The sequence below is a fragment of the Dermacentor variabilis genome, chromosome 10 (genome assembly GCF_050947875.1).
Source record: "Dermacentor variabilis isolate Ectoservices chromosome 10, ASM5094787v1, whole genome shotgun sequence".
In the NCBI taxonomy this organism is placed as follows: Eukaryota; Metazoa; Arthropoda; class Arachnida; order Ixodida; family Ixodidae; genus Dermacentor; species Dermacentor variabilis.
The window spans coordinates 85,938,898-86,010,986 of record NC_134577.1 but is presented as its reverse complement, the minus strand read 5'-3'; the positions used below and the strand labels follow the sequence as shown (position 1 = coordinate 86,010,986).

The window sequence follows — 72,089 nt, the reverse complement described above, 5'->3', positions numbered from 1 at the left end:
GTTTTGCAGCAGTGCTTTGCCCTTTTCTCTAATTCGCTTTTGGTGTCTTTCCCGTATTTCAAGACAGCTTGGCTGTTTGGTGTCTCGTAAGTCTCGTTTATCTTTAGTGTCTCGTTGTCACGCTTGGTGACTGCTCCAAGTGAGGTCCAAACCATATCCGTGCACAAGGCCACTGAATGACAACATCTCAAAGACATCTCCTGTGCCGCTCTCGGGCCCGGAATAATTATAATTTTCTTTAGTTTGTAAGGACGACAGAAAAAAAAATCAACGAATACATTTACACCTTCTCGTTTTTTTTTTCTTTTCCAGCCATGTAAAAGAGGTTCGCCCTCATTTCGTACCCTAGTGCACCCCGACGTCAATATCGCATTTATGAAACATCTGCCATCTCTGATTTTCCTCTTTGAGGACGAGGATACATTGGAGAAAAAGGTGAGTCTTTCGGCATTTGCAAAATCTACTTACTGAAACCGATGTTTCAGCATAGAATAGTTTAGCATGGTATACTTGCCATTTCTAAGGCCATGCAGGAAATACAGAGGTTGGGTAACTCGATTGTTGCCGCATGAGTCGGCACAACACGTCATCGTCGTGTCTGACCACACGGTGGGTTTTACTGATCCTGTTCTGCAGCCCGAAATGCGGCATGAACTTCCGTATTCATTAAAACTACTCATAATCAAACATCCTTGGCTAATAGGCCGAGTCTGAAGTTTTACGCACTGGGCCGACACCCCGATGGGACACGTCTTACCGGAAATCGAAGGTAATGGCTTCATGGAGAGTTCCTTGCTTGCTGCTAGACGCCCTGTTCCCTTCTAGTTTGTTCCATCGCGGCAGAAAATATTGGACGCACTTAAATTGTTAACGACTGGAGACGTGTTAAGCAGGTATTTATATCTGAGGGTGACCGCCTCTCAGATCATTGCAATGAATAACAATGGAAGAGTTATAACAGTTCGTTGCTTTATTTATTTGCGTAAGGGGACCATGACACCCTAATGTTCGAGCTCATGTCATTCTCTGCATGTTAAACATGCTCGTCTCACAACAAGCTCGCTCAACCTAGGCGCATTCGGTGCGGCAGAAAGTTTGAATTTGCATTTTGCATTGCAGTTAAGGGCAGATCAGCCTGCCAACACTAAGAGGTAAAGGAATGGTCTACGTTTCTCGTAGTGAAGGTGTGCGCTATGCGTATTTACTTTTTTTTTTGCAAAAGCACCTCAGTCTTGAGTCCCATATGCTACCCGACATTCTCGAGATCGCAGGCGTTCTCCGATTTTTGTTGCTGCTGTCTGGCGAGAGAAACTCTTGGACGCAATGCATCGGTGACGTGTTTTCTGGGCTTTTTGGTGCCAGAGCATGCGGAGCAACGACACTCCGACGCCGTGCTTGCCTGTTTCGAACTAGCGTAGCAAACGCAAGGTGTGGAAGCTGAACGCATGACGACACAGCTGGTAGATTTCGGACCCAAAATAAACCCCCGAAACATGTTCCCTGGCAGAATACAGCTCAGCAGTGCCTCTAACGCGCTACTTGATTTTGTCAAGGCAAAATATTCCAGAGCTTGGCTCATCCAATGCTGCTGCGATTTACGACCCAGTCCCTGCAGGGGTGACCACCTATGCTACTTCAAACTGTGGTTTCGACGGGTTTAGATCTGTGTGACTGGAGATCAAGGGAGAACAACTTCGTTACTTGCAAACGTCCGCTGAAGCAAACTGACTCGCGCTCACTTTACTGACGTGTTTTTCCTGGTAAACGTGTACCCACCTTGAGATTTGTCTCGAGTGAGTTCGTTAGCGCTACTGATGACAATGCTCTCTCTAAGTGTCGGACTAGCAAAGCAACTAGCAAGGGGCCGGAGGGGTCCGGTAACGCAAACGCAGCGGCGCAGGAGTCGTGTAAAAGAGAGCGAAGAAAAACGGAAGTTGCATACCGAACGTCACCGAGCATCCAAGGGACACTACACAGGAGTGAAGAAACCTAATCCAGGCTCAAGGATACGCATACCTTAGGCCCGGCTTTGAATATTATAAAACCAATAGGACGCTGGTTGTATTATTTCGAGGATGGACAAATGCTGAAGACCTCACAACACTCTGCTGTTCCAAATGAGGCCTCGTCAGCAAGTGGGTCTCGCAGCAGCCTATGGTGTGACGGCAGAGTTGCCTTCTGCCAGTTAACCATTTTCTGCCGGCGACACAGCACCAGAGATATAAGTGGTTGAAAAAGAAACATTAACGCTATCGGGGCAGAAACGTTCTTTTTTTCGTTTCTTCAGGCAGGGCGAACTTGAAGAAAAATAAGAATAGCGCTTCCCCGCAGGATTCTTGTGGTGAGATGTGACTCTTTTCGACGTATTTAAACGTTTAGTCACAAGAAGTAGTTTGGGAGCCTGCGCAGCTCCTCGGTCCATCCATGTGGTTGCAAGGACTTGGCTTTCACAAACGCTTGAGAACCCTCGCCTGTTGGATACTGCAGATTTCCCCTTCTTTTGCGGCATGTGGAAGAATCTGGTCCGAGCTTGGAAATGTGCACACCAAGCAACGTAACAGGTTCTCAGGGGATCGCGTGAAAAAAACGCGTGTACATCCACTCGAACCTCAATGTCCGGAAGGCATCGCCCGCTTTGGAGCGAAGCGCTGACGCATCGAGTGCAAGTGAATCAGACACAGATTGATAGAAATTTCGGGCTTGATGCTTTGATGTGAAATCAGTGCTGTGACCTAAAATCGTGCCTAGATTGTGGACCCAGAAGCTGTGCTGGCAATTTTGTGGGCCAGTAATGTAACAATTATATTCTTTTAAATGTCATAAACGTTAATGTGTTGGGTTTTTTAGAGCTCTGTGCGCAATTGTTTTTTGTCCACTTTTTCGCAAGGTTATAAAGAAAAATCATGAAAGGAACGACTTATATTCACGCTGCTCAACAATCCAGGAAATTTTGTATCTAAATTGAACCCTAAATGGTTAACCTCTAGAGCATGGGCCTTGCTTCATTGTAAGAACGGAGGGAGTTGTCGTCACCTGACAAAAAGGATGCCGACAGGGCAGTAGTGCTTCGGAAGTGTAGGTGCCGCAATTAGCAGGGTATGTTGTGACCACAAAGCGGCTTTTTGTGTCGTTTTCTTTTTTTCCTTCAATTTTTAGGTATTGCGTTTTGAAGCGCCCCTATTCTACGTTGACTTTGTCTTCCCGACGAATTTTCAGATTGTTAATACGGCCCTTTTTCTTTAGGATTAAGAGGGGTAACAGATGTGATGTTCAACACTGATGGCCGGTGTCATGGTTATGGATTACGTTGCCATCTAGAAGTGGCGCCGTAAGCGTGCATGTGCAAGGCCGGTTTTCATTGGTGAATAGCTTGTAACAACATAACAGGCGAATATACAGTGGTGTTTAAATACCTCATGTGCCAACAGTCCCGCATTCAAAGTTGATTGTCAACATAATGGACGTTTCAGAAAAAAAGTTGCTGCTCTAAAAGTAAGGATGTTTCATTACGTATCCGTATAATAAATTTGCGTCTCCCTCCCTCTTATCTTTTCCTGCGTAATAACGGGAATCTTGTACTAATGTTAAGTTGTAGTAGTGAGATGCAGACACAAATACGACCCAGATCATCACTCCTCGCCACTCTTGCATGTGTTATATGAATAGAGTGATAAGCTGTGACAAATACAAACACTTTTTATGTAACCAATCCTGTAACCTTGTTATGCAAAATACCTTTGAGTCAAATAAACATTGTGGGTACTGTCTAAATTACAAAATTTTGACATTACGAATAGTTCATATTTAAGCTGCTGCGACACGTGCGCAGTGCACTGAAGCTCTCGAGAACGTATACCACATTCAGTTCACAAAGACTGAACAAACACTTGAAGAATCATAATACTCCTCTTGCAAATTGGTAACAAAATATGATAAGGTAAAGAGTTTTAGTATTTCATTTCATGCCTGAAAAACATTCGACCGTTCACAGAGATGCGATCATGACTAATGGATGTTATCTACCATGCCTCTTTCAACTACACATCAGGATGCCCTTAGCGCTAGAAGAAACTATTTTACTAGTTACAATAAATTCGTGCTTTTCCTGGGATCCCTTCATACCAATAGCAAAATTTCAATTGAAGAGAATGCGGGAATGCGTGTCGTTTTCTTGAGTTCTAATTTGAACTTTTTCTGTCACAAGCCAGAGAAGACTTGGTTCGAAAACGTTCTGCTCAAGAAGCAAAACTTTGTGTAATTTTTTTGCGCTATTTACTTTTATTTCATCGGTATAGACAAATGTGTTTTCTTCTCCATACCGAGATCATACAAGCCGGGCTTTCCTGCCAGAGAAGTACTGAAATGCGACGAGGTGCCAGGATATTTTCAAATTCTATTCGCACATTACGCAGCTTTACAAATTTTAAAGATGGGTATAGCCCTTACCCCACCCTCGTCTAACCAGAAAAGATACAGATGCTCTGCGTTGTCTCCAAACAAACTCTATTGTACACGACTTTATAATGCATAAAATACTCCCGAACCGATTCTCGAGCCTTTGCCTGTCCTGCGGGATGCCTGACACCCTTTGCCACATGGTGATGGGGTGTCCTAATCTTACTGAACGCAACAATCAAGAAGCTCAATCAAGAACCGAAAACAAAAGCAAGAATCGCAGGAGGCCACGTTCGCAGCCCTGGCCATGAAGGACCAGAGAAACCTGATGCAAAAAGCAAAGGTCAATGGCTATCTGGACTGAGGAGGCCACACACCTTGGCAGACGAAAGAACTCCTTCTCACTGATTCACCTTATTAAACGTTCGTTCTCTCACTCACACTCCGCATTTCATGTCGAAGGGAAAAGACTATAGTAATAAAGGGAGGTCATATAAGGGCCACATTATATTCCTCTAATAATTTTGTTGTCTTCTTGAAACACAATTCAGAAATAGAATGAGCTATCTGATGAGACAGTATACATGCCTGACTGTTTAGGCGATGTTGATGGTATGTTGCGAACCTGGTACTATGTAACTGCTCAAGGTTGTCTTTCAGTATATCCTCTTGTGATAAGTAACCTGTTTTCATTCTTACGTAGCACTTCGTCTTCCAATAGCAGATTAAGAGGAATTTTTAATTTGGGTGCTGCTATCTAAATACACGTAGAAGGAGAACTGGTTTTTCTCGGCGATCACTGCACGAAAATGTAAGAAATTTGGTGTAATAAACAAAAAAAAAATCTAGTGACTTTTGGTTTCTAATTTTTTTTATTTAAGGCATCAACTATGTATAAAAATTGGAAAAATTGCACATTTTCAGCAAACCAAGCTATCAAGTTTACAACCCTGTAACTCCACAATGAAAAATGACATTACAATTCTGTGAATTGCATCTAATAGGACACCTAAGCAGAGAAAATTGATACGTCGCACATGAATCTGAAAAAAAAATGGTAGGGAAATACTCATTTTGAGGAACTCTTGTCCACAGCGGTCTAATTCGCGTCAAATTTCACCGCGTTCAATTATCTAATGGGTGCCATTCACAGAACCGCCTTATATTTTATTGATGCAGATCTATCAACTTGTAAATTTGGGGCTTCTATTTTTTTTTCTAACTTTGCAATATTTCAAATTTTTTTACCAAAATCTATGCCCGGAAAGGAAATTCCGTTTTCAACAGTCACTACATAGGAACTTTTTCTTTCAAAGGCAAAATTTCATTAAACTCGGTCCAGGGGTTGTCTTCGAAAAGCGTTTCTGCGTTTTACATATATGGAAATAGGCCGCGTCGGAGTTGAGCCTGACATAAAGCTTCCTCTTAAGTCGATTTGTTTTATATTTGTAGGTGCGCGTGCTCTGGCCTTTCTTTCGTATTTTTCTTTAATATTAATGCCTCTACTATAATGTTGCAGTGGCCCTGGGGGTTTACAGTATAATTAATATTGATTTATTCAGAATACTTGATTGATTATTTAATAAAATGAGCAAATATATAAAACACATCACTGAATTAAAATTAAAACACCCGTATAAGTGTGTGCCGGAAGACCTTTGCGGCCTTTCCAGTTCCGTTCCCAGTACGAACCGTACTATGTTTCACACTGATACTTAACAGGCAATGCTGCGAAAGCTACATACGCAAATAGTGCGGTCATACAAGCTTCACGTATTACAACTGCAACGTATGGACGCAGAGATTAGCCTAATTATGTGTTCTTAGTACAACCAAGTCTACTTGATGATTGTGCAAACGTTAGCGGCAGCGGTTCCAGCTTTGTGCTTCCGTAATGCGATATACCATATTTTGGCCATGAGGACAAGCTGTGTGCTCTGACCACTGGTCATTGAAATGTGTCGCTCCTCTCGTAGGGCGGTAAAGTCAGATTTCTGCAATTCCTTTCATTTGATAGTTGCGTAATATTTTGCAACTTCCTAAAGTGAGAGGTAATCGCTGCAGTAAAAAGCCCCTACCTATATCTTGCTGTCATATATGACGAGCTACTTTTTGTTTGCGAATGTGAATAGCGAGAGAAGTCTGTTCTAGCTTCGGTGCTATTGCCTGCTATGCCTTAGATGAAGTATTTCTTAAACTTATTGTCACTACCGGTTTACTCTCCTACAAGTGACTTCATAGCTTTAGCAAATATGTCATCCTAATTAAAATCAACAACAACAACCAAAATCTTCAAATCTCGTATTGCATGCATTACATAATGGCTTGCAGGGTGCATGAAATTGATTTAAAAAGCGCTTTTATGGCTGTCTGCGCAGTGCAAGGATCTGGCAAGACCATCAACCAACCTGCGGCTGAACAAGGCGATACTCCTTCTGAATGTTCACCTCGGCGACTACATCTCCGTGAACGAATGCGACAATGACGACCCATGGAGGGGTGACCCGTTTTGGCGTATTCGTGTCGTGAAAAGGACGTTGAATATCACGTGACGTCTCATCGGGGCGGATGCGGTTTCATCTCCGAGAACTGAAAGCGTGCAGCACTTGCCAAGGGCATCAATACATGGGGGATATTCGGATTTCTTTATTTTTACATTATGATATGATTATTATATAATATTATATTATTCGTTGTTCCATCGCTTCAACTTCTCATATTAAAGATCCGTCCTTCGGCTCACTTTGTTCCATTTCTCAGTATACCTAGCAAAAAATTTGCAAAAGGATGTTTGGGTGATAGAGAAGATATACCGTGTAGTCGCTAAACACATGGGCGCTTTAACAATCGGCACGTTTTGATGCATACCGTTCTGCACTACTTTACGGTGACAGCAGCAGGCCCTTGCAACTGATATCGTCATATTTGGCAGATGCCCCGATTTGTTCATGATGTACTCATTAAGATGTGCACACCATGATCTATCGCCATCATATTGCCTGCTGTCCTCATCGGATTGCTCCAAAGGTGTCGTCACTTTAATTTGTGTGTTAGGCATAATTTCAATCAATATCTGCAAAAGAAGATTGTTGCTCTTATATGACGGAGCACTAGACGGATATAGTGCGTAGGGCTATAATCTGGGGCGGTCGATCCTCTTGTGGACGTTGGGAGGTGGCGCCACTTCGGCATGTGCTGTATGGAAGCCGCTTGTTTACCGGGACACGACCTGCGAAGACCGCTTGTTGTCCTTTTGAATATTTGCAGTTTCATTTCTTTATTTTTCAAGGTCTTCTTAAGCTCCTATGTTGGGAATTGCATGCAGAGGGTTAGGAAAGGATAGTGACATTGAAAAGAAGCAGAAGTCAACTGCTTACATAACATTTTGCACCACGGAATCGAATGTTATACAATGGTTAGCGGTTGAAGTTACAAATGTTTATTATACGTCGTTTACCTGAAAGAAATCAACTGTGTCAATGCACTTACAATTCATATCATTTCATGTCTCACATGGAAGAAACATATCAAGGAAAAGGTGCCCCTACCAAAGCAGTGACAACTAAAACACAAGCATAAGAATGCACAATACATGAACATTATGTAAAGAGACTGCTTCTTTCATTTCTAAAGGTCGCAGGATCACCAATGTATTGGATATAGCAAAATAATTTACAGGCGGGTTAATTGCCTTATTATTTATTAATTACCCAATGACAATAGTCCGAGTATCCATAATGTTTATTTAAATGTGACAATAATTATATACTGTAAAAATAATTTATTCAATAAATAAATAAATAGAAGCAGGTAACAATATTGCGGTAACAACTGCTCTATATATTTAAAGTGGGAACAATTCAGGGGAAATGAGCCTTAGTTTTAAACAAACGCAAACAGGAATCACAAACATCACACAACAAAGTCACAAACAGTACGAACGTCAACGAACACACGAGCCGAACACAGTCATCTAGCACAACTGACAACAGCAGGAATTAACAACAAATATTGGGGGCAGCGTTACTGTTCAATGGGCTGGCTGTTATATCCTCTGTTTAACGTTCAGTTTCGGATTGTTTTGACTGCTAGCGGGAAGACGCGCCCAACATTGTAAGTATACCCCACTGTGTTCCCTTTGCTTTTGTTTGAAATAAACTCGGTCTTTGTTTGGAACAAGTGAAAAAAAATGTCCACCTTTTTTCTTGCGGCGATTCGCGCCTAAACCTCCTGGATAAGGTAGTGACATACCTTTGTCTTGCCGCCACAGCTGAAGCGAGCAACACAAGAGGAGACAGGAGAGAAGGTATGCGTCTCCGAATTGGTTAAGTGCCTTCACGTGGTTATGTGCCTTCACCTCTCGCCTCACTCGCCACCATGACAGTTAGCCATCGAATGGCCGCGGTGAGGTATTCGCACGGTATTACCGCGACAGCGCTGCCATTGTCGGATGGAAGACCCAGTAGCGTTTGCTAAATTCATCCCGGCAACCCCCCTTTACCCGGGTTGAGTAGGCAGGGGGCTTTTATTCGGGCCGATGGTCCTTCACGGTCAAGAGGGCTGCTGTGGAGCAGCTAGAACTCAGCTACTGTGCTCATCATGAAAACAACCATCCTATCCAGCCAGCTAACCTTTTTGCCGATTTCTGTCGATCCATTTGGTACAAATGAACCTTGAACATGCTCCGTTCAATCAAGCCGTATTTAGGTAATTGACCGTGGATTGCAAAGGAGCAACGAAATTATGTCCTGTTTTGCCGACTGGGAGGAGAATGCGGCACACATACGGTACCAGTTTTTACTTCTTGACTGATGTTGGACCTCGCACTTTTCCTAAATGTTGCTAGCGGCTGACCGTACTCTATTTCGCGCTACATTGCCGGCAACCAGAAACTGTGCAAGAAAGACACTTTCTTGCAGCTGACCAACAGCAAACTTCTCTCCATCCAGCAATGTTTCTTGGTGGGGAACCATTAGTCGGAAAGAAAACTGTTTTAAGGTTCCTAAGTAGTAGAAGCGTTTTCTAGAGCACGCGCCTCCGGGCTCTTGCGTTTAAGTGCCTTGACGCGGCAGTAGTGGTACTGGCATTTCTGCTTTTCAGTATATCGTTCAGTACAAACCATATATCTCGTACAAATGGCACGTCTCATCGGTCATTGTCATTATTTCAACACGTATATATTTTTCTCACATTAAATCCACAGTTTTACTGCTCTGTCCAGCCACTCTACATCTATACGTTTGCCATTTGTCATTGGCAACGTCATCGACTACAGTAGACCATTGAGTGGTGCAGTTTGGGCTTCATTGGCCCTTGTTCTATTAAACTCGATATATCATCATCACTAAGCCTCATTTAATCTGCGTTTAATCTACGCAAACGTCTGCAACTCCTACCGCTTCCTTTGACGACAGGAAGAGGAATCCCACAAATAAGCCAAGTCACGTCAACGTCTCAATTGGTGGTGCTCTTCAATCAAAAACATATTGAGATGCGCCTGTATGTTGGAGTTATTTTTTCAGTGGTGGGCCAGAGCCATTGGCTTCGAAAAAAGCACAAATGGGCAAGTCTCGCGGAGCGGGTGTCGTAGCGTGGCACGAGCCAGAAGAAGAAGGCTTTTGCCCAACCGACGTTGCTTTTAAGTCTTTCCCGTCACCCGTTCCTTTCATCCCCAGGCCCCCTCACTACCGTGTCCGTGAGGAGCTGCTGCGACAGCGGTCCCACGAGTTCCGAGCAGCACATTTGCGCTTTGGCCTCCGGTAGTCCTGGGCAGCTGGGAGCCTCTGGAAAACCCAACGAAAGAGGTATGCTTTTTCCGAGCGCCCAGTAGTATCAATAGGGAGTTTTCAATTTCGCCCACCCAAAGTAAGGCGACGCGAACCGCCTGGCTTAACACAAGACTCAGACTGCCGCACGGGAATCAAGGCCACTTGGATGCACTGTATCTACAACTCCCTAATGACTAGCATATCAGTAGTCTATAGGTCCCTCATTACTGGGTAGGGCTGCGGCACACAGCCCTTGTTTCCTGGTAATATCAGCGCAGTATAGAGGCGAGTCCGATTATCGCTTAAATTCTAGAGGCGATGTCACACCAGGCGATGATATTTTCCGTTTTACAACCCTCCCTGGCGTTACCCCCTTCCGTATATTTCCTATTCCACTGACGCGTCATTGCACTGTTACGCACATGTTGATGAGCAGCAGGAATACTATCGTTGTTATGAATATGCTATTTCTATTGGAAAGACTGGGGTTCGAGATGAGGCCAAAGCGAGGTTTTTTTTTCAATGCGAAGCATATTTTTATTCGTATCTGGCACTTTCGGGCAGGTACTTTTTCAGGCATCGTTTGTTGCCTATTTTATAAAATAAAAAAGCTGGCAGATCCCACGCCCTGTGGGAATTGATGCTATGCGAAGGAGTATGCGGGGAGCCTACAGAGTTAACAAAACACCCGGGAGAGCACCATGAGGTAGGCGGCTGTGTCATGACCTACATGGGACGCGTGTCATGACATACATGTCATGACACATCACTTATGTTCGTCATACAATCATGTCATATGCCCATTACTGTGATGCTCGTTTCGTTAACTTCGTATGTATGAAAGAAATAGGCGGCTGTTTCATGGCCTACATGAGAGACATGTGATGATATTCGCGCCATGTACGATCATTTATGTTCATTATATACTCTTCTCATAGTATGCCAATTTTCGTACATAGCAACATGTAGGCGGCTGTTTCATGTTCTACAGGACACACATGCCATGGCATTCATATCAGTACCTATCATTTATGTTCGTCATACACTGTTGTCATACTAAGCCAACTTTGGTAGACACAAAACTAACAAAATGACCATAAGAGCACCAAGACAGGCGCACGGACGGACGGACGGACGGACGGACGGACGGACGGACAGACAGACAGACAGACTCTAGAGGGTGACTGGCGATCCAGAGCTCTTGTTCCATTACCAGGCTATTGCTCATTATTTGTATTTTTTGCATATTAATCTTCAGCCCACCGCTTACACCCTGTTGAGATCCTCGTCCCCAGTGTGCCTGGTCCCCAGTGTGTCTTAACAGCACATTGTCATCTGCAAACGAAAGGTTGCTAAGATATTCGCCGCTGATCCTTACTGCTCAGCCGTCCCAATTTTAGTGAGTAATTTGAAACACGACCACTGCTGCACAGTGCGAGAAACGTACTGCCGAGCCACGCATCCCACACCGCCGAGCGAGAGGCTAAATTTAGGTGTGGTTGTGTCACGCGTGGCGCCAACAATGGCGCCTGCTGTGCACGTGACAGATGCCTCGACGAGTAATTGCTTTTCGCCCTACGCAACGATACCACAGTATGGAGTGTGGACATTACACTTATAAAGATATTAGCCATAACAATATAAGGTGTTTTCATTAGGTCGGTTTTTAAAGAAGCCTGATAGATTTTAAAAAGATAGAACATGAAAAAAGGGCTATTCACGGAAGTACCATTTCCACGAACCGGTGTCATCGCTATGTAACCTTATATCACAAGTGTCATTATACGGTACCTCGTTTGATATTTCATTGTAGCACATTATTGCAGGGTTTGAGAGATGGTTAAACAGCCCTTAGAGGCTCGTTACAGCTTTTGTGGAGCACTTATGTTTTGCCTTTGTGCGATAACTGAACATGTTCTTCCTCTATACGCAGTCTGCAGTTTTTTATCAGAAATATAATGTATATCGTGTGCACGTATTAATTCCACGTTTTTTTTTTTTTGTACGCGCACTACAATCTTTTTTGAAGCTCTGCGGGTGATCTTTCAGGACCCCTCCACGGCTACGCGCCACTGACACAGCAAGGCCATGAGTGAGTAGTGCTGGCGTTGTGGCACATTCTTATTTGGCCTACTGGCCAGATTTCAAATTGTCTACAAATTAAGTCTCCATCCGCAGGCCAATTGCCATTGCGAATTACTGCAGGTAAATGTGAGCTTGTGATGTCCACTGAGTTAATCGCTGGACTTACAGATACCTGTTCACTCTAATCACTGTGACAATACTCCTTTCTTAAGCGGTTCCTCGTAACACACTCATCATTGAACACCATTCTTTTTTTAAGACGAAATGCAGTGTTTATCACAGTAGATAGAGAGATAATATATTTAAGGAATAACCCTTCCTTAGCAGCTTTTCTTCATTTCGTTTCACTTTATGTCGAACCCAAAATCAAAACTGCCCCTGTGCTCGTCCCAACCTAGCCATCCAATAAAAAGTTCATGTGAATATGTTCACCGTTACAGAGGTTGTCTTGGAAAGAGTTACATGAGTACAGTCAAGGCACCTATATCAGCAATCAGGCATCAGCAGAAGCTGTTCGTATGAATATTTATTGTCATTTGTGTCTGGATCCATTCTTCTAAAAAGACATTTTTGTACTTATAATTTATTTTCGTACAAACGCAGTTCTATAATACTCACGGCTACATTCGTGATTGGGGGAAATTCAGTCCAGACGCGTGTAGCCCAGAGCTATAACAGAAATTGAATAAAAGCTTCGCAACTAGTACATATGCGCACAGGAATGGTGATCGAATAAACCGACAGTTCGGAGACCACAGACTCTCAATATGGCAAATCACATCTGCGAAATCGCGCAATCGGAAAGCAGCTAGTATGGCGTTTCTTGAGTGATCCTTGACATTGCAGGCTTCCGCAGAACAATTTGCTGCAAATATAGGTTCCACAAAAATGCTAAACGAGCCGGAAGATTAAAGCAACTTGTTCATTGATAAAAGGATGAATTAGCCAGCAATTTCCAATCATACTGTTTTCAACTCGCCATGGTTGCTACAGATTTAACATTTACATTCTTTGACCGTCTATTCATATAAATTTTCTTTCGTACAAGACGGTCGTACTGATACAGATCAGCTGTCGAGTCACAAAGGTGATGTAAACAAAGGAGTCACAAAGGTGATGTAAACATGCCGCCTTCATTTCTTGTTAAATTTCACTGCTTGATATTTAGAAACTTCACGTTTTCATATGAACCTCCGAGTCTGGAATCACCTGATAAGATGCAAGCTTGCAAAATTGAAAACTTGCCGGATATGTCGACGGTTATGCGATTAACATTCAAGTAAGGCCGCGACATACTACTATGCTACTATATCTATGACGCCGGGCTCCTTTCCTAGCGCTTCTCACTGCACAGGCTGCGCCACCAAGTCGCACCGCCGCGATGCTCATGCGTGACGCTTCGGCAGAACTCGTAAAGCGCTGTATTTGTCACTCGAATGCGACACAAAAACATCGGCACATACCCTGTTGCCCAAGTTGGTTCGATTGCTAGGAATTCTGTGTCACGAGGAGATCATCTGTAGGAGCTACCGATTAAATAATGGACTATTTACCCAGTGACCTACCTTGAAGGGAAAGTGATAATAGATAGATAGATAGATAGATAGATAGATAGATAGATAGATAGATAGATAGATAGATAGATAGATAGATAGATAGATACATAGATAGATAGATAGATAGATAGATAGATAGATAGATAGATAGATAGATAGATAGATAGATAGATAGATAGATAGATAGATAGATAGAAAGCCCCGGAAAGTTCATGAAGCACCCAAAAAAGCTAAACAAAAAACCATTAGAATTTTAAGAAAAGTTTGACAAGTAGCGAAAAATTTGCCCTGGAATGGCGGTTGGCCATGAGATCAAGGCCTTTCCGGTGTGGTCCCTCAACCATATCAGCTAACCAAAAGGCTAGCAAATGTCACAACTAGACTTAACGAAATATCACTTCGATGTCCAGACTCCAAAAATGGCAATTCAGTTCTGCGGAATGCCGTAAGCTTAAAAAAATTGTGCGTTTCTTGGATAGTCTTTCGCCTTGTAGGATTCCACAGAACTAGTTTGCCAGAAGTATAGGTTTGTAAGAAACGCTAAAAGCGGAGGAAATTTATGCCTGTCGTTCTTTGAGATATACATGAACCAGCTAGCAGATTGCAATATACAGGTTTTCGACTAGCTGAGATGGCTACCGCTTTAATGGTCGTTTCTGTACCGTCAATATATCTATATATATTTATATATATATATATATATATATATATATAGCTGAGATTGCTACCGCTTTAATGGTCATTTCTGTACCGTCAATATATATATATATATGTGTGTGTGTGTGTGTGTGTGTGTGTGTGGGTGTTTTGTGTTTTGCTGCACAAGATGGCCGCGCTAATTCGGAAGATCCGCTAACGAGTCACGAGGATGAGTTACATATCCGGTCCTCGTTTGTGGGTACATTTTAATGCTTCGCATTTGGAAACTTTCACGTTTTCAGATGAATCCGGGATAACGGACCCACTTGGTAAGAACATGTAGTGAGCTTGCTAAATTGCAATCTTACGACGGATGCCGACGGTAATGAGATTATCATTGAAGGAATGCAGCGAGACACCGCAGTGGCACGGATGAGACGCGCTGGTGACCGTGCTTCTTCTCTAGCGCGAGCGCTGCGCCATCTAGTGACACCGCCGCAAAGTCCGCGCGTGTCACGGTTTCAATTGCTTGGCGCTCCGGCGGAACATATAAAGCATTGCATTTGTCTGTGAACAGCGACACAGACAGTTGCGTTTACCCAGTTACTCAAGTTGGCATCATAGAGGTTCACTGAAGGGCTGCACGGATCCCGTGCCATGTATCCAGTTCCATATATACAGTGCTCACATCCAGTGACCCAAGCCGGTATAATGGCTAATTTGGAATCCAGTTTCGTGAACACATCAGCCCGTTGAGTTACCCATTAGACCATAGAAAACCTGCCCAGTGATCAGCATGACGGGAAAATTATTAGAGACAGACAGACAGACAGACAGACAGACAGACAGACAGACAGATAGATAGACAGAGAGACAGACAGACAGACAGACAGACAGACAGACAGACAGACAGACAGACAGACAGACAGACAGACAGACAGACAGACAGATAGATAGATAGATAGATAGATAGATAGATAGATAGATAGATAGATAGATAGATAGATAGATAGATAGATAGATAGATAGATGGATAGATAGACCGCTAGATAGATAGATAGATAGATAGATAGATAGATAGATAGATAGATAGATAGATAGATAGATAGATAGATAGATAGATAGATAGATAGATAGATAGATAGATAGATAGATAGACGGAGAGACAGACCCCAGAAAGTTCATTAAGTACTCAAAAAAGCTAAAGACATATAAAAACATGATCTTGGGTTGCAGCGCGAAGGGACACGCACACAGACTAAAAACAGACAGGACGAGCGATAACTCTCAACTAAAATTTTATTGAAGCGAAGACATATCTATAGGTGATTGCAAACAACCGCAGCATAACAGCATGAGAAGGTATAACGACATCAGTTAAACATAGCAGGAGGTAGAGAAGTCAAGAAAAGGAATCAACAAAAAGACACTACTTCAGATTAACACACGTGTTGGGAAGATACTGAAATTCGAATTCTAACAGAGACCAAGATGCATGGCTAACGCAAGTCTCTCCTGAACTTTTAATGTGGGATGCCTCGATTATTTCCCGTGTGGTTTGGCATTTGTGTCCTGAAAGAATTTTTGTCTTCAAACAAAGGTTTGCAACTGCAATTGAAACAATGTGACGCTAGAAGTAAACATTAGGGTTGTTAAGTAAATGTTTGTGCTCGTTTAGTCGAATAATAAAAAAAACAGAAAAAACATTTGAATTATAAAAGAGCTTCACATGTAGCGAAAAATTTGTCCTGAAATGGCGATTGGCTATGAGATCAAGGCCTTCCCAGTGTAGTCCCTCAACCATGTGAGCTAATCAAAAGGCTAGCATATCTCACAACTAGACTCAACGAATTATCACTTCGAAGACCAGACACCAAAAGTGGCAATTCAGTTCTGCGGAATGCCGTAAGCTTAAGAAAATTGTAGGTTTCTTCGATAGTCTTTCGCCTTGCAGGATTCCGCAGAACTAGTTTGCCGCAAATGTACGTTTGGAGGAAATGCTAAAGGCGGAGCAAATTTTTGGAAATTCATTAAGATATCCATGAATCAGCTAGCAGATTGCAATATACATGCTTTCGACTAGCTGAGACTCCTACCGCTTTAATGGTCATATCTTTACCGTAAATATATATATATATATATATATATATATATATATATATATATATATATATATATATATATATATATATATATATATATATATATATATATTGCTGTACAAGATGGCCGCGCTAATTCAGAAGATCCGCTAACGAGTCACGACGATGAGTTACATATCTGGTCCTCGTTTGTGGGTAGATTTTTATGCTTCGCATTTGGAAACTTTCATTTTCAGGTGAATCCGAGATAACGGACACACTTGGTAAGAACATGTACTCAGCTTGCTAAATTGCAAACTTACGACGGCTGCCGACGTTAATGAGATTAGCATTGAAGGAATGCAGCGAGACACCGCAATGGCACAGTTGAGATGTGCTGGCCACCGTGCTTCTTCTCTAGCGCGCATGCTGCGCCATCTAGTGGCACCGCCGCAAAATCTGCGGTTGTCATGGGTTCAATTACGCGGCGCTACGGCAGAACTTATAAAGCATTGCATTTGTCTCTGAACATCGACACAAACAGTTGCGTTACCCCGGTTACTCAAGTTGGCATCAATGAGGTTCATCGAAGAGCTGCACGGATCCGGTGCCATATATCCAGTTCCACATACCCAGTGCCCATATCCAGTGAACCAAGTTGGTACGATGGCTAATTTTGAATCCAGTTTCTTGAGCCCATCAGACCAATGAGCTAGACATTAGACCATAGAAAACCTACCCCCAGTGACCCTGCTTGACCGGAAAGTTGTTATAGATAAATAGATAGATAGTGATACTTATATATATATATATATGAAGCTGTCAGTACCTTAAAAAGTAATCGCATAAGACGCCCAAGGGGATTCTAAAAAACAGCTTGACATCTAACAAAAGTTCCCCCTGAAAAGGCGAACTTACACGAGATCTAGGCCTTTCCCGGATGGTTGCTAAAACGTCTCAGCTGACCATAAGGTTAGTATGTCTCACAACTAGGCCGAATAAATTAAACAGTTCGGATACCGACTCCTAATACGACAAACGAATTCTGCGGAAGCCCGCAAGGTTGTGAAAATTTTGCGTTTATAATCGTCTTTCACTTCGCAGGCTTCCGCAGAGCTAATCCGCCACGAATGTAGGTTTGATAAAAACACTAAATGCGGAGGATGACATATTCAACCTATTCGTGGTAGTAAATGTCATATAGGAAGTGTTTCTTTTGCGCTTCTTTTCAACTCGCTGTTATCGATGCCGCTTTGTTGGTTTATTGTCTTGCCGTCAACTCATATGAAATATCAGCTCAACAATGTGGCCATGCTGATTCATGAGCTCAGCTGACTAACCATGATGTTTGATTTAAAAATTTGGGCTTCGCTTGCTGTAAGTTCGACTACTTGATAATTGGAATATTTCACGTTTCAGGTGCACTCTTGAGCAGTCACTCGCCTGGTAAGAACATGTTGCGGGCTTTATATTTATATATATAGAAGCAAGTCTCACCTTAGATCGACCGTCACACTAGCATGCGAATAATTTGTGGATTTTTGAAATATTCATACCCTTTATAAAGGAAAACATTGACTAGCCATTCCGGGCCTGCGAAAGTGAATGTCTAGAGAAGCATTTGAAAACCACCCCTACAACTTCTGAGAGGAGTATACAAAGCTTTATGCCTTTAGAGTAATGGTAGTAATGCTATTTTAGAATAATGGTATTAATCGGAGCAATTATAATTTTGACAGCACGCCGCCGTTCATAGCGGTGCTCCAACAACGTGGCAGTCAGTTCGTCGCCTGGTTATTTTACATACGAAAGGCTAGGGACGCCACTCCTCATGTCACAAGCGGCCGTTGCATTGACCGCTTTCGGAACATTAATCTTTACCGGGGAACCTATCCGAGGAGTGCTACGTGCTTCGCATTGCATGGAGGCGCAGGAGCCCCTTATCATCAATCACGTGGTAGAGATGGTTGTTTCGAGCTTGTTCTTTATTGAAGGTGTGCTGCTCTGTATGTTGTACGCATGCTTGCGCATAATGTGTCCATTGTTTACTTCAGTTTGCATGGTGCTTGTGGCCTATGCCTCACGGCATAGCCATTGACCGCGACAGTTTTCCCCTTGACTTTACACCAGAAAGATATCCCGGGATCCTGCTCATAGACAGCTCCACTGTTAAAAGAAGTAGCACTATATTCAGGTAACTGGGAGGTGGTAAAGTATTTTTAAATTATGTTCACCGAACAATTCTGTCGTCGTTCACCTGAACCACTCTCATACCCGTACCCAGCCCTGCTTATCCAAGTCAAGCTACCTTCCTGCAGGAAAGATACAGCCTGTCGAAGTTGCGGCAGCGGCAGATCACGTTATTTATGGTGATTGTAATGTCCGACGTATGTGTTGTACATATGGCTAAAAGAAAAACGATCGAAAATAAGCGTGCTTGCAAAACTTCTCATACGTCTGGATTCACTCACAGCAGTCTCATTATGTGACATTTTCCCACAAACTCATACCAGGGCCCGCGACCTTATCGATCAATGTCGTGCATCGAGGCCTCAGCGCCACAGATGGTAAAAGCGAACAAAACATACAGCGCTATTTGATTCGCAGAAGTTTTGTACCCCGTTGGAGTTCAATGACAGGAAAGATACTTTTCTATCATTGCTAGATTGAACTTGCTACGCCAGAAAGTACCTTGCATACGTGAAAGGTGCTGCAACAGTTACCTGCCACCAAGGCACAATATCGAGGCATTCGTTTCCTAGGGATTCTTAGTGGCCTGCTCAGCTAACGGTGGAATTATTTATTTCAACTGTGGTGAGGTTCGAAGCAATTTTGCATTCTCTCAGTTTTCGTGCGCCTTACCAACTTGATTGTCTAGGTTGTAATGAACAATGTTTAAACATTATTGCGGACATTTTCTTCCGTTAAATGACCACGCTGTTGAACAATTAGTGGAAGGGCGGAGATAAAATCGCAACCTTCTATCAACTGCAAAAAGGGGAGATGCTAATTCTGATAAATAATTTAAGCATGCAAAACTTTAGCAGCCATATGCTTTCGATAAATTACGCGAATTTAGTTTCAAACAATGAAATGTGGCACTGACGTGCAGGAATACAAATTCCGTGATTGTGATGCCATCTTTGAACACATTTTCTGCTGTAACCTTCGTCCATAAGCAATCCCGTAGGTGTAGCTGAATTTCTAATGCAATTAACTGCTTCACAGTGTTCATGTCACATATAGAAATATCGTTAGACAGGGCTAATCTCTAGAGAACAATGTTGTAAACGTGATACATACTCCTATTTTTATTTTCAAAATTCTGCGGAAGTCACAAAATTACGGCATGCAAATGCGCCGGGCATATCTTTTGTGTCCCGGCGCACAGGAGCAGCAGCGCTGTATGTGTTGGTGATTTTTGGTATCGGATTGGTCAGCGGTGCGTTTGCCAGCAATACCCTTGATTTGTAGTCGTGGATACGTAGGCACGATTTCTCGCATCGCAATGTACCTAGCCCATCTATGTATAATACTAATAGCTAAGCGCCGCAGTGTTTGCTATAAGGTCGTAATTTCTTGCGCTTAGGACGCATGATATTAAACCTAAGACACCTTCTACACGCTCAAATTAAAGAAATTATAAATTAACCACGATCTCTCAAGCATGCATCGTGCGAAACAACAAGCCGGGGAATGCGCTAGGTATGCGCAAGATGTCAGCGCGATAAACGACACGTATTCCATTACTAAATATTTTGTAAAAAGATAACGTATTGCAAAAGGTGAGGTCTTGCAGCTGTTGGCAGCTCTGACTAGCAGGCCTGTTCTTTACTGGTGCAGGATTTAAAGACTATTAGTCGCATCTGCAACTATTAGCGGCGACATACTTGGTTGTTTTTTCGTCTTTCCAAATCCTTTTTGTCGCTTGCAGTTAGTCTTAAATGTTAATACGAACATAATATTTTTACCTAAACTACTTCTTTACGTCTTCAGACTATGTGATTTGTCATGTTGGAGCAGTTGCCCTTTTGCGCTCGAAATTGATTTCTTTTTGTCTGGAATAAGAAATGTAGCGCCGAATGAGTGTGTTTATATTTCGAACTTTATTGCTTTTGCACCTGGCAGTTAGCGAGTAAGTCAAACCACCGGAACTAAGTGTTCCTTCTTCTTGTATTCATCAAGTTTTTTTGAATTCTGCCTTATATTTAGAGTACGTCAATATCTTGTCCGTAAAACTGAAAGTCTGGACGAACGAAAAAAATATACATGTGCAACTTACCATATGCATGAAATGCTACATACACCTAACAAGTGTACTTACAGTTGCTGCGTCATTAACCGTTGCGTGGAGTGTAGCGCGAACGGGGCAGGGTACGAAGACACCGCGTCGAATACAGGGGCCGAATCTTTCTCTTCCCTGCTGTCCTCCGTGCGCTACTTGCGTTAGATCTTAGGTAATGTAACAGCAACTGGACCCATCAGGCTGTTGTGTTATTAACCGCGTTCTTTTTCCGCGTATCTCTGCTTTTTCTTTCACCTAGGTTCTCTGAGGTGTTGGTATATACCGGGTTGAGACGGGTTAAGCGGCACTGTGGTAGAATAGTGAGAGCTGCATTATTTTGAAGACTTAGCGAAAAGCATTTTACCACAACGTGCGCTAAAAAGCCTTCAGCCTTATCGTCTTCATATGTCACATTGAGCGTCCAGCTCTCTCGTTTTTTTAAATAAAAAAAAACAGACGCGCTTTCATTACATTCGTGCCAGTTCGCATTTAGGATCGTACTTGTTGCTTAAACATTTGCAAAGGCCGTTGACCTAATTCAATGTCCATCAACTGTTTTCAGAAAAGACGCCGTGCATGTGTTTCACTTGGTAGTGACACTGCTGGTCTGGTAACACATTGTAAACGGAAGGGGATAGTGAGGCAAGGATGCAAGTGGCGATGCAGACGTGAGAGTAAACACTGTATCTCAGAGTGCGGTATTTTAGACCCGCCCTTTCAGCCTTTTAACAAATATATAACTTGTGGCGCGTCTTGTATGTCGAAATTATCGAGCTCTGACTTGCCGTAAAGTATTGAAAAGAAAGTTTTATGGCGCACGCCGGGGCCTTGACGCTTGATGACGTGGCTGTAACTTCGCTTTACTGTTCTCCCCAACGGAGTGCTTAGGGTGAAGTTTGGCAAGTTCTATGTTTCCTAAAGTTACGGGCATTTTTACGCTATCATATCTTCGCACCTCTGGATAAGTACAAAATAAAAATGTAAATTTACACTATATCTGTACTTCTTCACAAAACGTTAGATAGTGTAGCTCAGAAGTTAACGGTATGTTTACCAAATCGTTCTCGTAGTCAAATGTTTTGTAGATAATTACCTGAATGTTTTTTTGTAGAAAACCTTTTCAGCTCTAAATACGCTACGCCATGGCTAATACTTCGTTACAGTTTTAGGGACTTGAATGTTAAGCTGTGTTATTCGCACTAATGTTTGGTGGCCTAACAGCGCACTTCTCTATTATTCTTTATAGCAATGACTCCAGCGATCAACAACTTGTCTACGCAATCATCGTCTGTTTTATATTTGTCGGCGTCGGCTGTCTGATAACCTTCGCGTTGCTTGGAACATCAACAGAAGGTAACCGAAACAATAGTATCTCGTTTTCTAAGTTCATGAGCAAACAGGTTACGTATATCCTTCTTGTGTACCACCGCTCGTGGAAGTGAGGCTTTACCATATCCATTGTAGCTGCACGGGTACTCCCTACCAGACTTGTACGTAACCAGTTATGTGTAATGACCTATTTGTACGTGTGCGTGTATGAGTACTTAGTAATTGAGCAATCACTTATTTCCTCTGGAAGGATCATTGCAATTCAATTATTCTTTGCGCAAACAACTGCATTTTATCAGTCGCTTTAGGCCCAGCAGAAGCACGAGCAGGCGACGATGTCTTAAGCCCTCAAAGTTTGCAAGAATTAGAGTAGAATTCCCGCAATCGGGCCAGGAAACGAATGGCGATCATTAGTTATTTTCTCAACTCCTCGCTTGGTTTGATCCTGAACTGCTATGGCTCGATAGTGGAGGCTACTTCAGATGTTGAGTCCACACAATCAACTACGGGCAAATTTTTCAGTGTTTTCATTGACTCTACTGGTAGCGTCTTCTCCTTGTCCCATCAACATTGATACTCTGCACTTCAGAGAGGAGCAAGGCGGGAGCATCGCCGCATAGAGTAATCGCAGTTTTGTGTGCAAAGTGTTCGTAGTTACAACACCACCATTCTATCCGGCATGCACATCGTGTGATTTTTTTAGCATCGCAATTCTTTTCGCCTTAGAGACAATATAAAGAGCTAGAAAAAAAAGTTTGAAAATTTCTGAAGCAAACATTGAAAAGCTAGTAGCCAAGTTAACCAACGCATGCGAGAAGGACTGTAGACTAAACAACTAAATTTATATATATTCTGTTTTTCTTATGTGCCATAACTACAGCACTACGATTAGGATTCACGTGATAGTGGGGGACTCCGGACTAGGTTTGGCCATCTTGGGTTCTTTAAGAGGAAGCTTTAGCTCAAGTGCTCCTATCTAAATACATGTAAAAGGAGAATTCGTTTTTCTCGGCAACCACTGCACCAAATTTGACGAGGTTTGTTGCATTTAAAAGACAAACTTAAAATCTAGTGACTGTTGGTTTCGAATTTTTAAATTAGATCGTCAATTTTTTATTAAAAATTGGCAAAAATCAAAAATTTTCAAAAAACGAAACTATCAAGTTTACAACTCTGTAACTTAACCACTAAAAATGATAATACAATTCTGTGAATTGCATCTAATAGTACATCTAAAGCGGACAAAATTGATATGTTACACATGAATATAAAAAAAATTTAATCATAGAGAAATACAACTTTTGCAAAACCGTTGTAACCAACGTAACAAATTCACGTAAGATGTAAAATGACATATTGAATTTGTCCGCTTTGAATGATCTAATGGATGCCGTTTACAGAACCGCGATATCGGTTCTTGATGCAGAGCTATGAATTTATAAACTTCGTGCTACTATTTTTTTCAAACGGTCAAATATTTGAAAATCGTTTTAAGAAAATTCAAGCCCTAAATCGAAATTCCGCTTCCAACAGTCACTAGAATTTAACTTTCTCTTTCAAATGCGACAAATTTCATCAAAATCGGTCGAGGGGTTATCTCATAAAAACGTTTTTGCGTTTTACATGTATTTGAATAGGCCGCGTCGGAGTTGCACCCGAGCTAAAGCTTCCTCTTAACACACGAAACTAAATCTAAGTACGCGCACGTTTTTTTTTTTTTTTACATTTTGCCCCCCTTATACGACAACAGTAATTAAATAATATCACAGTGACCCATGCTATTTCAAATACATGTTCCGCACCGAATATATTGGGTAAAAGTCTTGTGACGCTCCAATCTTGTGACTATGACAGTCATATTGCCTAGGTAAGCGATACACATATTAGTACAGGGCAACACGTGTATAACACGTTCTTTCAATATATCATACCAACGCATAATACCGACTAAGAAGCGCACGAGAAACAAATTAGGCAAGATAATATACAGGGAAAAATAATTGTAAAGTTCAATAGAAGGCAGAAATGATGAGCTAACATGAGATGAAATGGGCGAAATAGTTTGCAGAAGCTTGTATACGCCAAAGCCAAAATATTTACGTTTCATTTTCGCATTTTAAAGGGAACGACAGATGCTGTACTCTATGCGTTCTATAACGGGGACACCCGTTCCTGCGCACGGTTGTGACTTAAAAATTCACCATCGATTACAATATTTCCTCATGCAAAATTTGAGCGCAGCTCAACTTTCCTTACCTTTTCTCTCTCTCTCTCTCTCTCTTGAGCGCAGCTCGATGCGTGTTTTAATTTCGCGATATATTGGTTGGGGTAGCGAATCTGTCGCTGGCGGCACGTGGCAAAAGGAAGCAAGTGTGGCGTAACTGCCTCGCTAATTGAGAGATCGGGAGAAGCAGCGCGTAGATGACACGTTGGCACGAGTCACAGCAGCCGCCGCACACATACCTGCGCTCATGCAGCGCTTGTACCGTTAGCGTCAACGGTGAAAACAGGAGGCGCGCTACTGTGGCGCCATCTCGTAACTGTCGTACTCAGCATTTCTCCTCACGCTTTCGACTGCTCCGCTTTCCGGCTAATGGTCCCGCTTCATGCTTCTTCTCCGCTTTCCCCTCGCGATCTCTTCGCTATATCCGTCTTTCATCCCCCGCTACTCTGCGCGTTCGATCTCATCATTCACTGTGCTCATTAGCGCCGTTACAGCAACGCTCGCTGCAGGAAAGGGGCCCGAAAACAAGCGCTCTGAAAAATTCGCCCCAGCAAATACACCTACTTCTTTCATTCCGTATAGAAGACTTCGAATCCCATAGCCTTAACGCCAAGAGGTAACACACGAGCGCTTATGGGCCACTTGGCTGCTACATAATGAAGGTGCGAGGTTAAGACTGTGAATAATTTATTGCTCCACATTCCCCACCTTGGCCAAGAGCGGCGCTCGTTCACACTTTCAAATCTAATCATATATGCATATCCAAATTCCAAAGAACGCAACTTAATTGCACGTGTTATTCGGATGATGTCACTTCATGTCCCACCTGCAACATATTCTTCTGTTTTCTTTCGTATCAATGGAACTTAACAAATAATTCTCCTTAAGCATCTCTTGGCACATTGTCTGTTTTTTCGTGTGCGTGGGGTTGAAGACTGAAAGGCCAGGTCTTCAGATCCCCTTATTTTTGTGTGGGACAACGAGTGACTACTTTTTAGCACGCCATCGTTCGAAATTCGAATAGCACATGAAACACGATGGCGACGACAACGTTGTCGATTGTTAATGTATCCGCTTTGAATTGGCGTTGAGACAGCCACTTAGCGTCTATTATTCATACGTGCGGTGACAAATCGTAGTGTAGCACTTTCACAGTACGTAACTTCAACAGATTAACTTATCTGATAATTCATGGAAGCCTTTCTTTAATACATGTGAGCCTTGTGCCATGGTGCATTGAGTTGAGTTGAGTGGTCGTAGACTACTGGTTGGATTAGCCTTGCAGTTGCTGTCGGCAATTGCTCCACCGTTGCGGCATTTAAAATAAATAAATCCCATAAATCAGACACAGACCTCTCAATTACAAATGCTGACTCCTAATGTCACCATGTGGAGGCCAAATCCGTGTCCTGCCGGTAATTTAAAAGAAGGCGAGAAACCTCCTTCCTACACAACTGGTACCCGCGCGGGAAAACAATGTCCTGAAGAGAGCTGTGAGGAACTCTGGTCTTCTTGAGGAACACGAATAACTCCTTCCTTTCTGCATTATACACAGTACAGCACATCAGGTATTGTTCTCCTTCACCGCACACACCACACGTTGAATATAATCGACGCAGGGGTACGGGCAGAGCCCGTGCGAATGCGGAGCAGTAAAGGCGCTTGGTTTCTTTTGAGACCCTTTGTCGCACATGGCTTGCGAGGTGAGCTCCACAAAGAAATGAAGAGGCACAACACCGCTTCTCTGAAGAATGTCTTGTCCTCTTGAGGCCGTTTTCTCAATGGTATCCCAGGCAGTGCTCTATGGGCGAGGCTGTCCGCAATCTCGTTGCCTATGCTACCTATGTGCGAGGGCGCCCATCGGAAACGTATGGAGAAGTAGTTCAAACAGAACAGCGTGGTTTTCACGGGAGAAATGACACGGCAGCGCTCGTCCGTGTCGTTTCTCCCTTCTTGTTCCCTTGAAAACCAACCCTCTTCTGTTTCAAGTATATCTTACCAACTCGCCCAAACGCCTGTTGTATGGAGAAGCCTTTGATATAACGATTGTGCACCGAGCGTAGGGAGCTAAAACATAAGGCACCAGTAGGGAACCCGTGCTTTAACCTTTGAAGGGTAGATTTTGAATCTGTAAGGATGACAACAGGTTGAGGCGTACAAAACCGTAGATTCTTTACAACGGCCTCAATGGCAACGCTTTCGGCCGTTGTGGAGGACACGACTGCAGGGAAGCGAACAGACCAATCGTACTTCAAAGAGAGAATGGGAAAAGCAGCTGCACTAGATCCTCTGACCTTGTCCACAGAGCAATCAGTAAAAATTTGAAGATGACGTGCATATTCAGTCTCAAGATGTTCCAGTACGAGTGAACGCGCTTTCACTAAAGGAGAACTACGCTTAGCGCTAACGTGAGGAATTGTCAACGAACAATCGAGGCTCGAGAATGACGAAAGAGCTTTCAACCTCTTAGTTCCACCTCTAGCGTCAAGACCCAGGTAACCAAAAGTGTTTATGGCCAAGTACGCTCGCGACTCGGATCTATTTTGAAGGCGCTGTAGAAGGGCTCGCCCGGCTACCGTTTGTTTGAGGCGGGTAATTTCCATCAATAACCTTTGTGAAGCGACTACGCTAAGAGGCCTCGATAGAGGCTCATAAAGAACTGCATTGTTAGGAGCAGTCTGCGGAACTCCAAGAGCCCTCCTTTGGCTCTTTCTGTGCAAAACCTCAAGTCGTGCCAACTGTGATAGCGATGGAAAATTAAAATGAGCTCGTACATTATTGGACTCGTCACCAGTGCATCGTGCAGCCTGACCATTGAAGAAGGGTGATTGCCCCATTGCTGACTTGCAACTCTACGGATCACATTGAGACGCGAAGATAGTGGTGTCACAATCGAGTCCACAGCGCGTCGCTGCTGTAGACGATAGTCAATAAAGACGCCCAAAAAGCGCTTCTGCTACAGTTGACGAAGGCAAGGTTGATCAAGGTTCTTCAGCCGCGCATACCGTCTTCCTCTACTTGGAAACACGATGAAGCCAGATTTTTCCACCGATATATTCAGCCCAGCACCTTGAGGGTAACTTTGAACTGACGTTAATGCCTTTCGAGCTATCAGAGCTAAACTCCTGGGTTGATATCTCGTTAACCAAAAACATATGTCGTCCACATATATCGACGTATGCACATGCCTGCAATGTTCTTGCGCTTCAGCAGGAAGACGAGCCATTACGACATTAAAGAGCATTGGGTAAAGAAGGATTCCCTGAGGTATACCTCGCGATACCGCCCTTTCGGTGCGTATGGTGCTTGCTAATAGCACTTGAATATTAAGTTCCCTGGTAAATGAATGAATGCATCGCAGAAGATAGCCCTGTACGGCTATTGCCTGCAAACTATTAAGTATTGAGCTCTGAAAGACGCTATAGTAAGCCTTTGATACGTCTAGGAAAATAGTTAGTGTTCAAAGGCCGAAAGCTCTGTGATGTTCAATGTGACTCATCAATAGGGTCTTGGACTTGACAAGCCATGGTGTCTTCTCTCGTTGTGCTATGGTGCGATGGCACGCATGCACAATAAGCTGTACAAATGTTGGTGCGTTGCATGAAACTAGACAGTAGCTAGTAGCACCCATCCTTGTGCACTTTGTTCTTTTCAGCCAGTGTCTCAATTTGCCTTAGTCTCCCATAATTAAAATTGAAGACGAACTAGCTCAACAGTCATACCTTCTGCCCCTCTCGTTTCAGCATTTCTCCCCTTGCACTAAAAGCGACATTTTTTTCTTTGCTATTGCGAATGAAACCTAAATAAGGCAGGGTGACTTGGTACGCTTCTTTGCTGTTTTTTTTCACGAAGCCTTGCTCATGATTGTTTTGCGAAGTGAGCACAGTTCTAAAATTTCCTGGTAAATGTGGAGTGATAATTGTTCGTTTACTGCTGCGTATGCTATTACGCGCTAAACATAAGAGGTAGCTTAAACTAAGAGCCAACACTGATTCCTCTATCCGTACAGATGTAAAACGAGGTAATGCCTTTATTTGAGGACCAATGGACAAATTAGAGCGAATAGATAACGCAGATTTTCATTATTCTTCCTAAAGCTGTCTAAGAAATTTCGCGAAGTTTCAAACAAATTGAAGTGCGACGTTTACGCATCCCCAACTTTGTGCGAAAACCAGAAACCGCAGTTCTCTAAACTGCATATGTTAAGGAGCAAATATGATTTACCAATTCAGAGCTTATGTGGAAATTTTGCAATTTTGCAGAGTTTACAAGAGCCTAACTGAAAAATTATTCGCATACTTTAGAGCTGCGCAATTATAAATTTTGTCTTATTTAGATTAATCATAAGCCGCGCCGTATCGAACTGAAATACCCTGTTTTTTACTTCTGAGTAACATAGTTCTAAACTTGACAGTGGAGGTAATTGATGTTTTGTTAGGTAATAAGTTCTTTTAAAATGTGACGGCATTTATAAAATATGTGCTTTCCACATTGTGTAGATTTAGATATTTTTCTTTTAATGGCAACAATACTTCAAAAATGGTGTAGAACCTGATGAGAAAAAAAATATACGATGGTTTCTACTTATTCAAATAAGATCTCCCAAACCAAAGCTACGCCTTAGCTAACTCTTGATTTGCGACGTGTGGCCACGTGTTCCCCCCACACGTTACACTCGAGTGCACTGATACAGCTGAAATGCATTCACCGGCACCCTCCCTCTCGCGGATCACCATTCACCATTGCGGGTTTACGCAGAACTACAGCGTCATTCACTTCACACTCACTTCTACTGGAACTTTCACGTACACTCAGGCTCGCAGGCAATCAGTCGAGGTTGTCATGTTAGCATCGAATCGTTTAGAAGCACTGTCGTTGCGTTGTCTGAGCCCGCATGGCCTTTATGCCACAGGGACCCATCAATCAGCCATTAAAGTTCACACTCGCACCAGCTGCGACTGACCGGTTATTAATCGTGCTTATACTCACACATACAGTCTCCGGTAATTAGTTGTCATCATAGTCACATCCACTAACAATCGTTGGTTCTCACCCAAACTTCATAGTGACACCCACCGACACCAACTCACACTCATATCGTATCACCTCGCGCGCTCACTGGCGTTCACCCTCGTTCACGCTCTCGTGAAATCACACTCACGGCTACTCCCAGTCATGCTCAGACCTACTGATATTCGCTGTCGCTCACTCACGTTCACACTCAAGTGTACTTGCACTCACCGGAACTAGCTCACGGCCGAAGTCATGCCCGCTGACAGTAGTCGCTCTCACATACCCATACCAACTCCTGTTAAATGCGTGTATAAGTGTGTGTGCCCAGGAGAGAGCTAACCTCATTGACAAATACCAGCCCCTTCCAGTCCGTGAAGTTGGATGAACGAGTGTTACAGCGTGCAAGTCGAAACTGGCAAGCAGTCCATACAGTAAATTTTTTGTTTCACCATGCTTTCACCTCATTTTTGCTTTTGCATACTTCGCGTGGTCAGGGCACTTTCGGAGTGCATTTTTTGCACCTCTGCCAGTGCTTTTATTTTTGCGCGTGAAGCAGGCTCAACGACGACGAGCCCGTTCACGAGCAAACTCTCGCTGACGCTCGCGGTAGGCCGCTTCTTCCTGAGGAGTACGCACTACTCGTGGTCTTACCATAGTTGTAGCTGGGATGGAATGTGCGGAACCACTAATCCAAAGCTCCGTATATTGGGCGCAAGGCCCACCATTGGAGATGCGGCACTGCAATCGTTCTGACGATTGGTTGGATTGTCTTGACGATTGACGTGGCTGCCGGCACTTACTGGGGCAAGAAATTCCAGCAGCCACGCGCTCCTAGTATCGCGTTTCAATCGCTGAGCGCTGTTCGTTGGCCGCAGACCGCCAGCGTAACATTCGTCTCTTTTCGCGGCAGGGTGGAGTCAACCGTGGATAACTTCGATGCCGACCTGGCTCGATCGCCGAAAATGCACCGTGTGACAACACGATAAGATTCACGTATAAGGTAGCATTCTCACAGGGCAAAAGGGTTTACTCCAACCCCATTCCACAGTTGATGTCTTCTTTTCCTTCTCTGATTAGTCACGGGGCCTCTTCTTAGTGAAGTTCGACAACGCATAAACAGCTGTATAAACAGCTGTACCACACAGGGTCCGCATAAACAGCTGTACTGCAATAACCTGTCCCATAAGTCCCATATCCAATATTGTCATATGACATACGGAAAAAAACTTCTTATATATTGGTCCACATAGGTTTCATATAGGAATATTGGAATATTAAGGGAATTATGGTGAGAATATTGGAAGTGGGAATGAGCGCTATGCACTAGATGTTATACATGTTTGCGGACTCAGATTGCGGGTTTCCAATTGAACTGCACAACTAAGGACGAGAATGCAAGCGACGCAAAACCGAAGCGGCCTGAATGTCTCCCGCCTATATACTTGTTGCAGAAATGACAATTTATCACTAGTACTTTGCAAAGTAGCGATAACAACAGTGGCAGGGGAATCCTGCGTGCTGTCTTGTGTTCCATGTGGAACACATGCACGCCATGATTTTTCGGGACTTAGTGCAATTACTGGCTGGCCCAACAGTAGCGAAAAAAAAGCCGAAGTGCGCTTCTGCGCATTTTCCCGCATTTTATTTACTTCGTATGCGCAGCCGACGAGGACATCGACGACTTCAATGGTTTTGGCGGCGGTGGCGGCGGCGGCGGTGGTGGCGGTGATGGCGGCGGTGGTGGCGGTGGTGGCGGCGGAAGTCCAGGTGCGGGTCACGATGCTTCCTCTCCACCATCGTCTCCAGCAGGGACGCCACCAGAGACAACCGGTAGGTGTGGTTTGAACTAAACCGGGTGAAATGCCCCAAAAATGTTATTATGAACAAAATTCAAGAAACATTTATGACAACGAGTCAACATCTGCGGTAAAAGATATGAACCTTTGCAGTCATACTAGCTTTACCATCAATATTTGAACTATAGTTAACATTTATACCCGCAGTGGTGGCAAAAAGGCGTTAGTGTTCCGCTGCTAAGCCCGAGGTAGCGGGATCGAATCCCGGCCACGGCGGCCACTTTTGGATGAGGGCGAAATTCAGGAACACCCGACTATCGTGCAGTGGATGCACGTTAGAGAACCGCAGGTGGTCAAAATTACCCTGAAGTCCTCCACCACGGCGTGCCTCATAATCATATGGTATTTTTCGCACGTAAAACCCCAGAGAAAAAAATTATAGTTAACATTAATAACACAGAGTTAACTTCTGCGCTGGGCGATATCAACCACCGCATTCGTTCAAACTGTATCATAAATATTTGATTCATAGTCCTTAGTGTGTAGTATTACACAGCTCTCCTGTAGGATGAAACAGATTTGCTATATATACAGGGTGTTTCAGCGAACACTCAAAATTTTTTTAGAGGTTGCCTGTGGCAGATAGCTAAATTCTAGTTAATGAGCCGGCCTACTCGAAACGGTGCACATTACTTGCAGAGAAACGTGAAATGCAAAATTGAATAATTACAACCATTCAATAATTAACTTTTTAGCTTATTACCCATATTGCAGTTTACAAATTCTATTAGTAGACTTCGTAAGGCGGATCCACTTGGAACGATATCTGAGGACGACACCAGTTTTGAGACATAAATTCTGGAACTTTGTGGACAAATGCATTGGCGTTCCAGTTACTTGTGTATTTCAGTGCATTAAACGATGATTTGTTCACAAATTAACTCGAACGCCATTGCATTTCTCCGCAAAGTTCGGGAATTTATATCTAGAAACTGATGTCATCTTGAAAACTTCTTTCAAGTGGACCCGCCTTGCAAACTTCACGGCTGGAATTTGTAAATTACAATATGGGCCATTATCTAATTAATTAGAAACTTAGTGAATTTCTTTTTTATTATTTGATTTTCGTTCTCAATTTTGTGCTATTGTCCACCGCTTCAAGTAGACCAGCTCTTCAACTAGAATTGTGATATCTGTCACAGGCAACTTTTAAAATTTTTGAAAGTGTTCACTGAAACACCCTGTATTTTCTTATACCTGTGCGTTTTTGGGTGCTTTCAGTATATCACGCAATATCATTCTTAGGCTTCTGTTTTCTCTTCTTATCAGATATCGACTATTTATGGCTAGGACATCCAAGTTACCGCAACAAGTGAGGCTTGATTCACGACCATTATACAAGCTCTAATTGGTTTTTCTCGTCTTACGCTCGCTATAACATAGTGTGCACAGGAAAAAGTGGTTTCTACAGAAGGGTAAGCAAACGCACACATGTAGGAAGGTCGTTGCTTTTTCCAGAACGGTTGGGCCTAAAGCCTCCTGCATAAAGCTTTCGTAGACGCTTTGTGTGCACAGCAGTATTTCTGTTCTGCTCTTAGATGCTGTCCTCAGGTATCATGAGGAGCAAATGTCATTTTCATTCCAATGTCTGATACGCCAGATATGCCTGATGCGCAATGCGTGAAGCAAGGGAGGAACTGCATTCATTGCGTTAACCCAGTGAGTTTGAGCTCAGTGCCGCATTAGAATGTGCCACTGTCTGCATTTCCGGGGCCTTTACCAGGAGCTCCAACACCACAAGGTCCTTTTACGCCGGAACCGGCAACGCCCCCGACAAGGACCCCGACGACGATCCCGACAACGATCCCTACAACGGCGCGGACAACGATCCCGACAATGATCCCAAAAACGACCCCGACAACGACACCGACAGGGACCCCGACAAGGACCCCGACAAAGACCCCGACAACGACCCCGACAACGAAACCGACAACGATCCCGACGACGACCCGGGCAACGATCCCGAGAACGATCCCGACAACGATCCCGACAACGATTCCGACAACGATTCCGACAACGATTCCGACAACGACCCCGACAACGACCCCTAAAATGATCCCGACAACGACCCCTAAAAGGATCCCGACAACGACCCCTACAACGACCCCGACGACGACCCCGACGACGACCACGACGAGGACTACATTAGCAACATGTAAGTCAGAGCCGAGCTGCTTATCAATTCTTGCGGTGTGCGACAGTGAAATAGTTTTCCAGAGATTAGATGCCATGATCAAATTGAGTGACTACGTGAAGAATGGAGTCATAATATCATTGCCTGTGATCGCTGACACCAAAACACCCGGGTGTTTACTTGTTAATGCCGTGCCGTGTTATTGGGACGTCTGTGGGTCACTTACCTGCGTAGCCCTTGTAGCTTTTGCTTTACCTGGCATCGAAGTCGCGCTCTCGCTAAGTTTTATTTACTACGCGCAGTATTTCTTCTGTTCCTCTGATTTGCCGTTGGTGGTTAGTTTGGAGTCATCTGTGCTATCGTTAATATGCTATCGTGACTGTGCATTCGCTTATTTAATAGGTTGTGTGACATGTTCAATTACCTTCACCTATGATACATGCGTGTCATAGGTGAAGAAATACCTCAAACGAGGAGGAGTGCGACTAATTAAATTTGAAAACTACCACGACCAGGTGATGGTGTCTAAGCAGCTTTTGCCACTTCCAATGGCATGTACACCACGCACTTTCTTCGCGATAAAGCAGCGTGGAGATTTGGTTTACGCATTCAAATGTTTTATGCAAGAACATATGTGTGTTCGTTGCAAAATTCCTCGTGATGCACAAGCACATCAGAAAAAAATGTGAACACAGTGGCTCTCACAGCACCCAACAAGTGCACATCGAATGAAACTTTCCGTAAATTAAATGTAGTGGACAGAGCGAGCAGAGAAGTAGCCGTGACCCAGAGTTGCAGGTTTTCACGAGCACACTCTTCAAGATTAGGACTAAAGTAGCATACACAGCTGGGCCAAGCAATTGTCCTTTACGCCTCTGTTTCGTTGTTTTAACGTGCCTATTTTAAATGTACTGGTGTGGACAAACAAGGGCAGCAACATAGTTCGTCACGTGATGAGTAAAAGTCGGAAAGGACAAAGAAAATGGCTTCTCGGTGCACAGGCTGGTTGCGTGACAATATTTTCTCTGCGAATCTACTTCCTGCTGTCATAACTACGCACATTGTGCTCTCTGAGTCACTAACTGACTCGCTCGTATTGTTTCTTTCTAATACGCGAAATCTGGTGGCGCCGCACAATAGCTGTGCTCGGTAGCATCTGCGCAGAAAGGACAGCAGGCCAGCCACAGCGATCCTGCAATAGCACAACTAAGGCACACTGCTCTGTTCAATCTAGCATGCCGTGACAGCACAGTCGCGGCATGCTAGATTGAACAGAGGAGTGGGCCTTAGTTTTGCTATTGCAGGATCGCTGTGGCTGGTCTGCTGTCTTTTCTGCGCAGATGCTACCGATTGCATGTAGGAGCAAAGACGTGGATTGATTACGGCATGCACTCAGTTGAGAAGCATTTGCACTGGTCAGTTCTTGCAGTACTACCGCTCTATCAGGCGTATAATACAATAACTCAGTCGAGCTTGAAGAGAACAGTTTCGAAGCGGACCTCTACGACTTCTGCTCTGCCTGTAAAGGTGGAATCTTGTTTTAGGATTTTCTGAAACAATCTGCACAGGCACTTTGCCACAGCCCTGTAGTTGTACAACAGGTACAGTCAACTGCAAGATTTTACGGGACGCAGGTTCTGCCAAGAAGCTCAATTCTCGCGAAGCGTGGTCACGCAGCCTCGAGTTGAATGTTCTGGCTTGTAGTAGCCTTCGCCACCTACACAGTGATTCATTAAATACGAAGTGTCATGCCTTAACAGTGAAGCAATTCACATTTGAAGGGGAAACCGCATCCTGTAAACGTTTGTTGTTGACTGTACATCACTGCATTCCGCAGGATGTCGACGAGATACCACTTTTTTTTCACAATAATCTTTATGGATGTCTTGTAGCGCGAGGTAGAAGCTTGAAAAATCGCGGGCTCTACGAAAGTGGTAGAATATGATTGTACGTGCGAAGTGTGCTAGAGAGTAGTGTTGACCTTCTAGTAACGTTGATGCAGGCATTGCTCTGAACACCACCACGATTCCTTTCAATATTGCCAAGAAATGGCTTAGTTTTATTCAAGAACTGCATTAAACTTCCCTTGATAATTGGAAGACATGCATTTTCTTCTGCCTTCAGAATGACGCACAAGTTGTGTAAATAGAAGTCATCGTATATTCGGTATGGATGAATGATCAGAACCATAGAGAAATGTAGCCGCACACTTGCAACCAGTGAATTACCCGTGCCCTACTTGTACGCTCGTTAAGCTGACCATTATATTAACAGGCGGCCAATAAATAAATCACACACATTTTAACCTGCTTTGATACCTCGAGGACACACTGTAGATCAGGCTTCAGGAAAACTTGGATATGTATGAAGAAAACAAGCAACTGCATTTTCACAGGTTTAAAACCTTCTGCTAGAAGTAATTGATAAATGTGAAGTTTAGTGACGACATTCTGGAATTTCTGTGGAATGCCACGGCACTTTCTTTTTCAATTTGAAAAAAAAAAACATAATAGCGCAGCCGTATTTCACACCTTTATAGCATTCTGCAGTCCGCCCAAATTTTGGAAAGCTTTGCCAAATTGGCTTGTTCTAAGTCTCTACGAATGTTGCATCGTGTTTTACGAAACACTAATTCGGTTTGCAAATAAGGGATGTAAATAAGTTCGTGGATGATGTGACGAAAGTTTGAAAAAAAAAAGCATCAAGATATGAAATTATGTCGTACTTGCGCTGGGTTCTTGAAACAGTTTGACACAGTACACTAGTGGTGCACCTAGAGCATTCTTCCTCATCATAGCTTCTGAAGCAGGCAAAATTAGCAACAGCAATGTAACTGAAAAATTCAGGGCGACCTAACACAACGTGTTGCTTGCATACTTGTACGGCACAGATTACTTGTAATTACTTTTACTCAACGAAACTTTCAGATATTACTTTCATCGATTGGTTGTTTTCTCGCCAGGGGAACGCTCATGGCAATTCAATTACATTTTTTTTTGTTAGCCAGCAAAATGTAATCACCAGCAATGTGACTGAAAAATCAATGCGATCTGAAGACAACGCGTTGCTTACAGACTTCTACGTAACAAATTACTTGTACTTACCTTTGTCATAAGAAGCCAACAAACACTGACACCAAGGAGAATATAGGGAAAATTACTTGCGCTTAATAGGTAAAATAAAGAAAGCATGAATAAATAGAAATTAAAGTGGATGAAAACCATCGCGTTTCGCGTGCGATGCTATAGCAATTGAGCTACCACAGCGTCGCTTTCCCATCCACTTTCTTGTCTACTTATGTGGCCTAGCAGAACCCTGGGAGTGTTAGCGAGCGCCACCACTCACAGACCTTGGCGGCGGACGTGGAACGTCCTTTTTGCCGCAGGCGTCACGAGACGTCATCTTTTTGGGTTAAGGCAACTGATCAATAAACCCACATATGCTACCTGAAGGCGAAACCTTCGCGTAACCTTCGCGAAATGCGAAGGTTGTGGGTTCGGTTCCCACCTGCGGCAAGTTGTTTTTTCATCCACTTTAATTTCCAGTAATTTATCGTTTCTTTATTTCATTTATTAAGCACAAGTAATTTCTCCTATGTTGTCCTTGTTGTCAGTGTTGGCTTCTTATGATATGGCTAATAAAAATCGGGCCCCTCGGTTAACCCCTTTTCTTCTCGTGTAATTACCTTTATTCATATGAATGTTCTGATAATTATTTAACTGATTGACTAAGTGTTCTTTCACTATGTAACATTCGCGGCAGTTCAGCAATGTCTTTTTGTCAGTCGCTAGTTACAGTTAATCAGTTAGTGCGTGGACGATGCAAGCTGTACCATGCGACACAGCTTCGTGCGTTTGAATTGCCCGATTACTACAGTTGCGGGTGGGAACTACCCGCGGTCACGAAGCGCGGCAACTTTGCGGACGCGTATACTCATATAGGCAGGCCGAGAGAGCTTTGTATTTGTTATCCTTGTCCTAACGCTTCACGGAACATTGGCCGACGAATTGAACGCACATATGTCATGGTTCGTTAGCGAGGTCCGCCTTGGACGTTGATGCTAAGAACTCACCTACAGGCGATTCTTCCTGCTTCTATAAGGCTCTACGGGAAGGGTTTTCCGCTAACTCGAGCCCCGACGAAGCTCTGCGCTTCATAGGGGATCTCGACCCACACATCGCGACACTCAGCAAACGCGATCTTGTGCGCAAAGTGTTCCCATATACTAAGCGCGCCCTTCACTGCAGTGCGGACATCGAGCTATAGTTTTCAGTGTCTTCACAGATATCTCTACAAGAGAACTGCGGACGATGACTATTGAAAAATTCGAAAAACAATTCTTAGCGCAGATCTATAACGTGCGAAGGTCTACACAGTAGGCATTGAAATACTCATTCCAACTGCTACTTCCAGCATTTGAATAAATATGTAACATAGGTTGGGAAATCGACTACTATTTTATAATTACTCAGTTACTTTCCTCAGCAAGGAATTAGTTCGGGAATTTGTCACATTTTCGAAAGAAAGCAATGGACATGCAATGAGCTCATTTTTTTATGTAATGTGCACAAATAAATTGCTTGTCACTGTGTATTATCTGCTTCCTGTGCACACCGTCCCAACTTGGTATTCGCGTTCCTATGCTAAAATTGTGTGGGCTCAGGGCAAGATTCTAACGAATGGGTGTCAAACTCTTACCCACTTCCGTGTTCCTGTTCGTAACATGTCACAAATTTTAAGTTTCATACGTTCGGCAGGTATGTGTTCTGTGCTCTGTGAACGCTATCGTCCAGCGAGCCGTTTGCGTCATACAGTTAGAAGCAGAACAAATGGAAAATGCCTCTAGTTATAATAACTAACGTGTTGAAAAGTGAAGCCTCACTAAGTTTCAGGGGACAAGGCACTCGTAGGGAGTAGGTTGTACGTCCTGCTAGGCGGACGGAATAATAGGACACAAAGGGCGCGTAACTGATTACTATGAGGACCGCAAATAACTGAGCTATGAACCCCACCAAGCTTATGACACACATAGAGATGTACTATGACTTACTAGGCGCCAACTGCTTGGTGAGCTTTCAAAGCGCAGCAGGACATTTCCTTTCCTGCCATCTCTACACAACCGACGCTTCAGCCATACCGCATCACTAGCAGCAGTGTTCCCACTCTCTTTGTCACGGGCTCTGAGTGTCATGTATTTTTATAGCACAGATAAGCTGTATGCAATCGATTTCTCACAGCCCTTTTAGCATCCTGGTGGTGAAATATGTGCACTCTTTTTCACAAATCCCGTAGCTTTGTAAATCGCTTCAATAGAGCGGGTATATCGGCTTTGAAATAAAGGCAAACAGCTGTTTCAAGACAATGGTTACCTGCAGACGCTAACGCACAATCGAATCTGCGTCTACATCGATCTTATAGGCATGTTGTAGATGGTACATAATTTTAGAGAACATATACACGCTTATGTGCCAGTCATCGTGCTGAACATATTACTATACGTGGCCCGGCACCTGTAAATATTTAGCGTTCCTCAAAATTTGACTTCATATGGCGTAAATATTAGCCTTCAAATCATTTTGAGCGCCATAATCGTGTTTTATATAGGCGAACTGACATATGACTTAGTCTGTTACCATTATTCTCAGCCGCTTACCTATGTAAATTGTGAAATCTCAATCGGGAGGTACAAGGCCAGCAACGGTATTTTTTGTCATCTCTTAGTAGTGAGCTTTATGCGAAAATCTCCGCGCAGTGTCTTATACAGGTCAAGAATGACCACACAAATCGTAGCAGTATCTTGTGTACACTTGTTGCGCTGTCACAGCACCATCCTTGTGGACGCTGTTTTCTGTCCTCAGTCACAGAACTCATCTGCACAGTTTCCGGATTTGCGGTATTCAGATACATGTACCCACCGGACGGCTTGTGTCACTACCTGTTCTACTGGAACGTGGTCGTCAGTGGCGGCATCATGCGGGGCGTAGATGTCTCGCTTTCGTGGGAAATCTTTAAGAACGAAACGGCAAGGCTCAAGAAAACGTCCGGAGGAATCAGTTTCGACTCCCGGTGAGTAAGTTATGGTTACTCTACTAATGAAATTAAAAACGCATACTTCTCCACTTTTAAACCCTGCTGAGATACTTTTGATGCTCTGTCCATGTCCCGCTACGGCGTGTAGTTCATCTACTTTGCACCAAATACCTCGAATGCACCGTCAATCTTCACAGCAGATAGCAATCTTCTTTCAACTTTGTTCATTTAGATCGCCATTTTTAACTCGATCGAATAAAAAGTCCTAAAGCTACCGACGCCTTTATTCCACCGCACATTCGCACCAATTAGAGTGCTCGTACTGTTGGCCTTTGCTTTAACGTCAATCAATTGTGATCCTATGACCGGCGCGCGAAGTAATGCACACGAGTAATTTCGGTTTTTCACTTTTACTGACTTCCGAATACGACCGCGATGGTGGGAAATATACCAACGTCATGGTCAGGCACGCACCCAGCGGCGGGCCCGGAGGGACCCGGGCCCCCATGAAATTAAGCGGCATAGCCCCCCCCCCGCCTCCTATCCGACCACGCCCCCACCCTCACACACATTCCTAAAGCGCCGACAAATCAATGTACTCCGCGGTCAACATTTTCCTGCCTTTTACAGTGAGAACAGTGAATTGCTAACTTCCATTGTTTTTTTTCGTTGTCCGTTAACAGAAAAAATAATCATGTGGGCCGATCCTGGTGATAGTGTAAAAAGGGTCCAAGACCGATGGCACATACCCCTGTGGAATCGGCAACCTGTAACGCGCCCTTCAGAATCTTCGCGATGGGCCCACGTATGGGGAGCGCTTAACGCCTGCTTCACCTCCGCCGCGGGTGGGCCCTGTATTGCAATATCTTCGGCATCGGCCTACGTATGGGGTGTTGTTAATGCCTGCTTCCACCGCGGGTCGGCCCGGCATTGCACTACCTTTGGGTTGGACCCACGTATGGCGAGCGCTCAACGCCTGCTTCACCTCCGGTTCGGGTCGGCCCGGTATTGCAATATCTTTGTGATCGGCCTACGTATGGGGAGTTAATGCCTGCTTCACCTCCACCGGGGGTCGGCGCGGTGTTGCACTACCTTTCGGATGGACCCACGTATGGCGAGTGCTTAACGCCTGCTTCACCTTTGCCAAGGGTCGGCCCGATATTGCACTATCTTCGGGCCGACCCGCAGGGGATGTGAAACACTTTGCTTCTGGTTTGAAAGCTTTGACGGTCAGCTTTCGTTGCCGTATTCACACAGTAGAAAAGTCAATTTTTGCACTCCTTCTGGATGGCGGTAGTTATCGCCATCTTCTAGGGGTGTGGAGGCCAGTTTTCTCATCGATTCGGTGCCCGCGCGATTAACTCAAGATCAATTCAGTTGTCACCATCTATCGCAGCGGGCAGGGCGTAGTTTATTGTTTTAATTATAGTATTTTATTTATAATTCCCAACACAATTTTTATTTCACCATGTATTCAACGATCACGATTCTTTTTCGCGGGGGAGGGGGGGCAACCCAAGGTAACTTCTTATGCAAATGAGGGGGAGGCTACTTTTACAAGAACAAATGTGAATAATCCCAGAATTCGCCATAAATACCAGTAAACCCGGAAAAGTGAATTGAAATAACGTTTATCTCATAGGTACGCCTGTGACATACACCTATTGTTTACTTGTCAAACAGCGAACCACATCAAATGGACCCGCGCCTGAATGATGGGCAGGAAGAACCTTGCCAAGAACAACTTAACAAGCGAAAGTTCAAAATAAACATTTGTAGTAGCGTTTTGTTGGATTAGCTCTGGAATAATTACAGAGAAATTATTTTTGCAACAATCACATTTCTTTTGGATCCCTCGTTCACTGCTCTACCAAGTGCCAAAACCGACTCGTGTTGTTATTTGGGAAGTTACGTAATGATGCGTGGTCACGAGTGCCGTAAAACCGCGTAGCGAGCAGGACGCTGCGATTCTACACGTACTGCGCCCACCACAGAAGGTTAAAAAACTACCCCCATTAGCGCAACAAGGAAGTGGCTACGTCAGGCGGCTCGATTGGTAACTGTAGAAGCGTCATTCAAAGCACTCGAAATTATTCTCCACATCCGGCATCCTTTTCTCTACTTCCGTTTTAAATAAAAAGATGTTGAATAATAAATATTTTTACAACGACTTTTCGCTTTTCCTCCCTGTTTGGCTGTCACCTTGGCTTTCTGCCTTAATAGATAGCTTAATTACTCATCTCCTTGCGACTGTTGTTTCCAGTTGCCAATTTTGCTCGAAAAGCACTGTATAATTAGGGGAACACCAGACGAGGTGACGGATGGCAGTCATATTGCTTGTGGTTTGAACAGTTATGGCAATGTCTGATGTTGAACGCAGTTTGGCAATATTTTATTTTCCACCTTATCTAACGTATATCTATATATATCTATCGTATATCTAACGTATTATAACGGAACCATATATATATATATATGGTTCCGAGGACCTGCCAACGTCGCGGCGAGCCATCACTCGAGGGAATAATGAAGCAAAAGGAAAAGTTAAACGCAATTGTCGTTTTCTCCGGCAAAGACACGTTCCACAAGCATACAGACCTGCTGACCTTGAACCGAATCCTTTTCCTAACCCCTGGATCAGTCTAAACAAAGAAGGTTGAACTAACGAAGAAACAGCGTTACGCGGGATCGTTGAATAGATGGTGAAAAAAAAGTTGTGTTGGGCATTGTAAACAAAATACTATAATTAAAACCATAAACTACGCCTTGCCTGCTGCAATAGATGGTGACAACTGAATTGACCTTGAGTTATTCGCGCGGGCACCGAATAGATGAGAAAACTGCCCTCCACACCCCAGAAGATGCCGCTAACTACCGCCATCTAGAAGGAGTGCAAAAATTGACTATTCTACTCTGTGAAGATGGAATGGCAGCGACGGCTGACAGTCAAAGCTCTCAAACAAAAAGCAAAGTGTTTCACATCCTTTGCGGGTCGGCCTGAAGATAGTGCAATATCGGGCCGACCCTTGGTAAAGGTGAAGCAGGCGTTAAGCACTCGCCATACGTGGGTCCATCCCAAAGGTAGTGCAATGCCGGGCCGACCCGCGGTGGAGGCGAAGCAGGCATTACCAGCACCCCATACGTAGGCCGATGCCGAAGATATTGCATCACCGGGCCCACCCGCGGCGGAGGTGAAGCAGGCGTTAAGCGCTCCCCATACGTGATCCCATCCCGAAGATTCTGAAGGGCACGTTACAGGTTCCCGAGTCCACAGGGGTATGTGCCGTTGATCTTGGACCCTTTCTGCACTATCACCAGGATCGGCCCACATGATGATTTTTTCTGTTAAACGACAACGAAAAAAAAAACGACAGAAGTTAGTCATACACTGTTTTCAAAGTTAAAGGCAGTAAAATGCTGACCGACGAGTAGATTGATTTGTCGGCGCTTTAGGAATGTGTGTGAGGGTGGTGGCGTGGGCAGATAGGGGGCAGGGGGCTATGCGGCTTAATTTCGGGGGGGCGCCCGCCCCCCCCCCCTTGGGCGCCCCAGGGGACCCCCCCCCCTCGTTGGTACGTGCCTGGCTGTTTGCCAAGTAAAGAATAGGTGTATCTCACAGGCATACCTGTGAGATACACGTTGTTTCAATTCTCTTTTCCGGGTTTACTGGTATTTATGACGAATTGTGGGATTATTCACATTTGTGCTAGTAAAAGTACCATCCCCATATTTGCATAGAAAGTCCGCTTGTGTTGGCCCCCCCCCCCCGAAGATATATACTGCGTACGTGCCTGGTCATGGTGCTAAGCAGCATCATACCATAGCCATTGTCCACGAAGGTGTGGTTTTGATTGGTATGCTGGAAATCTTATCTCCAACGCGTTCCGTGGTGCACGTATGATGAATGACCCCGCGTTCTCACGAAAGCAAGAAAGTAGTTTGGACATGCGCGTTTATTAAGACAGTTCATGGGCGAGTTGCTTGACAGCGACAATCAAAACGATGCTCATCGACTACTGGCTAGGAAGCACAAGCAGAGTGATCGGCACTCCGTTCAGAGGAATTGCTTCTGCATTGATTTCACAATGAAGGAAGGGCACTTATAAGATGCAGCATTTCGCACGCGCAGTCATCTGGACTGTCACACCATCCACCACGACATAGTGGGTATGCCATTCTGCTGCATGTATCACGTTCGAATGCGACGACCGGCCGCATTCCTGGGATAAAATATAACAACCATTCGTAACATTTGTTTAGGTGTGTTGTGAATTGGATGTTGCAAAAATTATCGAGGAGTACACAAATGCAATGCGTCGAAGCACGTGAGTACTCGCGGTTCTGGACGTTCCCGTTTTCGCCTGCACTTCTCGAGGTAGCTGACGTGTACCATGCATCACCGGGGTTTTCTTGTATGCAGGCCGTCTCATCTGCTCTTCTAAATTTGCTTCTGCAAAGCTACGTCTTGTCAATAAATGTACTCGGACGTCTTCACACGCAACACATCAACTGCGCTCTTGTAGCTATTGACCCTACAATTTAAACAAATTCAAACCATTGAGGCCGTCGATGCTAATTCTCTAGTGAAAAACACCTGATGCACTTATTGTACTGAAATGTTTGACAATATTGCTGAGGAACAGTATTTGGGATCACGAAGAGGCGAGCAGTGTGAATACGACGACGACGATGAGATGCTAGCGTGGGCTGTTGCCTCTTGGCCAAGTGCGGCGTATTTCCTTGTAGATATACTTGTATATAGCTTTTTTTCTGCGTTTTCCTACGTAACATATCTGGTGGAGGTGGACATTCCCTGTACCTCGTGACGGAGCTTCACAGTGGACGGTACGACGAGCCTTCCTTCATAACTCGTGGCGAAAACAACTCGACTGCGCCGGCTCCGACACCTGCTGGCACTTCGACGACCTACATCACTCTCGCCGCTCCCCGTGATCCTGGCGTATTCTCGGGCAAAGATGGGGAAGGCGTCGATGACTGAATCAGGCTGTATGAACATGTCAGCCGCAATAACCGGTATAACCCTACTATCGTAGTATTGTACCTCGGTGGCAGAACTCGAGTTTGGTTTCGGACGCACGAAGGTGAGCTCACCACTTGGGATTCGCATAAGGGAAAGCTCCGAGACTTGTTCGGGAACCACTACGGTCACCAGCTTGCCGCGCAGAAGGCTCTTTCCGGCCGGGCCGTGTGCAGACGTCAACAGAGCCTTATTTCACGTATATTCAGGACGTCTTGGCTCTGTTCCGCAAAGTTGACGCACACATGACTGAGTCAGACAAGGTTTCACACATCCTCAAAGGCATTGCCGATGACGCCTTCAACTTGCTTGTTTTCAACAACGTGGCAACGTTGGATGCAGTTATGAAACAGTGCCGCCTCCTGGAACTCGCTAAAAGCCGACGTATCGACCAGCAGTTTGGCCGTCTGCCCAACACCCCAGTGACATCTTCCTGTGCCAACGCTCCTCGTCCCGACAACACTGGCAATGTTACCAGGTTCGTCCGGCGTGAGGTCGAGGCCGCCTGACCGGCTGCCTTCGATTCCAGCCGCACAAACGTACCTGCAGTCACGGTTTCCCTGATCGAGGCAGTTGTCCTCCAGCAGTTCGCCAACATGGGTATTCACACCATCTGCTCGGCTCAACGCCCTGATACCCGCCCGGCTTCTTTGATTCCGCCCCGTCCCGCATCTTCTTACCCACCACGTTTCCGCAACCCACCTGAGTGGCGCACTGCTGAAGACCAGCCCATTTGTTTTCACTGCCATCGAATCTGGCACATTTCTCGGCACTGTCGCAGTCGCTGGTGTACCCCGACGGGGTCTACTTATTCTTCCTACTCTCGCCCCTCAGGTGGCCCTTCTCGTCCCTATGCCGAACGCTCAGATAATGCCGCCACTGATTCTCCTGCGCCGAACCGCCCCTATTATCGTTCACCTTCAGCCCAACGACGAAAATCTCGCTCTCTCCAGCCCCGTCGCTCCTATTCGACGACTCTCTTCGGATGCCGCTCCCAGTCGGAAGACTAGACGATGCTGCTCCTCGAGGTGACGCTGCATTGCTGCCTACGCTGCCAAATCCTCTACTGACGTTGCCCACTCATCTGAGCCTTCTTGACGTGCAAGTCGACGGTGTTTCAGTGTCTGCTCTTATAGACACTGGGGCGCATTTGTCGGTAATGAGCGCTGACCTTCGTAACCAGCTCAAGAAAATAATCACGTCAGCCTCGACGCCTGTTGTTCGTGTCGCCGATGGCGCAGCAGCCCCCGTGATTGGTATGTGTGCCGCGCACGTCTCAGTCGCCGATCGCTCCACTATCGTGCTATTCAAATTCATCGGTCACTGTCCCCACAACATGATCCTCGGCTTAGACTTCCTCTCCGCACATTCTGCTCTCATCGATTGTTCCGCCAGTACTCGCCGCCTTGACCTGCCAGTTCTGGATCCCGCTGAATCGCACCGCAGTTGCGTCAGTTCCGTCGACTTCGTTCGCCTTCCACCTTCGGCACTGACTTACGTTGACTTAGTGTCATCCCCACCAGTCCTTGGCGGTCACTACATCGCAGCTCTTATGCAAGACGTCCTCGTTACACACGGAATCGCAGTACTTCACACAGTTTTATCTATTACGGCGAATGGGGTCTGCCTGCCAGTGGTCAATTTTGGCTTGACGACACAAGTGCTACCACGCGGGATGTCTCTGGCCCAGCTTTGATCATGCGAGGATCGCTCAATGTTATCTATTGTAATAGACGAGAATTCATCCGATCCTCCTCTACCATCGCAGTCGGCAACTTGTACCATTGAAGACTAACAGAAAATGATTGCGCCCGACATGCCATCCGAACACGCTCCTGAGCTCTACCACATTTTATTTTCTTACCACGATATTTTTTTTTACTTTAACGATCGTCCTTTGGCCCAAACTACGCCTGCTAAACATCGCATTATTACCGGTCAAGCCCCTCCTATTCATCGCCGCCCGTATCGAGTGTCACCGGCTGAGCGTCAAGTTATTCATGCCGAAGTTCGCAGAATGCTTTCAAAGAACATTATTGAACCGTCATGTAGTCCATGGGCTTCACCTGTTGTACTGGTAAAAAAGAAGGATGGCTCATGGCGCTTTTGTGTGGATTACCAGCACCTTAACAGTGTTACCAAAAAGGACGTTTATCCCCTACCTCGGATTAACGACGCATTTGACTGCCTCCACAGTGCTCGCTTTTTCTCCTTTACTGGCCTTCGCTGTGGCTACTGGCAGATTGCCGTGGACGATCTCGACCGCCAGAAGAATGCTTTTGTAACACCCGACGGTCTTTGTCAATTCAAAGTGATGCCGTTCGGCCTGTGTAACGCTCCTGCCAATTTTGAACGCATGATGGACTCCCTTTTCCACGGTTTCAAATGGTCCACGTACTTGTGCTACTTGTACGACGTTATATTATTCTCCCCAACGTTCTCTACTGACCTCGAGCGCCTCTCAGCAGTCCTGGACGTTTTTCGTCAAGCCGGTCTGCAACTCAAGGCATCGAAGTGCCAATTCGGCCGTCACCCGATTTCCGTCCTTGGACATCTCGTTGACGCGAGGAGAGTGCAACCAGACCCAGGAAAGATTCAATTCATGCTGTTACGCACTTCCCTGTTCCGAAATGCGTCAAGAATGTCCGCAGCTTCATCGGCCTTTCTTCGTAGTTCCGCCGTTTTGTGAAAAATTTCACCGTCATAGCACGACCACTAACCGAGCGTCTGTATAAAGACGCCCCTTTCCAGTGCGGCGATAACGAGGCCTCTTCATTCTCGCATCTAATCTACATTCTAACAATGCCTCCCGTTCAGTCCCATTTCACTCCTTCTGCGCCTACCGATGTCCACACTTATGCCAGCGGTGACGGAATTGGCGCAGTATTGGCGCAACGCCAGCTTGGCAACAACCGTGTTATCGCTTACGCCAGCAGGCTCCTCTCACCCGCGAAAGCGCTACTATTCCATCACTGAGCATGAGTGTCTGGCCCTAGTTCGGGCGGTTGCCCATGCTTATATGGCGGACCGTTTTGCGTTGTCACAGACCATCACGCGCTCTGCTGGTTATGCTCATGAAAAGATCCTACAGGGAGGCTTGCTCGCTGGGCCTTACGCCTCCAGGAATATTTGTATTCTGTCATCTACAAATCTGGCCTACTACACAATGACGCTGACTGTCTGTCTCGCTACCCGGTTGACTAGCCTGCCGACGCCGCCAGTAGTACCGCCAACGGCATTTGCTCAGTGTCTGCCTTCGCTAACATCACCGATGAGCAGTACCGAGACCTATCGCTGCGAACACTCATCGAGCGTCTGCGCTCTACACCTACCAACGCATCCGTTCACCGATATGTCCTCCAGGGCGGCATTCTGTACCGAAGGAACTTCCTCCCTGACGGCTCGGATCTTCTTCTTGTCGTGACAAAACATTTACGACAAAGTGGGCTCTTTGAGATGCATGACACACCCACTACAGGACCCCTCTTCGGTATCCCGCACGTACGACCGCGTCCGCCGCCGCTTCTATTGGCCTGGTCTCGCTCGCTCCGTCCGACGCTATGCTGCTGCCTGTGACCCCTGCCAGCATCGGAAAACACCTCAGGTGCTTCCTGCCGGTCATCTCAAGCCAATCACCGTCCCTCTTGAATCGTTCTATAGTGTTGGATTGGACCTCCTCGGTCCCTTTCCCATGTCATCCTCTGGGAACAAATGGGTAGCCGTCACAGCTGATTACGCCTCCCGATACTCTATCACGCGGGCTCTCTCTATCAATTGCGCCACTGAGGATACGGACATTCTCGTGCTTGGCATTATCTTACTTCATGGCGCCCCGCGACGGCTGCTTACTGACCGTGGTCGTAACTTCCTCTCGAAAGTTATCGCCGACATTGTGCGTTCCTGCTCCATTCAGCACAAGCTGACTACCTCATACCAGCCTCAAACCAATGGCCTGACGGAGCGTTTAAACCATACTCTTACCGATATGCTGTCCAAGTACGTTTCCAAGGACCACCACAACGGGGACATTGCCCTTTCTTACGTCACATTTGAGTACAATTAATCCCAGCACGACACCGCCGGATTTTCTCCATTTTATCTACTCTACGGTCGCGAAGTGACCTTGCCGCTAGACACAGCACTTCCTCCTGCTGCGATCTCAACAAGCGAGTATGCGCGCGACGCCATCGCCCTCACCGACCATGCACGCCAGCTTGCCCGTGCTCGACTGACGGCCTCCCAAACCACTCAGCAGTGTCAGCACAACGCCCGACATCGTGACGTACAATTGTCGCCTGGTGCGCTCGCGCTCCTGTAGTCGCGCTCTCGTCACGCTGGACTTTCCGAGAAGCTCCTTTCGCGATACACAGGGCCCTACCGCGTGTTGCGCCAGGTGTCACCTGTGACGTACGAAATTGCTCCTGTGAGTTCAACCTCGTCCTCTGCTCTGGCATCTCGCGATGTCGTGCATGTCAATAGCCTCAAGGCCTACTACACTGCTTCCAAGTCCGGCTTTCAGTCGCTCCGGGACGGCGCTTTTGTCTCCGGGGGTAGTGCTACGGAACAGTAGTTGCGATGACGAAGAGGCGAGCAGTGTGAATACGACGACGACGACGAGAGGCTAGTGCGGGCTGCTTCCTCTTGCCCATGCGCGGCCTATTTCCTTGTAAATATACTTGTATATAGCTTTTCCTCAGCGTCTTCCTACGTAACAACATTGTTTCGAGGCGGAGAGAAGCACGAATGTTCCTTACGCAAGGCGACCGCTGAAGGCAGCAGCTCACACAATATAACATGGCTGCCGAAGCGCCCCAGCAGCAACACTTCTTCGTCATCGTCTCTTGCCTGCACGTCCTGTTCTGCATTGCAACAATATGTGTCACTCTCGCTCCAAATCGCTCACAAGTCGCAAACAGCTTCAATAACAGTTATCTCGCGTAGTAGCAACTCGGCAGACCACAGACTCTCTGCATGTCGACAGCAGCTCCTTCTAGTAGTGAGAATGCGTAGAAACCTTGATTGCGCTGCCAAGTCTGCACTTTCCACTGCTTCGAGATCATTCATGCACCGGTAGCGGCATCGAAAACGGGGCTCCCTCAGCGGCGCTGGTTTCTCACTAACCACACACAATCTCTATCCGCTAATCGAATTAGCTCAACTCACTGTTTAGTGCTTTCTGTCGTTTGAAATGCGCCTTTCTTCAGATGTCTGCGTCTTTTTGTACCAACTTAACGTTGCTGCCTCATTCCAGACTGAAGTATCCAGCGTAGTTAATTGGTGTTAGGCACGCCATGTGAACCTAACGGCTAAAAACACAGGATAATATTTGTGACTGCAAGGCCATCTCCTACTTCTCAATATTTGCTAATTCTCCGCTTGATTCAGGCTTATCACATCTATATATCTTATGTAATAATACCCTTTCTTGGACACCCCATATTAACCTTGTTCATAAGAAAGGCTAGCCCACACCATCGTCCTTAAGGAAATACTTCAACTGTACATTTATTGATAACTGGTTTGCACAGCCCACGTTTGTTTACGACCAGAATAGCGGCCTCCTTGGAGGACCGAACAATCTTTTGTAAATCGATCGACTCAATCGCCAGCAGCACTGGTATGCTGGTTTCATTTCTTAGTTATCGGCGAGCTCCCAACGTTGCACAGTCGAATCTACAGCTAAAAATTAAGTCCGTCATTCTAGCTACACAGTACGAAATTTTCATTCCGATTTTACATCTGCAAGTATATTACTCTTATCCTCACCTTTACTCCCTCTTACTGAGGATCCTGCTATGTATTTCATGAGGCATTGACTGAAATATGTTTCAATGATGTAAGGCAGTTGCTTTCAGAGGTGCATTTTTTCCACACACCGGCAATTTTACAGGAACCGTCTCGCACAATAAGGCACAATTTTAATACAGCCTGATCATTTTGTAACCACATTGCAAAAACAATGTCTTACGAATTCCTATGAGGTTTTACAGACATAATTTCTGATATCTGCAATATATATACTGGTTTCACATCATTAGGAGGAGGGCTGGTTTTAGTGCCTGAAGAATGTAATCATTTCCATTTACCAGCTTAGTCGGCACGATATTCCGTATTCATTCAGGAGTTTTAGTAATGTGCTCTTTGTATGGCACTTATATTTAAGTGTGTTGTGCAACATTCAGTAATCTTTACAGCTAAGCTGTAAAATGTTGCAGCGAAGCTGAATGTTGCACAACACCTGTAAGCCGAAAACTCGTCCAGCGCAAGCCCATGCGCATGCGCAAAAAAAAGTAGAGTGATAGAGAGGCGCGCGATTAGCAAACACCACCTACATAGCACAACGTCTGTTTAATCGGATCAATGACGTCGCGTTACATGATCGAAATTTCCTTGACAAGGCTGGTGTGATGAAAGCGGTGACGTCAAAACCCCTTTTGCCTACTCGGGAGCACCCCATTAGATTTTATGGCAGTCACGCCAGGCAACATGACGTCATGGATCAGTGTGATAAGGCGCTGTGCTATCTAGGTGGTGTCGAGTTAGCTGCGCCAGTAATGACATCGTTGCTCTCCGTCGCTAACCGAGCGCGTGCGCAGCAGCTTCTCTCCTGCTCCAAAATAGATAGGCCCCGCGTCACACGTACTCCTTAGAAGCAGGCAGCTTTCGATCAGCAAATCCACGAGCAGAACAGGGAACGAGCTCGTCTATGCCGTGCCGATGCTGCATACCGGGCACAAGATCTAACTCATGCAGCCGAGCGCAAGCTTCAACTGCATACCGAGGATCAGGCAGCCGGCCAAGCCTTTGTTGAATGAACCGTCGAGATCAACCCAGCGATAAACACCGGGGCCACACGTTTCAGCCTCGCTGGTTAACCATCTGTACGGAGTGCTTGGGCGGTCATATTTCTTTATTTTTCCTAACTACATATATGAAATCAGCGCCAAAAATGACGGTAGTCAGAAGGAAGAGAAAGAGTACGTTCTATGTCCTTCTCTTCATGTTGCCATCCTTTATGTCGCTTCAATCAATCATTAGGCACGTTCTCATTACTTTTATTGAATAATTGAGTTTGGTCCTGGTCTTTCAAAATTACTCCAACTGTGCCGCCGCTTTCTTTCACTTGGCCCTGAATGCCTCCTTCTCCTCTGAGGCCTGCGGGCAGCATATGAAAAAAAAGTTATTTTGAACCATGGGCTAAACCTGAAAGTAGTATATCGTTTGCGCCTTCCCCTGTTGCCACTACTGCTTCAGCGTGGCATACGTAAACAGCTCCAATAGAACGTTGATTCTTTGTGTTGCACTGGATACACGCAAAAGTAAAGAAAACGTGAGAACATTCCGGCGGATTCGAGGGCCTCATTGGCAGGCACAGCAATTTACGCATTTGAAACGATAGCCAATCGGGATTGTGATCACAGATTACCAAAAACGGCGTTCATTTCCACTCAGGTACGTGACACCTGCTAGTATCCTCTCTGTAGAGGAGGAGCTGAAACGTATAGCCAGGACAAACAACATCGTGCACTATGGTGTTCTAAACATGTTGGCCGCCCCAGCGAAAGCGCAACACCTGTTGCAGCGAACGAAACCGGCTCTGAAGGTAAGTGATAGCGATCACAAGCACTTCAGGGCCTCTTAAAATGCTTTACGGGGCTGTAGGACGTGCGAGACTCATTACCACAATGCAAAGGTTTGGTGCACCCAACAAACGAAGAATTCTGCTCTGTTCTCTGGAAAGTCAAACTTCACATTCGATGGAAAAAAAAAACCACCTGTTCGACGGATTGAGCTCGGGGTGTGGCAAAAACGCGGGTTGCGTGGAATGTAGTGATTTATTGCCATCAATGGGTGAGCTTTCGTTGTGGCAATTCAACCACGTTTCTTGCGCCTCTAAAATGTTTTATCAAGTATTTTGCAAACTTTGTGCACTAGATGTGTTCATATTCAATAGTCATTCGTTGGTTTCCTTCATTGGCTGTAAAAATGCGCTTGTACATTTCATGTTACCAGCGCCTACAGAGCAACGGCTTAGGAACCGATTAATACCAGCTAAACAAATGCTTGAAAGGCTAGAAAATGCTAATTACTGACAACAGAATAGAAACTATAACATTTTCTACAAACACAACCTGATGACCATATTGCCACTAAGTTAGCAGAAACATTAATAATATCCAAATAATGGTTATTTTACTTTTAAATATGCTCATTTTTGGTGAGTCGGCCGAAGCCAAATGCGAAACTTGTATAAACCTAATTTATTGCTCAATTTGCTCATGTATCCTAACGGTAATAGGTACGTCAGGCAAGGCCCACTCATTATCAAAGAACTGTATTTATAGACTACGCTTATTTGAAACTTTTAGCTCGTAATATATTGCTGTGGTAGACTGATAGACACATCGCCGTTCTCGAACCTTACGAGACGAGCCTGAGAACCTTGAATTACTATCGAATTTCGAATAAATCAGCCTGCTTCATCGCAGAAAACACTTACCGGAGTCCAATCGACTCGAATGACGAAGCTTCACAACCTTCTGTGAGAGAGCTGGCAGACTTTAAAACCTTGTTCCATGCACGTAAATCAGCTTTGCAGAATCATTTTAACAGTTCTGTATACCGGGCGTTAGGTACTTGAGTCATACTTTCGATAAACCTGTGGGTCTTAGGCGATGGAGACAAACTGCATAATGGTCGTAGTCATACTGAGTTTCCCAGAGTATAAGTGTATTTTGCTTGTTTACTAGGCCTGGGTTAGCACTCCCAGGGCTAGATCTAGCAAGCATGAGTAGCCAAGTTAGTGAACGGATTGATGGCCATCGCCGTAGCACAATCGGTAGTGCAAAGGATGCCGGTGGTTGTGGGTTCGCGTCACACCGGCGACACGTAATCTTTTCGTCCACCTTCGTTTGACTGTAATTAGTTCCTGCATTTGAATTTCATCCGCAGCTAATTTCCCTGATGCATTCCCTAGCTTCAGTGTCTATTGGCTTGATACGGTGAAGATATTATATATATATATATATATATATATATATATATATATAGATTAGAGTTGCGTGGGAAAGCATAAACGGACTTCAGTGACGTTTCGGCCGGGGTTCGGCCTTCTCAAGAGGGCGAATGCAAGCACACAGACCTCACTTTGTGCATTTGTCTCCGGAAATAAAGATAGAAGTGAGGGAGAGAAAACACAAACTTGAAAACAGAATTGCGCACATGCCCACTGGCTAAAGGAAAAAGTATGTAGTCCTCAAACACGCGTACATTTAGCTACGTCCTGAATACTAACAGGTGCACTGACTCACGCCCAACTCAACGAAATCAACCGTGATACAAAGTTGCATTGCATACACCGGCATTATGAAAAAAAAATTTAAAATCAGGTAGGCGGTTTGTGAGTTCTCCACGCGCGAACAGGTGCATATTCAGTCGTGTTCACGAGAGGAAAGACGAAAGACGCAGCCAATGCAATTTTGGGGAGAGGGTCATGTGTTAACAAAGAGCATGCGAGGGGTCGCAGCTGCCAGGGGACTTTTTTGTTCTTTGTTTGAAGTTACTGCAACGTTTGTTCGACGAGGAGGACGGTCAATGTACCCCCTTCTGCTTATAGGACACCTGCACTCTCACCTCCGCTGATATCTTTCGGTCGGGCTGTATCCATGTCTCGATATATATATATATATATATATATATATATATATATATATATATATATATATATATATATATATATATATATATATATATATATATATATATATATATACATGTAACGCAGCCGCCGCGGCCAGCATTCAAGCACGAGGTCGCCGGATCGAATCCCAGCCGCGGCGGACGTATTTAGATAGACAGGGGCCAAATGCGAAAAAACCCGTGTACTTAGATTTATGAGCACGTTAAAGAGCCCCAACGAGGTCGAAATTTCCAGAGTCCTCCACTACGGCATGCCTCATATTCAGAAAGTGGTTTTGCCAAGTTAAACCACATAATTAAATTTATACATATACATATATATATATATATATATATATATATATATATATATATATATATATATATATATATATATATATATATATATATATATATATATATATATATATATATATCAGTGTGTGTGTGTGCAAAATGAGCAAAATATTAATAACGATCTCTCAATATACCCTTCTATGTAGGAATTTCCAAGCTGTTAGCCTCCCGTTGGTTGGTGTTTTTCATGTCCTCGACCGCTAGCGGAAATGTGGGCCGAACCTGGTGGCAGTGCAGGGCCAGGAGCTGTGTGACTCGTACCCCCGTAAGGCAGAGGCTTCAAGCACTGAGAAAAGTGAAGCGAACACTGCCTGAATTCTTTTGAATCACGAGTAGAACATGCGGAAATGCATGCATTTCATTAAAGAACAAGCACAAAAGAAGCATCCGAAGCACATAATTGATAATAAGGCTCCCCTGATAATGCGAAGCCCCGCGTACGTTTCCCGGTAAAGATTAATTTTCCACAAACTGCTGCGGCGACGGTAGTTTGCTACGTGGGCAGTGACGTCACTAGGCGTTCGTATGTAGAAGAATTAGCCTAGCACCTAATTTCAATGTCCTTGCAGTACCCTTGTGGACGGCGACATGCTGTCAAAATTAACGCTACTACCATTACCCTGAAGCAATAAAGCAATAAAGCATTGCTAGCGCCCTCAGTAGCTTTAGTGGCGGTTTCCAACAGTTTCGCTGCACATGGATTTTCGCAGGGTTGGAATGACGAGCAATTTTTTTTTTTGCTGTTGTTCACGCTAAATGCAGATACCGAACAAAAATATATGTCGATAGTGGGTTTCAGACTGACCAGTAAACACGTACCAAATACGAAAGCAGGGACATTTGCAACTTCCTTTTTTTCTTCGCACTTTCTCTGGCACAAAGAACTAAATCTGTCATTTTTCCCTCCCCATATGCGCCATCGCAGGCACTCAAGAATATGCAAGGTAACGACAGTACCAAGAGAACGATACTGGCGATGGGCCTGTACGACTACGGCAGGCAAGGAGAATACTATGCTGACTTCACCATTCTGTTCAAAGAAGCCGTCGAGTGAGTACACAACACACACCAACGCCGCCTACGAACATGCTGCAGCTTTTCGTCTTCACCGAGCTACCTAGACAGTTCAGGCGAGCGAGTTGGTGTAGAGGAGATATTGTATCCAGCACCAGAACATCGGTTTCCAATGCTGACCAGAACGACCATCAACAATGCTCGAGGTCCACTAATACTTACGTTTTAAGCGTAGAATTTGAGAAAAATACTCATCTTATAGTAATGGCCTCTTCTATCAAGCTATGTTATGAATTGCCGAAAATCTGGAATCTAAATAACAAATGTTCTCTCTACTATATACTGTATAAAGGCTATATAAAACTTGTACTTTCGGCAATTTTCTAAATTGATGCCCTATTGCCCATTGACTACTGTTTTCAGTATGCTCCGTTGCTGACTGTTCAATAGTGGATGCAGTCTAGTTAGACGATACGTGACAAGTATAAATGCTCCTGCCTTAAGCTTTTTCATGAGAACAAGAACAACATTCCCTGTGTTCTCGGTCTTTGTACAGCGGCAGCCTACTCTGAGCACTGACATGACGTCTTGGCACACGCTCATGTACGGTTTCCTATAGTTTACAGAATAACGCCGCGCATGTCTACACTGGGACATGGACGCCCGTAATGATATAGTTACAACTAATAAATCGAATACTGTGGTATCACCCACATTAAACCTAAAAACAATTATCGCTGACGCGTTAATGATTACAGCGTCAACGATTTGCTTTTAACCACTTGCTGCGCCCGATAAATATTTCGCATGTTTGTTTTAGTTTTATAGTTCACCGTATAATTAGGAGACGCATCGAAACGAGAAAAAAAAGTGTTTATTTGCTATATAAATGTACAAAACACCTCGAGAATAAGCATTATTAACGAAAGGGAAAAAATATTTTGCGGAAACTTTTTCTGCAGTAGTGGGAGGAAACATCGGGCAGAAATCGTGGAAGTGGGCTTCCCCCCATGCCAGTTATGGATTCGTTTGAAATTCGTCGCGACCGCTCTTTACCACATGTCAAGGACATGTGTCCATTACATTTTTCTCTAAAGCACGTGTGTGAGAAGACTGAAGCCGCAGATCCCGCATCGTTCAGTCCCCTCTGACCCCGCTTTCAAAAGAAAGCCGGTCACGGGCCACCAGACATATATTTTTACTCATCCTGCGTTCCTGCTCTAAGCAAACAAACGGCGCTTGCTGCACGTCATTCAGTGTTGGCCCAATGTTCTATCTACGAACTTTGTACTTCGCAAAAAGAGAAAAGTTTCTTCCGGGAACGAATAAAGGGCTAAGCAGGTTCCGTTGCTTTGCAACTGTGACCATTCGCTTCGTTGCAGAAAGCTAAGCGTGCCAAGCACGTGCACTTCTTTTTTCTATATTGGGTCACGTCACGTCCTCCTCAGAACTGCTACTACTTCAACGTCAATTGGTCTGCACGGCGGTATCATGTATGCTCCTAATTTAAGCACATTTAAACACGCATCAGAACCAACGGCCACTCACCTGCTAGCGTGCACTTTGCTGCCCTGTGCGGTCATTTTCGTACCAGTGACGATGGCTTACGCATAGCCAACAATCATTACCTTAAACGTGCGTACATTGTCCTCTAGATTTAATTACTATAGCGATTTCGAGTGGAAGTTTGTGTTACTGCATGGAGATATATTCACTGTTTTCAGACACTATTGAATGGTTGGGCAAGATTTCTACTGCATTTCTTGGTTTCTGTCTGTAGCAATGCCGTTAATGAAGGTGTCACGATGGAGCGTGCCGATGTACACACAAGACATACGCCACAGTTGCTGTTAAAAACAAACATTAACCACTGACAGGATTCCAGAGACTGTTTAATAATTATTACATGGTATTCTGTATCTTAAATGCCTGTGCATGTGAGTGTATGGCCTGCCCATTTTTCACTTCCACGTGTAAAGCATCTGTCTGTGTCTTGTACCTTTGTAACGTCAAGCTGTTCAGGCAGGATGGAGAATAACGGGCCGCGTCCAATTTCTGTCGGCGTTATTCTAGTTCATTTTGTTGCACCCACTGAAGGGTTGTTTCCAATACAAACCGATACAACAGCGAGAAGACAACACACTAACTCTTGTAGCTTCTAAACACAGGTCAATAGGCACAAAGTGGTACGAGTAGGAATCGCACAACATCAGTACTATATACTAAATTATAACACGTATTGCGCCGTGCGCTACAAAGTGCCTAAGCGACTGGCCAGTTTATGAAAACGATGGTTAAAGGTCACTACATAGGGTGTCTTTCCTCTGGCGTTGTGGAAAGGCGTGGGACCATCAGTGTCCGAAATTGTTTACTCAGTCTTTGGGATTTATTCAGTCGTTACAATTTGAATTCAGTCGTCTGGAAGCCAGTGATTTCCCGAGGCACACGCGTTTGGAAATGTGGAACGTAAAACGGTTTAGAGACAAGCACTGTCAAACTTACCGTAAAATTGCACTTTTCTTCTATGTACTTTTCTCACCAAGAACGCCCTTCTTATACATGGAAGCTCAAAATTTACTGAACACCAATGAATTTTGCCCCATATTGGGAGAGGCACGCCCTAAAACATATTTTATCGTTACGCTTATCTTCAGGTGGACATTAACTTTGAAGTGAATGGCAAGAATTTGCGAAATGCCATATATTCCGTAACGTAAATAGTTTGAGATGTAATGAGCAAACTTTTTTAATTAGTCAAATAGACATATCATTTATAGCACAAGTAATGTGCACTTCTGAGATTAATCGAACTCAAGGACTACAAATATGCTAGTAACCATGAGTGGAAATCCTAAAGATAAGAAAAAAGAAGCTGTGTACACCTCTAGGATTTAACTGGATTTAGGATTTATATACCTGGGTAATTTAAATTCGAAACGGCTCTCCGATTGGGCTCTCTAATAACATCGCCTAGAAGTCCATTCGAAGTTAGAGTAGTACGACGCACCGACGATGTATGAAAACACAAAAAATGACCTGATATACCACTTAAAGCTCGTATGCTTGCGAGCCGGCGAGCCGCATGCGTGAGACACTTCGCAATGCTGGGAGACGTATTGTTCGCCTTTATCCACTGACAAGAGCAGAAACTGTGAAAATCAGCAATTGTAATTTAGTTAGGATTTACTGATATGTGGATGACTTATTTGCGCTCTTGCATCCAACTGACACTTGCCTTGACGTTGCTGTGGCAGAATTAACAAACACCATCTTGACAGAACATGGCGGACTAGATTTCACCTGGGATATGCCACATGACACCTCAATTCCATTGCTGAACCTTAAACTTAGTTCCATGAAGGCCTTCGTGTGCCGGAGGACCAAGAATAGCGTTCTACCATTTAAGGGCGAACGTTGTAAACTTATCAAAAGGGAAATAGCAATGACATGACCCAATTCAGCATTAATGAAATCATGCGAGCGCAATCTTGTTACAGGTTGTCACAATCAGATTAGCTGCTTGAAAGGCGCTTGATTTCCTGCCTTCTTTATTACGGGTGTGCCAAAGGATGACTCAAAAAATTAATCACGGGAAAAAAGTGCAGGATCCAAAGGAAAAAAAAATGAATGCGCGCGTAAAGCCGTACGCATACTCAAGCTGGCGCCCAAAATAAAGAAGTTTGCAGCCAGACACAATGGGCCAGTTGTGTTTTCGCTCCACGCAATCTGGCGAAGATTTGCCCGTTGATGGCGAATATGTTGCCGGCTACGTGCTCCAGGAAGTACGCCACACACTAGACCGATTGTGTTCAGGATGTGCTTCACAATATTGCTCTAAGCTGTGGCAGGGTTTATGTTGGACAAGCTAGACGACTCTTCGAAGATTGTGAGGGAGGCCACTTCTCGGCAGTCAACTGGTAAAATGGGCGGGGAACTTGGCACTGAAAGACTGCAGAAAGTGCTGTGGTTGAGCACCGCCCGTGGACGAAACGCCCTATCTAAGGAAAGCAGGAAACCACGTTGAAAGGGGGAGAATGGAGACATTCTTTACAAAAAACAAATTAACATGCAATAAGCGCGTTAGCACACCATTACCACCATTAAATGAAAAAGAAATGTCATTAATCATTGATAGCCTGTAATCGCCGTCAAAATTAGGACGTGCAGCTGGCCCATGTGGTTCGCTGCTCGGTTTCGCGCCCTAATATGCATGTGCGTTCTCATGTTCTTGCCTTGAGAGTTTAGTTCAGGCCGCGGCAAATACTTTGGTATCTCCTCTAATGATCACTAGCTTAAGAGTGGTTCTTATCTACTATTACACTTGTTTGTTTATATTTACTATAAGCAATTGCACTTAGGTGTCACGTATAAATTGCGTTGTTTCTTGTGAATAAGCACTTGGATATCGGCGACCACTTAAGTCGTTTGTATCTCACTTCGTCCTCCTGCGCTTGGCGACGTACCCTTTGCCCTTAAGTCATGAACCAACTAGCTATGCAACAAGTTTTGTTAACCATTGAAGCACTTGCAAAAGGTTTAGATTTTTTTAGTCTACATCTAAAGGAAATATATATTCTAAGAATATGCACCACTCGATGCAGGTCGTCGCACGCGGACATTGTCATCGCGATCAGCTCTGTCGGGTGGCTGTACAACACGAGGATGTGTGAATGTACACCACCATCCGTCTGGGACACGGCGACATTACCTGGCAAAACCGCCACTTGGGGAAAAAGGTATCCTGACCTGGTGAGTAGTTCTGCACTTCGGACATATAAGAGCTAGCATCCAGAATACTTTTTCTGGCATCAACTACACGATAAACTACGTCATCTTTTTCTGGACAATCCTTTTCAACAAAGATTCCTATACACGCGATTATTTGTCAGTTGAAAATGCTTACTCCACGTTCACACTAATTAAATGAAAGGACCGCCAATACTGCAAAGCTTCTTGTATTCATCCGATCTCTATTTACGGAGACTAAATTTGGATGATATGCTCATGGAATAAATCTTTGCCTCGGTCTATGAGAGCGAACGAGGAATACTTGCGACAGAGAATGAGTTTCTCCAGTTTCTCCGATCATTACTTTTGCAGAAACACTAAATAAAGCCTGCACGTCGTCTACAATGTGTTGATACCGCATTGCGATGTCCAGAGAGTATTAATTCTGTGACGCAGCAAGAGTTTACATTTATTGTTTATCCTATGAATATTGGTCCATACACTCTCCGGCATAACATTATTTGTTTTGTGTTTTGATGCAGCAGTATGAAAGTGCGTTTGATTCCCTCAACACAAGTGGGCCCCGATGCACATGATGCGCTATTCACTACTCCCACAAAACTGTTCTGGTGTGATGGAACACCTGGTTCGCTGACACTCATGTTTTCGAAAACATTATTCCTTATTGGTAGGACATTTTACAGACTTGTGATTTAGAATGTGGACAAATTCAGGTGAACAGCCGCGAGAGATCCGTATACTTGTTATCACTGCTGAAAAATTGTTGCGGAAACCAGCGCGTTTATGTAAAAGTATGAAAATAGCTTTACGGAAGCTCAGAAAACAAATGAATCAACACTTCCTAAGTGTACTACTGGCATCAATCACGGTGTTTGATGAAGGTGGCACAAATTATTGTCCACAGGTATTGGTAGGTGACACAGTAGCGTTAGAACAGTGATGGTGTCGTTGCGACTGAGCTCGTGACAGCGCCGGCGGGATCGTAACATGCCGCGGCAACGTTACACCAGAATCACCACAGCGCGGGACGAGGTCGGCAGCAGGACGATAACGGAATCATGGCAGCGCGAATGCGTTGTCATGAAAACGGCTGCGCACCTGCACCTTCTTTGCTGGCTTCACGGAGGCCACATCTTACTAATCTGGCCATATGCCATGGGACAGCTGCCACAAACTGTCATAATTGGCACTAAGCAAAGCTGCATCGAGCTGGCAGTAACGAAACATCGCGTCTTGATATCAGAAGCACCACATACTTTGGTGATGAGTGCGCTCGGCAACTGCCAGTCCAAGCGGCGTGCATACGATCCTGCAGCGCCACTACGGACAAACAACTGAGCCTTCAACCGTGCCACAACCCTAGAGTGGAAACCACTATGCCTCAGACCTAATCCGCATTTAGGGACGAAGGCGCCCTGAAGTTGTATTGCCCGGTATCGCGTGTCGTTGCATCGGTGGAGAAGTCTGACCGCCGACCAGTACGAAAAACGGAGAATTGCCAAACAAAGCTATTCGCTTTCGTGACAACCGCGCCATTGTTATCGTGTTGTCCTTGTACAGAGCGTGTGCTAACCGTTATAAAAAATTCTAGCAACATCTTCTAGATCGCCTTTGTTATATTGTTACTCGAACCTACTAATTGGAAAATTAAATCTATCCAACGCTTTTTCGCCTTCCTAACTTCCTAGTAACACCCTAGAAACAATTGGCCACCAACGTTAACTTGAAACATCTGATTAGGATGTGGGCAAACTTCCTACTAACTGTCTGGAAACACTTCTCCTTAGACCTTATTAACGTTCATTAAATTCAAGCATGTTCACACAGTATCTGTAAAGGTCTATGAAGAATTTACTAGCGCTTGGTTTAGACGACTAGGAACACTGTGCCAACAAATGGCCACCTACATAGAATAGAAGCATGATTGTAGACTTTGCCATGTCGACATTCTACCCGCAATTTTCACCATTTTTAGGCCTAATTATCACTTCGTCAATTATTTTACTCCTCCTAAGTTTTCTTTCACACAATCTAGAAACATTGTCCACAGTTATTCACAGTATTTAAATAAAAACATGCATGTTCGAAGCTACTAAGAACTGTATAATAGCTATAAAGTTATAGCTTTAAATCAGCCATTATGCGAGCTTACGACCCTTTAATCCCATGAGCCGCAGCTATTCAGTTCATTTACTGGGCGCCATTGACGTCGGGTCGCCTTATGTACATGTTTGCGCGATCTTACTGGAATGTTCCTAAATTATCAAAGCTCTTCACGCGTTCTGCAGCTGAAGCCACAGGGTGCGAAAGGAGCTACGGTAAAGGTGTGACAATTTGTAAACGTTGTGAAGACATTTATTACATTACCCAACCAGTAAAGGTTTCGGACGAACATAAACATTGGTGTATAGTAATGCGAAGCCGCTTGAAAATTCTGTACGCTAGTTGCAATTGTACCTTACCTATACTGGATATGTTTCCTTTTGTAAGATTGTTGATATGAGATTGTTGGCGTTGTATCATGAAAGAACAAGAAAATAAGTACCACTTAGTTGTGGGTTACAGTCGGATGCTCAGGTGTCTGCTTTAATCTAGTAAAACAAAAAAAGCTATAACGATTGAAGCTCACAGGCGTTTCATATTTCATTACCTCCCATTCTGTACAACCTGAGCAAGAATGAGCAATACTGAGTTCGCGATCATTTATTATTTGCCACACATTAAGTCATCCCTACCTCTTTCAATACCTAGTGTTTGTATGCTTCGTGTTGTATACTTCAAGCGAACCGCATGACCCGGCGCAGTTCAACTATTTTTGGAAATCATTTTTAAGACATTTCCCGTCAATATAGTTTGCGCTTGTGCCAACCTACCATGCGGTATAGTAAATAGCAATCAAACAATATCTTTATGAAAAAGATTGAAAAGCATATGCCTTTTACTATGTTTTGGAGACAGACAGAAATCCTGCGTGGCGTTGTGTTGAGGTACGACTGTTCACTACTGGTGCAGTGGGCAGTTTAAAACAGGGGCAGTGTCAATATTACATCGCTATCACTTCACACGACACTGCATTGCAGACAGGGTCACATCCCGGAACGAAGAAATCGCCATTGGCTTCCCAAGCATGCTGCCGGTTAGCTATTTAGGGTCAAAAATTACGCTTCCACGTGCGCCTGGAAAGACTTTTGTAAAGATGAATCAGCCCCAACACAGCATAAGCATAGACAGCAGCAAATCTAGCTACATTCCGGCTAGAAAACACGAACATACACCCCTGAAAGCCAGCGGATAGCAACGCGAAGAAAGTAAATTTAGTGCAATAAGGATAATTTCATTTTGTTTCAGAAAATAATTTCATTGAATTTGACCCTCACAACGATATCAGATTTCTTGGTCTTCGACCTGTGCACTTTCTCAGGTCAACAATTGCTCTCACTAAGCCGCAGCTGTATTTTGCAGTGTTTTTGGATGTTTGCGAGCCAGCGTTTCAGCACCATGTTAATCGGAGTTTTGGCTAATTCTACTTCTTTTTAAGAGCGACCCAGACGCTACTGTGCTGACAGGTTGCAGCTTAGGGCACACTCTGTATATTGCTGAGTGCACTGACCTCATTATTTCGTTAGAAAGATAGCTGGGGACTTTGCAATAGCAGTGCGTGGTAAGAGCAGATGTACGCTCCAGTCGCATGCCACACCGCCCGCTCGCCGCATGCATGCAGTCGGGCAAAAAAAATCCCCATTCCACTGACTGCTACACATATTTCAGTTTACACTGTGTGCGTACATACAGTGTAAATCAAAATTTGTGCAGCAGTGTTATTTAATATGAACTTCTAGCACGACCACACGCGTAGGGTCGGGCGAAATACAGTTCATATCGCACGCTGGTGCACGAATTTCTCTTAGGATAATTGGTAATTGCCGTTTTTTAAGAGAAGGGTCGCATGCTACACGCGTCCCTTAGGGAACGCGCGAGGGTACAACCTATAACCACAATAACAAGTATAAGATTCCGGAACGCTGCCCACACAACCCTAATATGCGCATTGTAACACTCCCGTAACAACACAGCAACACTTATTTTTCTCTGAAACCGTCATCACTATAAACCGAAGCTTTTTGCATTCCGTTACTATTATATATCCGACACTATCCACCCGCGATAAGTAAAAAGAACTTGCGACGGCCCCCATTTCACCTGTTTGACACGCAACGTGAGGAAAACTGTGGGCACTCTCCATCTGATAGGACATGTCCACACTGATTGTGCTTTATTACACTGAAAAAAAGTCTTATTTAATAATTTACGTTCCTTTTCATCATAAGCCATCCTAGATTTGGTCAATATATTTAGATCTGCACCCATTTCGCCTGTCTGTCAAGCGATGTCACCAACCCGAGAGCACGCGCGAGGATAGAGTGCGTGTGTGCACTAAACATGCATTAATATGCACAATAAGGCTGATTTTCATTTATGATGGCGAGACACTACCCCTTTCCGAAAGGAATAAAAGTTCGACGCCCTCCGAGAACTTTGTCACTGGCTACTCGGAGCTGCCGGGGAGAATGGGTTTCTCTGCGCATACTAACCATTTTTGCGGGAAGGTATAACGTTGTCGAGCCCATTCGGCACGCCTACGACATAACTCTGCCAACTATTCTTGACGTAGGACCAATTTTAGCGGCATTTTTTCAGCTTCCTCTGCACGCCACTGCAATTTTTTGACAAGCTAACTTAAATTAATGAAGGGGAAGCGGGCCAATCGCTGATGTTGCTACCACCCTTCCCATCCGGTTATCTACTTCCACTGCGCTCAGCCCCACCAAGATACTGACCACGTCTGTGCTCTCTTCCACTCTTCTCAGCCAAACAGAACCGAAAAACCCTATCAAGAAATCAATGCTGTTGGCTTTTAAACAAATTAAGGTAACCCTCTAATACCTAGGAAAGCGTTTGACTGGGCCGTTCAAACAATGCTGCGATTCACCGCTCGATGCTTTCATAAGTGTTTACGTAAATTTGACGTTTGGAGATTTCAATAAAATGAAGATGGAATAGTTTTAAATTATACGTCCCCTTGTGTGCTACACGCTACAGTCGTTGCGAGCCCGATACACTAAACACAAAAAATAGAACGAAAGCATGACAAAGACAAAGTAAACATTACAACGGCGCATCTGCTCCATCTTGAAGGCACTCTAATTTATTGTGCACAAATGCTAAATGTACGCATTATACCTGACGCTCTAATGATGGGCCTAGGTGAGAAAACGCCCGCATTTCCTCATTACATTTTGTATCCCTATTGAGAACGTAAATGTTGTGGCGTGGTAGGGGTGCGATTTTATTTGCATTTTATTCAGTGCGCATCGTGGTAAATTTCCCCAACCTCCTGTCTACTAATCCATGATTTCGTGCAAATTCGCCCTGCGCTTCGACGTGTTATACATCATTAATACTTCTAATGTCTAGCAGTGTTCTCAGTGGCACACTGTGTTGGGTGTTGAGACGTAAGTCAATACGTTTATCGTAGCGCAATTCACGAGGATGACGAGACGTCAATAATTCGTTTCATGTAATCTCGCGAACGCTTCGGCGTCTACAAAATGCTTAACCATCTATAGCGAAGCCTGCGCCATGGGAAGTGTATTTCAAATGCTCACTGAGCCCTCGAGTTCGTTGAAAAGGCAGGTTCACGAAAGCTGTAATAGCAGAATGAATTTGTGTCTCAGCCAGCCAACGACTCCTGAAAACATGGTTGACCGACCATTCTAGCTAAGTGGCTTTGGCATTGCGCTGTTGAGCTTAACGTCGTAGGTTGGAACCATGCCATGGAGCAAAGTGCAAAAGCACTTGTTCACTTAGATATGTGTGTGGTACAAAACCAGACCGAGTCAAAGTGAATCCTGACTCCTGCATTTCAACGTGCTTTCGGCAAACGTAATTTAAGAATTCAAATTGTTTTTTGTAAACATCGCTTATATTGTTGTTTGTGTTTTGCTAACAGAAGAGGCATGCCGCGCTGATGTCGAACGACCACCGCTACAACAACTCGAAGGTTAAGGTGGGCTTCTCTTTCGAGCTGGCCACACTGGTGTACAATAGGTCACAAGCCTACCTATACCGAAAGACTGTGACTATTGCATTGCTCTACAGCCATTGCAACCAGTTCTTTGCGACGAACTTTGACGTCGTGGTAAGTTTAATTGTTTCTGCAACCTGTATTACCTTTGATTCATCCTACTTGGAAACAGATATACGAATTACGCGAAACTCACGTTTTCGTAGATAATTTTGAAGTATGATCAAAAAGTCTTGGTCCTGGTCCTAAGTGTAGTAAAGAGAGAGCTGAATGTAAAGGACGGGAAATGTTGTAAATTATCCGTTTTGTTATGAGAGCGAATGTGAAACCGACCACCTCCCCGCCACCCATCCTGGAAAAAAAAAAAAAAACGCCTTCCTCGGAACACATTGATATCTTACTTGTAGCCCGCGTTGAACATTTCAGTTTCGTCAGCTTTACTTTTCTCCTAGGCACTCTTTTCTTTGCTCACTTTTCGTAGAAAAACTATCTGTACCTGCAAACGCAGCCAGGAAAAGCAGTTGTTTCCCTGACTAAGGACAAGTGCCCTTGTCGAGACGTCGTCTCAACGCTGCTTTCCTTTGAGTACTGTTGATCAATTCAAATTCATTACCTATCTGCGAACATCTTGCACTATTTATATTCGATAGGGGTGATTTCATCCCTTCACTTCATTATTACGGTGTACTGCAGACGCCTAAATCTTCCAATTTGGCTCCGTCATAATTGCAATGAGTTATTAAGTTCAGGTCGACCATGGTTCATTGAATGATGATACTTGGCAGATAAGATTATCATATTGTTATGTTCACAATGGGGTATGTTTACATTCAATACACTTTAAGGTTAACGGGCAGACTCAGTGGCTCTTCCCTTATTGGGTGTAAGCGTGGTTTTTAAATATCTGGAATCGCAATTCAAACAGTTCCTTGCCGGATTTCATTCGAATTAGCCCTTTTAGGATGGCGTAAAAAATATTTTGCATTTTTTGGCCAGTGCTTTGCTCTTTTCCCTCCCTTCATTTTGGGGCCTCATAAGAGACGACTGTTCCAAGCGAGATCCAAACCATGCCCTTGCGCACAGCCACTGAACGACAACTTCGCCAAGAGAACTCAGGTGCCGCTCACAGGCCCGCAGTAATTGGAGTACCCTTTAGATCGCAGATACAATCGAAGGGACATGTACGAGTATATTTAGACCTTTTCTTGCTTTTGTTCTTTTCGCAGCCTTGTAAAATAAACTCAACCTCGTCTCGTATCCGAGTACACCCCGACGTTAATATGGCATTTAGGAGATTTGATCCAGGTCTGCTTTTCTTGTTTGAGGACGAGGATACTTTGGAGAAAAAGGTGAGTCTGTCGGCATTTATCATCGTCTGCTTACAGAAATCGACGTTTCTGCATAGCATAGTTTAGCTTGGTATACATAGCAACACGCCTCACATCACTAGGGCCATTGCGCAAGTACAGAGGTAGGAGGGAGCATTTCGCAGATTCACTGAAAGTGCATGAGTCTGCGCAACATGTGATGGCCGCGTCTAAACACACGGTAACGTTTAGTAATCGCGCTCTGCAGTCACAGCTACGGCAGGGTAGTCGAAGAAGTACCGAATCCATTAAAAAAAACTGATGCAGTTCCAGTCAACGTGAAAGCTGTCAGAAGTGGGGAGCAGTGAGTCGCAGTGTTACAGCTTCCATCTTCGTCCTGTTGAGTTCAGCGGGTCCAATCAATCTTGATGTTTAGGCAGCGATATTGGGTAGCCTTTTCCAAACGATTCTAGTATGCGTGGATAGCGTTTCTTCACGAGGGCCAATTTTGAGAACGATTTCCTAAGGAGTTTACGTTTAATGTGCACCCGCCGTGGTTGCTCAGTGGCTATGGTGTTGGGCTGCTGAGCACGAGGTCGCGTGATCGAATCCCGGCCACGGCGGCCGCATTTCGATGGGGGCGAAATGCGAAAACACTCGTGTGCTTAGATTTAGGTGCACGTTAAAGAACCCCAGGTGGTCAAAATTTCCGGAGTCCTCCACTACGGCGTGCCTCATAATCAGAAAGTGGTTTTGGCGCGTAAAACCCCAAATATTATTATTTAATGTGCACGTCTATCACTACATTGTCGGCAGTGTTGATCGGTAGGCACAGGACCGTCTTTTGGTTAAAACACGTTGCCGGGCTAGTTGGTTCGAATCCATGGTAGAGTGTATAAGCGCGACTGGACGAGGACGTAGAAACAAACAGATACACAGACACAGCGCTTCTGCGTGTCTGTGTCTGTGTATCGCTGTGTCTGTGAATCTGTTTCTTTCTACGTCCTCGTCCAGTCGCGCTTATACACTCTACCACCGTCTTTTGCACATTCATCGGGACATTACCCGTTTCACTTTGATTCCAATTGGCCACTGCCATGAGTTCATCGGCGAATGCTGATGAAGGGTAAGCGAGGCGCAATAAATCTTACCTCCACTGGGTTTAGCCGAAGCAGGCCGGGCGGATGAGTTACGCAAGTGTGGCTATATGCCAAACTCATCGCTAGTACTCTTCCGGCTATTAGCGAATTTTTACAAGTTGAGCAAAGTTGGTGCTCATTGAAATTCATGCTCGAATTCTTCTTCGAATACTTCGAGGGCATTGTCTCTTGATCCAGGGTTTCGAATGTCGGCAATTTTCATCAACGCGTTATTGAAGCACAGCCTATCACACACCTTACAAATATGGTCAGGGGATCCATATAACAAGTTCCCCTTCTATCGGGCGTCCGCTCCGCCAGTCTCGGATAGCTGCCGCTGCTGCCTACCTACCCCCGCTTAACGTTTCCGCTTCAGGGGGTTAGCTGCTCTGCTCTGACGTTTCGCTTCTGTATCTCGAACTTGCCGTTGGGGATTCGCTTGCCTTTTCTGCCGTTTGGTCTGACCTTCCTGGACTTGAAGTTGACGATTTGCTTCTCTACGTTTGCGTGCAGCTTGCATTTGAGCTTGAACCAAATTAGGGCTAGCTTGCCTTTTCTTCCGTTTAGTTTGAACTTCCTGAACTTTAACCGCAGAATTCGCTTTTCTTCGCTGTTTTTGAACCTTGACTGCTGCCTGAAGAAATTGGGATTTTCCTCTCTTCGTCGGCGCTTAGCTTCTGCTTCACGTTGTCCCACAGAGTAATCTGCCGCCCGGCGTCGCTGTCTTTCCCGAGCAAACACCCACTGTCGCTCGATCCGTGCCAACTGCTCGGCGTTCATGGCGGGAAAGACCAGTCATTGGTCGCAGAGTCTAGTCAGAGAACCTGTGGTGCCCTCTCTTAACTAGTTGTGGTATCAACCTGGGTGCGTGACGTCCATGAAGCTGTGAGCTCTATCTTACCTAGTTTTGGTATCAACCTAAATGCGTGGCGTCCAAGACCCTGTGGCTCCCTCTCTTGACTAGTTTTCATATCAGCCTTGGTGCTGTGGCGCCCTCTCTTGACTAGTTTCAGTATCGGCCTGGGTGCGTGACGCCCAACGATATTGGATGGACAACATGCCTGCCCCTAAAGTGCTCCGCAATTAAAACTGAGGAATCGAAGGAATTGGCTTCGTAAAAAGTTCCGTGCAGGTTGCATGACGCAAAGCTCCCTCTTAGTTTATTTCCACATGGCTCTGAACAATAAACGCTATTGCATTGTTAAGGACTGCCGACGGCTTTAGCAGATGTTTAAATCTGAGTGTCACCGACTCTTAGTTCAGTGCAGTAAAGAACGATAGAAGAGTCATAAACAATATGCAGTTTATTTGCTTGAGGAGACCATGGCAACCCTAATTTCGCTCTTAATTCATTCTGTGCTTGTTAGTCAATGCGCGTGTCAGGGCAAACTCGATCAGCATAGAAGCATTCGGTGCAGTGTAAAGTTAGTATTTTCATTTAGCATTGCAGTTAACAGTAGATAAATCTGTCAACGCTATCAGTTGTAGAAAGGAACTGCATTCCTCGTGGCCAAAGTGCTCGCTCTGCGTGTTTTCGCTTTTTGTTTTTCTTTTTTATAAGTGCACCTCGCTGGTCCGCTCGATATGAAAACCGAGATGCTCGAGAACGCAGGCATTCTCCGGTTTCCACTGCTGATGTCAGGCGAGACAAATTTAATAGGCACAATGAATCGGTGACGTGTTTCACGAACTTTTTGATGCCAGAGCATGCGGAGAAACGAGTCTCCAACGTCATTCTTGCATATTTCGAACCAGGCCAGAAAACGTAAGATGTGTGAAGCTGAACGCGGGATGAAGCAACTGGTAGACTTCGGACTCGAAATGCACCCCATAAACATTTTCCTTGCCAGAGTGCAGCTCAGCAGAGCCCGTATCACGCTACTTCAACTTTCAAGACAGAAGATTCCAGTGTTTGGCTCATTTCAGGCTGCAGTGATTTATGACCCAAGGCCAGCTGGGGTGACCATCTATGTTACTCCAAAATGTGGTTTGGAACCGTCGCGAGCTCGTCGAGTGCGGATCGACACAGGAGAACTTAGTTACTTGTGTCATGAAAACAGGAAAGACCTAAGACACAACCTTCTTGCAAGACAAGACTAACCCTGCTGACTGATTTTCTTTCGAACGCCGAGGCCATGCCTCGCCTGCTTTTGCCGGCAAGGCGCGTTGCATGCCCAGACTTCTCCCGAGGTGCCGCGCCTGGAGAGGCGCAGTCTGTTTCTTCATGAACGCGCTTTGGCCCTCGCGGGGCTGGAGAAAGACACGGCGGTGTTGTCGATGAAAGGAGCTTTGAGCCAGTCAACGAAAATGACTGTTGGCTTGTCCCCGACGCTAATTGTGAAATATCTGGGCTTCCGGTCTAAAAAAGATGTGGTCCTGTATATGGAGGCTCCAGCGGTTGCCTAGAGGTTTTCGTCCACAGAAAAACATAAAGTGTCGTATTCATGTCTTTGAAGGTGAAGTATGCTTCTGCGGTCTTGCGTTCAGGCAGGTTGGGTCGAAGCGAGGTGAACAAGTGTAGCAGTCTTTGAAGGAATGAGGGTGCGTTCCAGATTGTGGACACGGAGAAGGGCTGGAGAAATTGGGCCGGAAGACGCAGTGTGGTACCATAAACGATCTGTGCTATTGAACTCTGCAAGTCTTTCTTAAAAGTAGTACGGGGACCCAAGCGTACTACTCGAAGAACATTAACAAAGTTTGTCGAGTCGTCATGGGCCATAAGTGCTGCCTTAGGTTGTCTGTGCAGATGCTGGACATGTCCGTAGGCTTGCGCGTGATACGCAGTCGGTTCGACGTGATGTATGCCGAGGCTGTTGCCTCGGGTGCCCTTTCGAACGGTCGGTCTCTCTCTGTTGTAATCTCCAATGGGACGCCAAGTCGTGATATTCATGTTTTTGTAAGACCATCTGCAATAGTTTTTTCCTGTGATGTTTGGATCTGGAGTAACATAGGTCATCGAGTGAACAGTTGACCATGGTTAAGACTGAGTGATTTGTTTTGATGAATGAACTCATCAAAACAAAATCAAAGCCTGCAAAGCAAAGCCCTTTAGGTAAAGCTTTTAGTGCAATTCAAAAAGACAGGGACATATTTTCGAGCTAAAGGTTTTGCCATCATGAGTAATCCTTACCAACCAGCCCAATAGTCAGCCTTGCTCATGAAGGCAGATGTCCGATATCAATTTCAACCTTCTGGAAAAGTTCAGTTGGTGAGCGAAATGCCTGTAGGGGAGTTCGGATGCTTCGGTGTATCTCAGCTCTTTGCAAACGAGACAAGAGCGTTCCCATGCCCACACGTTATTCATGCTTGCCCTTGCGTAGCGCTGAT

General features: G+C 44.7%; 1 protein-coding gene across 1 annotated transcript; it reads left to right on the top strand.

Annotated features, from left to right (window-relative positions):
• Positions 1–39,243: 39,243 nt before the first annotated feature.
• On the top strand, positions 39,244–60,806 carry LOC142559833 (uncharacterized). The gene is made up of 5 exons (XM_075671509.1): positions 39,244–39,431; positions 51,886–52,036; positions 55,394–55,518; positions 60,084–60,231; positions 60,753–60,806. Exons 1-5 carry the CDS (start codon positions 39,271–39,273, stop codon positions 60,804–60,806), a joined length of 639 nt encoding a protein of 212 aa, XP_075527624.1. The 5' UTR covers positions 39,244–39,270.
• The last annotated feature ends 11,283 nt before the right edge of the window (positions 60,807–72,089 follow it).

Bases quoted from the DNA above. Each gene is read 5' to 3' on its own strand.
- LOC142559833 (XM_075671509.1), top strand. From the start codon at position 39,271: ATGTACCCACCGGACGGCTTGTGTCACTACCTGTTCTACTGGAACGTG. The intron at 52,037-55,393 runs GTAAGTGATAGC...GCGCCATCGCAG, and splicing joins GAACGAAACCGGCTCTGAAG to GCACTCAAGAATATGCAAGG. The intron at 55,519-60,083 runs GTGAGTACACAA...CACTCGATGCAG, and splicing joins CTGTTCAAAGAAGCCGTCGA to GTCGTCGCACGCGGACATTG.